Source organism: Lacerta agilis, chromosome 2 (genome assembly GCF_009819535.1).
Source record: "Lacerta agilis isolate rLacAgi1 chromosome 2, rLacAgi1.pri, whole genome shotgun sequence".
Classification (NCBI taxonomy): Eukaryota; Metazoa; Chordata; class Lepidosauria; order Squamata; family Lacertidae; genus Lacerta; species Lacerta agilis.
In genome coordinates this window covers 104,411,806-104,475,939 of record NC_046313.1, presented here as the reverse complement: position 1 = coordinate 104,475,939, position 64,134 = coordinate 104,411,806, and the positions used below count along the sequence as shown (strand labels likewise).

General features: G+C 45.7%; 2 protein-coding genes across 3 annotated transcripts; both read left to right on the top strand.

The window, feature by feature from the left end:
• The first annotated feature begins 3,590 nt into the window (after positions 1-3,590).
• LOC117042077 (cholinesterase-like) lies at positions 3,591-14,682 on the top strand. 2 transcript variants are annotated; one of them, XM_033141538.1, is made up of 4 exons: positions 3,591-3,723; positions 6,165-7,638; positions 10,094-10,257; positions 11,135-11,681. In XM_033141538.1, exons 2-4 carry the CDS (start codon positions 6,173-6,175, stop codon positions 11,200-11,202), a joined length of 1,698 nt encoding a protein of 565 aa, XP_032997429.1. In that variant the 5' UTR covers positions 3,591-3,723; positions 6,165-6,172; the 3' UTR covers positions 11,203-11,681. The 2 variants fall into 2 exon arrangements, with proteins under 2 accessions (XP_032997429.1, XP_032997430.1); XM_033141539.1 differs by lacking the exon at positions 11,135-11,681 and adding an exon at positions 14,617-14,682 and having other exon boundaries at positions 3,592-3,723.
• A 23,290-nt stretch (positions 14,683-37,972) lies between these two features.
• Positions 37,973-48,017, top strand: LOC117042362 (uncharacterized protein K02A2.6-like). The gene is made up of 6 exons (XM_033141912.1): positions 37,973-38,048; positions 40,914-42,436; positions 42,500-42,939; positions 43,099-44,369; positions 44,688-44,796; positions 47,888-48,017. The coding sequence occupies exons 1-6, from the start codon at positions 37,973-37,975 to the stop codon at positions 48,015-48,017; spliced, it is 3,549 nt and encodes a 1,182-aa protein (XP_032997803.1).
• The last annotated feature ends 16,117 nt before the right edge of the window (positions 48,018-64,134 follow it).

Here is a 64,134-nt window from a genome sequence, read left to right as displayed (position 1 = left end):
TTTGCACTAAAATGCTGATGAATTTCCATGAGGTTATTTTAAAACAAATCACAAACAGATGTGGAAAACTGAAAACTGTCCATTTACCTTTAACATGTTAATTCTTATTTTGTTCTTGTCTAAATCTAATATCTAATATTCTCACATTGCAAGTATTTTGTCAAATCCTGTTGGTGTTGCCATTTTGTTACAATACTTTTTAAATACTCAATAAATTTACTCCAATCTGTTATAACCTTTTGATCTCTCTGGTTTCTTATCCTTCCTGTCAGTCTAGCCAATTCCAAATATTCTAATAATTTAGTCCGCCAATCTTCAATTGTTGGTAGGTCCGGAGTTTTCCATTTTTGAGCCAACAATATCCTGGCCGCCGTAGTAGGATTGAAAACCAGTGGTGGAAGGGAGGGAAGTCACAATACTCGGCAGAGTATAGGGATGTGTGTGTGTGTGATGGAACTCAATTTCCCCATCTCCCCATCATCTGCCATCTAAGGTGATGGTCTCACTCCACCTAATGGTCCTGGATACATCAGCAGCCTTTCTCATTCTACATAAGGTACTTGTCTCCCGATTATTTGCTACCTTAAAGAAAGCTGAGGTCATTTCAATCTGTTTTAGTATTATAACTTCTGTATGTTTTCAAGTAGGGTTGGAAATTTTTCTTGATTTTCTAGTTTTTTCTATCTATAAATCACTCTGAGGCTCTGTTTGTTTTACAATCAAACAGTGTACAGTGGTACCTCGCAAGACGAATGCCTCACTAGATGAAAAACTCGCTAGACGAAAGGCATTCGCTAACGAAAGGTTGACTCACAAGACAAAGTTTCCTATGGCCGCGACTCGCAAAATGAAAACGTTTTGTGGTAAAACCGCGCTTCCTCTGACTGTGCTTCGCAAGACGAAATTTCCACTATACGACAGCACTCGCGGAACGAATTAATTTCGTCTTGCGAGGCACCACTGTATACGTTTTCTGAAATAAAAAAGAAACGAAAAAGAAACCAGGGACTTTATCGAACTGGCAGAGAGCAGGAGGAAGGGGTGAGTGAGTGGAGCAAATACTGAACTTTGTCCTTCTCTGAACCTTGGGAATCACAGGTGGGGTGGCTACTATTGTGCTCAGGTTCTGCTTGAGAGTTTCTCACAGGCCTGTGGTTCGCCACTGCGAGAACAGGGGCAAATCTTTTAAGTTTAAAATCTTGGCCTAACTTTGCGGCTGCCCCTTATTTATCCAATATTACTTATGAATCATATAGATGGGCTTTCTCCAGAGCCCGATTTGAGGCGATGCCTACAGCTGTATTGCACGGCAAATTCCTGCAGAGACCAATTTTATGAGCGCCTTTGTCCATGCATGTACAATAAGGTGGAATCTGTTACCCACATTCTTCTGTTTTGTGAATTTTATAGTGAAGAGCGATCTAGACTTATACTACCCCTTTTATCAAAATTTGTACCATTGCAATACTATTTGGAATTTTCTCCAGAAATTTTACGTAAATTCCTTTTAGAATACTCTTTGAGCTCAGTATCCTATGCTGTGGCCAAATCCTGCACCCTAGCTATTAGAAAACGTAAATCTCTTCTATTGAATAATATACTATAAATTCTTTTAGTGCTATTTTCTCTCTGGCCCTTTGGATTTTGCCCTCCTGTGATGATGATGTTGTTCATCTGTTGTTTGGAGTTGTGTTGTTTTGTATTGCTGGCACTTGCTGTAATAAAACTGAACTGAACTGAGTTTTCATTTAACAAAATGTATATACCACTTCTTCAGTGGAAAACCTCTAAGCGGTTTGCAAAGGGCAATCTGAAACATTCATTTAAACAAAGTACCCCGAAAGAGCAAACATTGAAAACAAGGGAACACCATTTTAAAAGATGCTGATAAAGTCTGCAATCTTTAAAATTTTATACATAAAATAAAACGACCTGTTAAAATGACTCGCCTGTGACAATTACTGAAGAAGAAGAGTTTGGATTTGATATCCCGCTTTATCACTATCCGAAGGAGTCTCAAAACGGCTAACAATCTCCTTTTCCCTTCCTCCCCCACAACAAGCACTCTGTAATGTGAGCGGGGCTGAGAGACTTCAAAGAAGTGTGACTAGCCCAAGGTCACTCAGCAGCTGCATGTGGAGAAGCGGAGACGTGAACCTGGTTCACCAGATTACGAGTCTACCGCTCTTAACCACTACACCACACTGGCTCTAAGTGTTCCTACAATATTCGGGCCAATATGGTAAGTAGGTTCCCAGTCAAAATCTGAAGTACACCACACTGGCTGAAACAAGAAAGTTTTAGCGTGTGCCAAAAACAATGCAGCAAAGTCTTCTGACTAATATTAATGGGCAGGGCGTTCCAAAATCTGGCCACCCTGGAAGATCAACTCTTCGCAACTGCAGAATCATTTTCCAGTCAGCTTAATAATAATAATAATAATAATAATAATAATACCTCGCCTATCTGGGTGGTTTCCAACCGAATATTAAAAACAATACAGCATCAAACATTAAAAACTTCCCTTAACCTCACTACAAGACCACCACATATGATAAAAACAACCTTCTTCCTCTTTATATTCCCAACACTTATTTGATTTGGATTTCTACATTTTTTTGCCAAATTACCATCGATATATCATTTGCACACCATTTTCTCTTGGACCATAACGTGCATAAAATTTTATATCCATATCCCACGATCGTTCTCATGCTTCCATATCTATATTATGACCAATAGCTATTGCCCATTGTATCATTGAGGATTTTACTTGCTTCAAGGAGGATTGCAACTGACCAGTTTGGGGGGGACACAGGAAACACCCCCAGTACTTTAGCATGTCCTTTACCTCAGGCAGCAAGACCCCTTGATATGGCCCTGCTACAGGACCATAGATGTAAACCTTCCCTTTTTTTGGGGGGGAGAAATTCCCCTATCAGTACAGTCATACCTCATGTTGCGTACGCTCCGTGTTGCATACATTCGGGACATGCACTCCCGCACCCCGGAAGTGTTTTCCAGAGTACGCGGGAGTGTGCGCGACCACTGGATGCGCAGTACGTGTCTGCGCACTTTGCACATGTGCAGAAGTGCTCAAATTGTGTGACTTCTGTTTTTTCCGGGTTTTTTAAAATGTGCGTTCGAGTTATGCACGCCCATGTTACACACGGTGACCCGGAACGGATCGCATGCGTAACCCGGGGTTCCACTGTACTGTGCTCTATAGTATAGAACTGATAGGGGAATTTCCCGCAAAAAAGGTTGACAGCTATGGATAGGACAACTCATTGGGGGGACATTGCATGCTCAATAAAAAAAGATCCACCTGCCCTCACTATTCAAACTCAACCTGGCTTTTGATGTTCTTCAGTGCCAGTCCACGGTTGCCTATGTTCACATATACTTGCATTTCCTTATGTCCAAAAGGCCAGAGACTTTGCATAACCATGAAACCCGATTTTTATTTTATTTGCATGCCACAGCTTTCACTCTGTGCCCTCTGATGTGGACTCTTACCTAAGATGCCTCCTCCCCCCCTGGGGAAGGCAGAGCCCGGCGGTCACTGCCCTTTGCATACACACATATTGGCAGCTGCCTTTTCACTGGGTGTTATTTGCGAGGGCTGGAAGTGTCCTATAAGCCTCAGTATCCACCTTTCCCCTTTGGATTGAGCTGCAGAGGATACCAAGCAGCAGCGAAACCCCACCGGAGATAAAGGAGGTGAGTCTTCAGGACGCAGAAGGTTCAGATGCCTCCAAGAGTGGGATGAGAAGCAGGGAACAAACCTTGGGGGGGGGGGGATGACAGTAAACATGGCACAAGAAAGGGAGTCAAGAATCCTGCATTCTAGTACCATAGCTTCTGGCCAGGCGCGGAGGAAGCCTCCTAGCTACCCAGGGTGGCAAACCCGGAAGCACCCGGGGGGCGTGGTTTCGCTCCCAGCGCCCTGCGCATGCGTGCTGGGAGTGGTACGCTGCCGGCGGGCGAGCCCCGAACAAGCCTGTCCAGGCGGAGGTGAGCCAGGGAAGGGCGCCCAGAGTGTCACCCTCTCCAGGGTGGTACCCGGGGCACCCCTCCCTACGCCACTGCTTCTGGCTTAGTTTTGTTTCAGTTGTTGGACATTTGGGAAGTTAACTCTGTATCCAGCTCATGGACATATGCGTGTGAGTGTCTCCAGGTCAGGACTTGCTCCCTCAAAAGAAAAAAAGAGAGAAAGAGGTGAACAAAGTCAAGGTATGAGGTGACTGCAATGTCTTTGTTAAGAAGTTCAAGGTCAGTGAACTGAGTTTCCCACTTTCAGCTTTAGTGGAAAGTTCAGATGTTGGAAGATTCCAGCTCAAGGAATTACACAATCGGCCTTAACAACAACAACAAAAAAATTCCCCTTCCAGTAGCACCTTAGAGGCCAACTAAATTTGTTCTTGGTATGAGCTCTCGTGTGCATGCACACTTCTTCAGATACCTGTAACTGGAACAATCGGCCTTGCCATTCCTCTAGACCTGCTAATCTTTACTGGAATAATATTCCTTCTGTATATGAAGATTGGTAGGTGAGAACTGGTACCATCCAAAACATTGTCACAAAGACGCATGTATATTCTATATTTTGTGAACACTGTTGTCGACATGCAAAAATGAATTTGGTGCACATCCATACATAAACCATTTTATTTGTATGACACCTTTCCACAGTTTAAACCACGTCCCACGTGGCTTGAAACATGAGAAAAATACGGAACAAAAGTAATCATAAACAATAAATAAAAATGTCAAAAAAATACACATCCAAACTGAACAATTTTCACATAAATCACAAGATCTAAAATAATGACCCCCAAAAAACCACCACCAGCAACAGAAGTAATAGCAGCAACCCCCCAACATCCCTCCTAAACCAGTGTTTCCCAACCTTGGGCCTCCAGCTGTTTTCAGATTACAATTCCCATCATCCCTGACCACTGGTCTTGCTAGCTAGGGATGATGGGAGTTGTAGTCCAAAAACATCTGGAGGCACAAGGTTGGGGAACACTGGCCTAAACAATAGACACATGACCTCTCTTATTGGACTTCTGTGAACGTTTGCTTGCTGATAGAGTCGTGCCTTGGTTTTCAAACAGCTTAGTTCCCAAATGTTTTGGTTCCCGAACGTCGCAAAGTGACTGTTCCGGTTAGCAAGCTATTTTTGGAAGCGGAACGTCTGACAGGGCTTCTGTGGCTTTCAATTGGCTGCAGGAGCTTCCTGCAGCCAATCAGAAGCAGCAATTTGGTTTTCGAATGTTTTGGAAGTTGAATGGACTTCCAAAACGGATTCTGTTCGATTTCCAAGGTACAACTGTACATTTAAGATGTTCCTATGCTTTCAGGATCAGTGCTGGTTTTTGTGGGCTCCAGGTAGAGATGTGCATTGACCCCACTGTCACGGCCCCTTTCCTCCCTCCCTCCCCATCAAATAAAAATACTGTAACCAGACACTGGAAAGACCTGTCAGGAATAAGCATGGACCAATGGTACCAAGTAGTATGGGAAACAGCCCTTTTAGAAAAACTAGCCAGTAAGCTGAAACTGACACGGGGACAAACGGAAGAAGACACCTTCACCCCGGTATGGTCCCTCTTCATCACACACACAGCCCAACAAGATAATGACAAAAAAATCTACCAAAAATCTCCTTAATGTCTCAACAAAAAAAAACCGATTTGTAAAAATGTTATATGGAAAAATACGAGACATTGCATTACCTTTGTAAATCAAGAAAATATTTAATAAAAATATTTAAAAATAAAAAAAATAAAAAATAAAAATAAAAATACTGTTGGATCAAGCCAGCATCCTGTTCTCACAGTGAGCAACCAGAAGCCTATGGGAAGCTCACAAGTAGGACCAGAGCACAACAGTCCACCTGCAATTCCCAGTACTCACACGGAAGCTGCCCCTCTGATGCCAAGTTTTTCAACACACATCTATAATCCACTGATATTCAGAAGGGGATTGGGTGGAGAGAAGGGTTTTCGCCTGTCTTCTCCCATGTCTTCTTCCACACAATACAGTCAGTATGCTAGAGTCTATGCTTTTTATTTTTAAAAAGAGGGGGGGGGGGGCTTGTGTATGTTGCTTTGGATCAGAGCCAAGGTGTAACTGTGCCTGGGTCACATTTCTTTCAGCTTCTGCAATGCCTACTCTCCTCCAGGCATCCTTGGGTCTCTTCCTCTCCCTCTCCCTCCTGAATTCCAGCTCTGCCTCTGAAGATGACACCGTGGTGGTGACCAGCAGCGGCCCTATCAAAGGCAAGCGAGTCCCGGTCGGCTCTGCCACCGTCACTTCCTACCTTGGTATCCCTTATGCTGAACCCCCCCTGGGGAAGCTGCGCTTCCAAAAGCCTCTTCCCCACCGGCCATGGAGCCATGTCTTGGAGGTCACCAACTTTGGAAATGCTTGCTTCCAGAGGAGTGATTTTCACTGGCCTTTCAACAAAATGTGGGTTGCCAACACGCCACATTCAGAGGACTGTCTCTTTCTCAATGTCTGGGTGCCTCACCCGCGGCCCACTGCACCAGTTCCTGTCCTTGTCTGGATCCATGGCGGGGGATTTCTGGTTGGTGCCAGTTCCTTAGACTTGTACAATGGAGCATTTCTAGCTGCTACTGAGAACATCATTGTGGTTTCCATGAATTATCGGTTGGGGTTCTTCGGCTTTCTGTTCCTCCCTCCTGAGGCCCCAGGAAACATGGGGCTGTGGGACCAGCAGCTAGCTCTGAAGTGGGTGAAGGAGAATGCAGCTGTCTTTGGTGGGGACCCTGTTCAGCTGACCCTCTTTGGCCACAGTGCTGGAGCAGCCTCTGTGGGGTTTCACCTCCTCTCACCTGCAAGCCAACCCCTTTTTGCCCAAGCTGTGGTGCAGAGCGGAGCTCCAAATGCACCCTGGGCTTGGAAGGATCCTGAGCATTGCAAGTTGCGCTCCTTGCAAGCGAGTCAGCTGCTGGACTGTGGCGATCGGAATCACAGTGTGGTGGTGAGTTGCCTACAGGAGAAGGAAGTGGATAGGAGAATGTTCCAACTTTTGATGCATCGCTTTTACCCCACCACAGATGGGGACTTCCTTCTAGATGAGCCAAAGAAACTTCTGCAGAGTGGGCTCCTTCAGGCAAAACCACTGCTCATAGGCATCACCGGTGAGGATGGGTCTGTCTTTTCACTAAGCGGTCTTTCAGCAAGCCTAGAAGATGATGGAATGACAACTTGGGAGCAGCTCTTGGAGGGAACAATGACATTGTTGGAAATGCCTTCTGAAGATGTTGCCAAGACTGTAGCGCTGAAGTATGCTGAAGATGGCCATGGGCCAGAAAAATACCGCTGGGCCATGGTCCAACTGTGCAGAGATTATTATTTTTTGTGCCCATTGGCTGAAGCTGCTGCAAAGATGGCAGCAGGTGGGAGCCCTGTGTACACCTACTCCTTCAACCACCACATCTCTGGCTCCATTTGGCAGGAGTGGATGGGAGCGGCCCATGGAGTTGAGGTGCCTTACCTGTTTGGAACTCTGTCGTCGCTACAGAGGGCAAACCAAACAAACACGGAAGCTGACGCCCCTTTGAGCCTCAAGATGATGCGCTATTGGGCGGAGTTTGCTAGAAGCGGGTAAGGCATTCACTGCTCTTGTCCTAGAGCCCCAAACACAACTCATTCCATCAACTTGACCCTGGATGTGCTAGACATGGTCTGATAGTCCTTGCTCTGGGGCACTCAACATCCTAAGGTTCTGCTTGAACCTCCCAAGGTCTTTCATTCCTTTCCTAGGTATCTTTGACAAGGGCACTGCTGCATCAAGCTTCAGTACAGAGGGGCAGGATTCAGAGAAAAGCTCAAAGGCCCAACTCAGGGATGGAGAACGTGTGGCTCTCCAGATGTTGGTAGACTATAACTCTTATAATCCTTGACCATTGGCCATGCTGTCTGGGGCTGATGGGAGCTGGAGTTCCCATCAACAAATAGCTGGACAGCTGGACAGTTCCTAATCCCTGTCTTAAACAAAAGGCATGTATCTTCCTTTGGTGTGTGTCCCCCCTTCTCACTGGCAAACTGCCTGTTAATGGGAAAATCCCATAGCTCAATTCCAGGGACATAGCTGTCCAGTTATGTATAAGGAGCTTCCCAAACCATCTCTTTCACCCTCTCGGGGTCTTGAGGCCTTCTGAAGAAGCAAATGCTATTAAAAATAGACTATTATTATTATTATCAGCTCACCTTGATATGTTTTAATGTGGCTGATGCTATGCACTTTTCATTTGTTTATCAACTTTAAAAAGAACCTTGTTGTTGTTCAGTCGTTCAGTCGTTCAGTCGTGTCCGACTCTTCGTGACCCCATGGACCAGAGCACGCCAGGCACGCCTATCCTCCACTGCCTCCCGCAGTTTGGCCAAACTTATGCCAGTCGCTTCGAGAACACTGTCCAACCATCTCATCCTCTGTCGTCCCCTTCTCCTTGTGCCCTCCATCATTCCCAACATCAGGGTCTTTTCTAGGGAGTCTTCTCTTCTCATGAGGTGGCCAAAAAAAACAACAACAACCCCAAACAAACCCTACTGTTACTTTAAAAAACAACAACATGTTATATCATATTTTTATTATCACTGGCAATTTCAGGGCTATGTCAGATGGTGGGATGTGAATTGAAAGAACCAACTAACCTTTGCAAAAGATGGTTGAAGATGGAATGTCAGCTATTTTGGCTGACACATTTGGCACTACTGAAATATGGCTGTGATTTCCAGGCCATAAGTTGATTACCATAGCAGGATTCTCATCTGATTTTATTTTATTTTATTTTTTGGTTGATGGAAGGAGAAAAGAAAGCCTTGGATTTAGTGAGGCAGCGTTTTTTGGATTTAGATTTCCAGGAACTGTTGGCAGAGATTAATACACAAAGAACATGTACCTTCTACCCATGACTGAATGTTATGAGCACTCTCCTGCCATATATAACAAAAAGCACATAATCCAAGTGTAGGGGAATACTTACCCTGGCAAAAACGAATAGTTTTCCTTTTCCAGGTACATTAGGGCAATCGGAGGGATTTCTGTGGAGTAGGGCTAATGTCAGTGTGAACGACCAGCTACAGTGTATTTCATATTGCACTGCTTTGTATTCCATAGGGCGAAACTAGTAAAATTAGAATATCATAGAAAAGTCCATTTATGTAAGCAATTGTTTTCATTAGCTACTGGAGTTTAATATACGAAATAGACTCATGACATGCAAAGCGAGATATGTCAAGTCTTTATTTGTTATAATTGTGAAGATTATGGCATGCAGCTGATGAAAACCCCAAAGTTGAAATTGTTAATTTGGGGTTCTCATCAGCTGTACGCCATAATCATCACAAATATAACAAATAAAGGCTTGACATATCTCGCTTTGCATGTCATGAGTCTATCTCATATATTAGTTTCACCTTTTAAGTTGAATTACTGAAAGAAATGAACCTTTCCACCATATTCTGATTTTTCTAGTTTCACCTGTAGATTTACTATCTGTAACCCAATTGATTTGCTTATGTATTGTTTTAATTATATTAGAGTTTAATTATGTTTTAACTACTATATTTTATATGATATTGTATTTTATCGGTGTGTGCTTTTTAAAAATTTCTGTAAGCCACATTGGGTTCTGATCTGGGGAAAAGGTGCGGTAGAAATGAAAATAATACAGTTGCCGAGACAGAATTCCAAAGCACAGTGGTTGGGGAACAAAATGGACTGGGCAGAAGAGGACCTACTGGGAAGCTGGATTCACAGGATCATATTTGACATAGCTGGCCTCCTTTCTCCAATTCCATCTAATAAAAAGGAATGGGCCAAATCTCATATGGTTGACTGCCAGCACAATTCCAAGCAATGAAACCGGGGTCCTGAGAAATTGAGTCAAATGATAAATGCTAGGGTTTCCCTTATTTTGTAATGCCGTGTAGACGTGCCATTTGTTTTTATAATGCCACGAGTAATTTGCTCTCTCTCTGTTTCGTGCTATTGATGGCCTTTGGCTTAAAAAGATTTGGATCTGGACTGTGGTTTTTTTGTTTGTTTCCTCCACAGGAATCCAACTGGGTCCCTGCCCAATGATGTGCAATGGCCGCTCTACAATGCCACAGAGGAGAACTTCTTCCACATCAGCGCAGGGCCACCCGAGATCAGGAAGCTGTCTCCTGCCCACCACTGCGATTTCCTGGCAGCCCATATATTCAACTCAACACTCCCAAGTAAGTCCAAGTCCTTTGGCTGAAGAAGTCAGGGCTCAGTTCAGCAACAGTTAGTACTGACTTACAGTACTATAGTGTTGTTGCAGTGGGGTCCTATGCCAGTTCCTCTTTATAGCATTTTTTTGGGCAATATTTCTGGTGGACAACAAGGCACACAAGTTCTGCCCACTCTGTCTATGTCAGAATCAACTTTCCTGCTAAGGTAGTGTTTCTCTCGCCTCTAGAGATGGGGGAGAAAGTTCACATTGAATGGTGAGCCTTCCAAATTCTCATTTTTTTTAAACAAGGTGAGAACCAAAACACAGCCACGCTTCAAAATTTGCACTACTTTGAATTTTGTAATGCAGTTATCCAGCTGTTCCCATTTGTGGGAAGTGTGCATCTATTAGTGCAAATAATTTACAAATTTTGGGGGCAAATTGTATTGTAGAATTGCATACATTAGGAGAAATCTACATTACAATATTGATGAATTTCCACGAGGAATTTGTTTTTGGTGTTTTATTGTGTGTGTGTGGGGGGGGATGCAAACTGGTGTGGGAATGTGGAGAAATGAACTTAGAATTGGAAAAAGGAGAAACTGAAATTGACATGTTCATCCATCCCTAGTCACCCTTCATCTAGCTCTCTTTTTATGGATGTATTTCAGTTAAAAATGGAAGTTGAGTTGTATCCATTCTCTTGCATGAAGGGTTGTTTGGCTCTCTGTGGACCATTATTTTTTTCCTTGTTGTAATTTAATTTTTTATTAAGTTTTCTCATAACAATAATCTAAACAATAATATACAACATTTATAACTTATGTATATACAATTTATGTAGATAAATAAAACATACTCTTAAACTTTTTTTCCCAATTGCTTTTTTTATTTCACAGAAAAAGTCCAAGAAGACTCTATTGCACCCATTATAGAGGAAGATATGAAGAATGAGACCAGAACTTAACAACAACAAAAAAGTTGGAATGCAAAAATAGCTTACATCAAGTGCAAATGGAACTGAGATGGTGAAGACATGCCTAGAAACACTTCAGCAAAGTCCTCACTTTGTAGGATTGCTGCCCATTTGCAAATATAATGGTTTGCTCTTCATTGTGAGGCGATGCTGAATGAGAAATGGAACTTAATGCTGGGGTGTGAACAAGATAAGCCATTGGGACCATCATTTTAGAATGCCACCCCATTTTCTTCCACAACATTCACATGTTAATTTTGAGAAAAAAGAAATGACATATCATCCAGCAGCTATGAATGATAGCGGCTTCTTTTCAATCACTTCTGCTTTATTTTGCAAGCTACAGGTTATTTGGCAGCCTGAATTCACTTCCTGAATTCATATATTGAGGAGCTGTGCCTTGGAGCTAAAGGACAATTAATTTCTCATTGTTTTGTTGTTGTTCAGTTGTGTCCGACTCTTTGTGACCCCATGGACCAGAGCACGGCAGGCGTGCCTATCTTCCACTGCCTCCCGCAGTTTGGCCAAACTCATGCCAGTCGCTTCGAGAACACTGTCCAACCATCTCATCCTCTGTCGTCCCCTTCTCCTTGTGCCCTCCATCTTTCCCAACATCAGGGTCTTTTCTAGGGTCTTTTCTCATTGTTATTATGTTACTATGTAACACCAGGGAAGGAAGCTAACTCCAACCTGGTGCTGTCCCTCCTTCCTTGCATAGCATGAGCACTGTGACCTGGGTGGACTTTATTTAAATCTGTGGGTATCTGCAGAATGTACATAGAGCTGAAAGAGGAAGTTGGAAGAATGACACACTTTCTCACTTCCTCTTTCAGCCCTATGTGCTTTTCAAGGCTCGGATTAGTTCTGCTGGATCCACTTAGATCCATGGGGTCTACATGACTTATAAGATTGGTAGTTCCATGATGAGTTTCTCCATGCCCCAGAATTATTGCCATTCATGGTGTCCCCATGGCCAGAACAGGGACAGGGAAACATGCATCTCTGTGAAATCAGGATGAGAGGCAAGCTGATGTAGACATCACAGGGGAATGGATGATGCAAAGCGAAGTCTAGAAGCATTTTGTTTTCCTGAAGATTTCAGGTCCAGATTAATTAATGTATTGGTTATTCAAGCACAAGTTCTTTCCCTACCTTTTGATCTGTTCTCCTCCCACACATCAGTTCTGTTGGTCCTGGAAATGCTTATCAAATACTCCTGAGGCAACTACTGAAGTCTCCCAGAAGCCAGTTATTCTCACCCACCACTAGAACAGAACGCTCAGTTGCTCCGATGCCTATGAAGGGTGCTCAGTTTGCCAGAACAATTTGGGTTTATTTCAAAGTCAGGGCATGTATGGTACACATGCAGCTTCCAAAGGATTGAACTGCAGAGAGCTGGGGGGGTGTGTGTGTGGCTCAGAAGTGGAGCTCCTCAAATGCCATTGCAAGGCTCCTCTCCTACATCAAGAACAAACACAAGGAGATGCCTCAAATGAAACTGAGGTCACACAAAACATTATGGATTGCTCTGGTTAAACCTTTGTTTACTTCTAGCTGACAGACTGCATTCGGTACATGTGATGGGTAAATAAAAATTCTATTTAAGGCACTGTTCTTATTTGTTTATTTATTGAGAAAGATTTTATAAACCACTGAACCAAAGAGCTCTCTAAGTGTTGCACATAATAAAACTGTAGGTCAGTGTTTGCCAAACTCGGGCCCCCAGCTGTTTTTGGACTTCAACTCCCACCATCCCTAGCTAGCAGAACCAGTGAGCAGGGATGATAGGAACTGTAGGAGACCCAAGTTGGGGATTCACTGCTGTAGAGAAAACACAGCCCAAATCCACAGGGCTGTCATTAAAGGGGGGGGGTTTCATTAAAACACACATTAGCATCAGCAAGACTTAAAAAACCAGTGTAGCTATCTAAACTATATGTCTGAGTAGAATTGCAACAACAACAACAACAACAACAATGCATTTTTTGTTGTTGTAATACACTGCTAAGAGTCTAAAAGAAGAGCAATAGCTCAGTGGTGGAACATCTGCCTTGCATGTAGAAGGTCCCAATCTCAACCTCCAGACAGGGCTGGGAAAGGCTCCTTGCCTGAAACCTCAGAGAGCCACCACCAGAAAGTGTAGATAGCAGCTTACAAATATTCTAAAATAAATAAAAGGGTAAATAATGGCTGCCTGTCCGCTTCTGGGATGGCCATATCTCATGGCCAAGGACCAGCCTCCAAGTAGGGGTCACCACTGCAGCTTGATGGAAAGGAAGCATGGTAGAATTCATTTTGCAGTAGGGGAAAACCAGGGGTAGCCCCAGGGGTAGGTATAGGCATAGACTTTGAAGATGCAGCTTCCTTTGTCTTAACCAGTGGCGTAGCATGGGTTGCCAGCCCCTGGGGCTGTGCAGATGAGTGGGTGGGAGGGAGGGAGGGAAACAGACGGAGTACACGTATGTATTCAACTGCCTAACGGCATCTGTTTGGTTGTCCAGAGGAGGGCAACCAAAATGGTCAAAGGCCTGGAAACGATGCCTTATGAGGAACGGCTTAGGGAGCTGGGTATGTTTAGCCTGGAGAAGAGAAGGTTAAGGGGTGATCTGATAGCCATGTTCAAATATATAAAAGGATGTCATATAGAGGAGGGTGAAAGGTTGTTTTCTGCTGCTCCAGAGAAGCGGACACGGGGCAATGGATTCAAACTACAATAAAGAAGATTCCACCTAAACATTAGGAAGAACTTCCTGACAGTAAGAGCTGTTCGACAGTGGAATTTGCTGCCAAGGAGTGTGGTGGAGTCTCCTTCTTTGGAGGTCTTTAAGCAGAGGCTTGACAGCCATCTGTCAGGAATGCTTTGATGGTGTTTCCTGCTTGGCAGGGGGTTGGACTGGATGGCCCTTGTGGTCTCTTCCAACTCTATGATTCTATGATTCTATCTGCATTACTCAGGAGATAGCAGCCGCAGAGATAAGAAAAGAAGAGTTGTTCCATTGTCTGGAGAGGTCACTTCCTGGTTGGCACAGAGAAGCAGTTTTCAACGGAGCCCAGCAGTGGAAGCATGCAACTGTATTGAGGCAGCACCAGGTGTTGAAATTTTGTGACTGTAACAATTTTGTGCCCGGGGCAGCCTTCCCAGTGGTGCTCCCATGCTACACCACTGGTCTTAATGCGCTTGGCATTAATGCACTCCAGGGGGCCTCTACACACACGCAAGTATCCAGGAGAAAACTGAATCCCCAGAAGTCGAAGCAGCCATGTTAAGCCAGACAGGAAAAGTGACACAGTAATGAATCCCTCCTCCACCCTTTGGCTAGGTACGAGGGTGGAGTCATTGTTCCTGCGTCTGGAACACACATGTTAATTATTTCTTTTTTACTTTATTACCTTTCTTCACCACAGCATCTTCTCTGCCAGAGATCTAGCCTGGAAGACCAGCATGACGAGGGGCTTCTCCTTCTCAGCCTGTGTTCTGCTTTGCCTTGTCCTCTCAGGTATGTCCCAAATCGCAATTGGCAAACTCTCCACTTCCACCTGGGTTGAATCAGACAGGCTGGAAAATAAAACAAGCCACATCCCTCAAAACTGGGACGGGCTTTAACTGATTTCCAAGCACACCTGAAATCAGATCGACCCTGCCCCTATGTCCAATCCCACAACACTCTCTACCCCCATTCCCCTAGTCTTGGTGCCTTCTGCACCATGGGTTCCACGACACCTTCTCTTTGGCCTACCACCTACCACTTGTAGGGTTGTAAGGTGAATGCCCTGGTTCCCCCTGTGTCAGGCTGAGTCAGGCTGTCACCAGCGATTCCTACTGCCGGTTGCCCCAGAACGTACAAAGACAAGGAATGTTCTTACCGTCTGCTTTTTATTGAGTATTTACAGAGAGAGGCTTTGTAACCCAGCCTCTTGGATAATGGTGTTGTCCCAAGTGAATCTCCACCCTCTCCCCATCTCTCCCACTTCCCCATTCGTCAACCTTCCTGGTGCTGACAAGTGCCCTCTGCCTTTGAGTTCTTTGCTCACCTACTTTCAACGGGTTCTGGGAGGGGGGTCTGGAATGCTTTCTAAAGACACTGTGTCCATCAGCTGTTGCCCCCTGGTGCTTCCTCCTCCTCCTCCTCCTCTCCCATTATTTCTCAACCTTTCCCTCATCTGCCTCTGAGCTGTGACCTCCCTCAAACCCCTGTTGTAAATCTAAACCACCTTCCTCTTCTCTGGAAGGGTCAGGCTGGGGCAGGCGGTCTCCACCATTCCTCCTCTGCCCAGTCCCTGACAGTTATTTTGCCCTGGGAGCCATTTTGAGCCAAAGAGGATTCCTCCAGCAGGGACAGGGCAGCAGCAACACTTGCATTGTCCCCATCCTTGCCTTACAAACATCTAGTTGTACACACGTAGATTCATTTTGTACGGGGTGTTCACATGGTGCATTCAACAAATGTACGATCTGGTTAGTAACAGTACTAAAACAAACATTTGAGCTGCAAGCCCGTGCTATTATTCACATGTAGTGTTAAGCAAAGATGCGGACTATACAGCTGTGTACGGAATAACTGAGCCGTACAAATAAATAATCAAAATGTTAGCGGCAGGCCTCCCATCTAGAAGCCCACAACCCTACAATTGTCTTCAGTGGAAATCACAGACCCTCCAAGTGTCCCTATTTTCCCGGATTTACAGAAGCCATCCCGTTTTCTGATTTGATCCCGGAATGTTTTCCTGCTTTCCCTTACAATGTCCCTATTTTCACTGGAGAAATGCTGGAGGGTATGGCCCAGGCTAAGGAGATCGCCGAAGAATTGATGCTTTTGAATTATGGTGCTGGAGGAGACTCTTGAGAGTCCCATGGACTGCAAAACGATCAAACTTATCCATCCTTAAAGAAATCAGCCCCGAGTGCTCACTGGAAGGACAGATCCTGAAGTTGAGGCTCCAGTACTTTGGCCACCTCATGAGAAGAGAAGACTCCCTAGAAAAGACCCTGATGTTGGGAAAGATGGAGGGCACAAGGAAAAGGGGACGACAGAGGATGAGATGGTTGGACAGTGTTCTCGAAGCGACTAGCATGAGTTTGGCCAAACTGCAGGAGGCAGTGAAAGATAGGCATGCCTGGCGTGCTCTGGTCACGCCTGGCGTGCTCATGGGGTCACGAAGAGTCGGACACGACTGAACGACTGAACAACAACAACAAGGAGATACAACCTCTAGAGGACATCTAAAGGCAACCCTGTATAGGGAAGGTTTTTTATGTTTACTGTTTTATTATGTTTTTATATATGTTGGAAGCTGCCCAGAGTGGCTGGGGCAACCCAGTAAGATGTGTGGGGTATAAATACAACAACAACAAACAACAACAACAACAACAACAGAATAGGACACCCCTATTTTCATTGGAGAAATGTTGGAGGGTAAGGGGGTCATACTGTTTTGAATGCCATTTCCAACATTTTGCCATTGCAGCCTACAGCCTGAAGTGCCGCTTCTGTATGCGGGAGACCCCCGAATTTGGCTGTGACAGCAAAGTAAACGTATGTTTCCCAAGACCTAACGAACAGTGTATTTCTATCACTTTCTATGAGGGTAAGTTGAACTCATGTCGGGTGGCCATGAGCAGTGTTATTTGCTTTTCCTGAACTGTTAGGGCGATTTCCATGCTTTTGTAGCTAAACATAGTATCGTGTACAAGAGGGAGGCATTGGCAGACCTGGGGCGGGACGGGGTGTGTCCTAAGGTTTGCAGAACAACAACAGCAAAACAACCTTGAGAATCTCCCCCCTCCCCCACACAAATGTAATGAATAATTTTTAAAGAAATAAAGAGAAAATAAAAGAAGGTTGGAATAACACCACGAGGACAGGCACAGAATGTTTTGTTTGAAAAATAAAACGGAAAAAGCAGGTGGGAAGGAGAACGGAACGGCTGGAGAAGAAGGGAGAAAGAGATATGAAGATAGGGGAAAAAAGGACAGAGAGAACTCTCTCGTTGTCTGGATAGGTCACATATATTCCCTCCTGGACAGCATTGAAAGCACACCTCTCCCCGCAAATAATCCTGGGAAATTTAGTATGCCCCTCACAGAGCTACAGTTCCCAGCATCCTCAACAAACTGCAGGTCCTCAGATGATCTTTGGGGAAATAATGTGCTTCAAATGTTTGACGTGCCCTCAGGCTGGATCAGTCCAATTGCCCACCTAGCCCAGCACCCTGTTCTCATAGGGGCCAACCTGTGGGAAGCACTTAAGTGGGACGTAAGCGCAACAGCACTCTCCACTCCTGTGGCTTCCAGCAACTGGCATTGCTGCCTCCAGCTGTGGAAGAAGAGCCACCGATAGTCCTCTCCTCTACGAATTTGTCTGATTCTCATTTTAAGCAGCGATGTGCAAGACAGTGGACTAGGGGCAGTAGCCCTCCTAAATGCTCCTGGTGAATTGGAGTATTAAAGTATGAAAACCTGGTGCCTCCTTCCCAAAGCCTGGGAAGCTTCTGCCCAGATTAGGGTGGTGGTGGTGCGGTGCAGTGTGATGCTCAGATGGGGTCCAAGAGTCTTCCTGCCACCTTCCCAGGGGCGTACGAAGGGTGTGGCATAGGGTGCGTGCGCAGTCAGTATGGGTGCTGTGTGTGCGGTGTCCAGACGGGCATCTGCACGGGCTGCTGCTCGCACAGCGACTATATGGGCTGCTGCGCGTGCACAGTCTGTACAGACGTTGCGCACGTGCCACCGGGCGGTTCGTCCAGCCCCTCGGAGTCCCGGCCCGGGTGCCGGAGAGAGTTCCTCCATGACTGCACCTTCCCACAGCCCACCCGGCTTTGGGAAGGAGGCAGCAGGGCTCCAGCATCCTGTCAGAGGCCTGGCACTCTTTGCCAAACCCCAGGGGGTTTCTGCTTGGCTTAGGGAGAGAGGCGCAAAGCTCACACATGCGGCCTTTGGGAGAACCCAGTGAGCTGTAATCCCATCCTGTTCTTGCTTCTCTCCTTTTACTCCCTTTCCCGATGTTTTTACAGGTAACAGAGTGATGTACCGGTTGGAAGGCTGCACCAACAGTCACAGGGACTGCACACGTAGAATGGGAGCGAAAAGAGGAACCATTATAAAAATTGTTTGCTGCAAGAGAGATATGTGCAACTACTCGCTGGGTGGTTTCCACTAGTGCTTAAAGAAAACTCAGGCGAAATCAGAAGTGTGGGTTCCCTGGAAATGCAGCATCCTTAGATATTTTCAGCTGAAACAGCAGCATGGTCTGTGAAAGTGTGTGAGCACTGCTCAGATTGAGAGTGGGGGGGGGGTGAGACTGAGCTTTGCCAATGAACTTTGCCTGTAAGCATTAAATTTCTCTTTCTTCCCTTCTTCCCATTCCCTTCTTCTTCCCTTCCTCCCATTTCTCTCTCTCTTATCGCACCCTTGCCTCGCAGAGATTAATTAGACTCGGACGTTGCAGATAGGGATGGGAGATTTGTCAGTTTGGGTACTCAGCGTCTCACCTTCCCAATCTTAAAATTTAGTTCTCCACACTTCTGCAGCAATTTGCAGATTTATTCACTTTTCACACCCTCCTAGAAATCTATCGGCATTTTTGTGTGTACTCCTCCCGAATAACACACACCTTTGCATGCAGTTTTGCTTAATTGTATAAATTTTTGAAGGAATTTACCCAAATATAATTCAACTTTGTATGTTATTTTCACTAATGTATTCATTTTTAATCACACTTTTGCCTAATATAAGCATTTTGGTAAACATGGTTTTGGTTGGAGAACTGCACTGCAAAAATTGGGCGAGTCTGAATTTTGAAAGGTGGCTGTGCTTTGGCTCTCATATTGTTTCAGAAAATTATGAGGCTTCTTTGGTGTCTCTGTGTTAAATTGTGCTTTCAGTGTATGGTGTGTCAGCACCCTTATGACTGGTGATAACGTTCAAAAAGCTCATAAAAAAACTTCACAGAATTGCAGCTGTCTAGTGGAAGCAGTAAATTATTTTTCTTGCAGTAAACCATAGTTTAACTTCCTTAGTTTCTGTGGGATGTAATCCATTGGAACAGTCAAATACGAATGGAGCCAGTGTGGTGTAGTGGTTAAGAGCGGTAGACTCGTAATCTGGTGAATCGGGTTCGCGTCTCCGCTCCTCCACATGCAGCTGTTGGGTGACCTTGGGCTAGTCACACTTCTCTGAAGTCTCTCAGCCCCACTCACCTCACAGAGTGTTTGTTGTGGGGGAGGAAGGGAAAGGAGAATGTTAGCCGCTTTGAGACTCCTTCGGGTAGTGATAAAGCGGGATATCAAATACAAACTCCTCCTCCTCCTCCTCCTCCTTTTCTTCTTCTTCATCATAAGGTTTCCAAATGGTTTCTTTCTTTCTTGACCTCCCCTGCAAAATGAGTGAGCCATGTGTAATCGTAGCTATGCTATTCTGTCTGACACCAAGGAAAACAGAAGGGGGGGGGGCATTTGATTTATGCTCAACAAAGGATTTAACAATGTTTTTATTATGCTCTCCCCCCTTGACTGAGGTTAAATGGACTTTATTTAAATTATCTTTGGACTGGACCAGGAGTGTGAAAGAACAATTAAGAGTAAGAAGTTGAACAACTGCTAATTAAATTTGGCAAAAGCTTGCATTTGTAAAAAGGCTCTGCTTTTTTAAACTGTGTGCTGAGGAAGAACCCCAGAGTGGAATTTGTGGAGTTATTTAAAGCTGCAACCTTCACACAAGCTGGTGAACATGATCTCAAAGGAATGGATTGTGACTTTGTAAACATTGCAGAGAACTGAACAAAGGAGGGTGGCACTTATCTATCTCAACACACCAGGTCTGGGAAAACATTTATGAAGACTACACACATGAAATGGATTTTATATTTTTGAAAAGTAACAGAGGTACTGAGTAAGGGAATTAGAGAGGTCAGTTGTGAGAATGGGCTAACATCAAGAGTAGGATGAAGAGGAGATTAAAGAAGAATGAAGTGGCTACACTAGGAAGTAATGGACATATGTTTGCAACAGGAGCAGGAAACCTATTTTTTTTAAAAAGAAATTGTATTAAATTTAAATAATTTGTACTGATTTGTATTAATTTGGAAAAATCAATAAAACATAATATAAATAGATCAGTATTTTCAATAACACATTCTGTAATTTGCCCATTTCTTTCTTTTCCTTTTTTAATATATATATACAAAAAAAAATCTAGTTTCAAGTCTAGCCAATACAATAAAAGCACGTAAGGAGGAACCATGCTCAACGATGCAACATTTCATCTGGTGGAATCATAAACATGTTTACTCAGAAGGAAATCTCACTAAGTTCAGTTGGGTTTATTCTACAGTCAGCATGGATAGGGTTGCGGCCCTAGCCATATGTCACCCGCACGCTAAGATCCTTCGTTGCAATTGTCTTCATTGTCGCAGCAATCAACTGTAATTTGCAAATCAATGGGAGAAAATATCCATTCGGTTCCACATCTGTAGTCATCTGTATAACAGTCCTTCACTTTTCTCACGAAATCTTGACCTGGAATTGCGGAAAGAAGAGGGCATCTTTGGGTTATGACATCTATTAAATAATATATGTGCCACTGTCTGGATCAAACAGTGGGTGACCCATATTTTTTTCTGCATTAGGGAGGGGGGCACCTGCCAATTTTGGTTCCTCTCAGTTTCTCCTTTCTCCATTCTGAAGTTCAGTTCTCCACATTTCCACATCAGTCGGTGGATTAAAAGAAAAAAAAAATAGTTCAAGTGAAAATTAATCAGCATTTATAGCAGATTTCTCCTAAAACATACCTTTTTTCATTTGCAGTTCTGCTTAATATACACAACTTCCCTTAATATAAAAGACTTTGTATGTTACCTTCACTAATGTGTGCATTTTTATACACACTATAGCAGGGGGTCAGTGCGCCCACGATTTTCAGCTTCTGTGTGTGCACAGACATGATTTCCAGCGTCTGCATCTGTGCAGACGCGATTTCCAGTGCCGCGGAAGCGAGTCCCTGCACTGCGCTGCGCTGGTGGCTCAGTTCGGCGGTGGCTTGTGAGCTAGTCAAATGACCCCCATGGGCCTTAGGTTGTAGACCCCTGTACTATAGTATATGGATATTTGTACATGATTTAGCTGGGCAACTGGCTTGCAAAATCTGAAGTGTACATTTTGAAGAAAGGCTGTACTTCAGTTCATACCTTGTTTAGGAAAACCTGAATTAGAAACGTTCACCTGCAAATGTGAACTGAATCGAATCTGACTCCCTGTGTTTGTCCCTCATATATCTCAGAACATATGAGATGAGGGGCAAAGAGGCTCCCCATCAGAAGAAGAAGAAGAAGAACAAGAAGAAGAAGAAGAAGAAGAAGAAGAAGAAGAAGAAGAAGCAGCAGTCCAGGCACCTTAACTAACACAATGTCTGCAAGGGCAGAACTTTTCTGTTCCCCGTTGTGGAAAATGTGCCATGAGATTCTCCTTGTGGCAGACATCCTCTTAACTGGTGGTTAGGCTACAACAATCGTGTTAAGTTGAGCTCTGCCCTATTGCAATGTTGTTGTTGTTGTTGTTGTTGTTGTTGTTGTTGTTGTTGAGTCGTTCAGTCGTGTCCGACTCTTCGTGACCCCATGGGCCAGAGCACGCCAGGCACCCCTATTCTCCACTGCCTCCTGCAGTTTAGTCAGACTCATGTTGGTAGCTTCGAGAACACTGTCCAACCATCTCATCCTCTGTCGTCCCCTTCTCCTTGTGCCCTCCATCTTTCCCAACATCAGGGTCTTTTCCAGGGAGTCTTCTCTTCTCATGAGGTGCCCTATTGCAAGTTACAATAAACGCTGGGTGCCTCCTGGATATTGGACTTCAATTAATTCCCTTGGTTCTGTGGTTTACTTAAAAGGTGGTCCCTCACCTGGGTAGCAAACAAAGTGGTGTAGAAGTAAATTCTTACCACCACAGGAATGGCAACTTTTCACTAGCATAGGAGAGAACGTCACTTGGTTTGAAGCTGAATCTGCTCCCAAACTTTGGTATCCCCAGTGCTTTCAGCAATGGAGAATCAAATCTGTCCCTCCTCTGCCCCCAAAGAATTGTAGTTCAATTCTGCTTCTCGCTTGTTGGTCACCCCAGAGTGTGACAGAAGATTGAACATGTGTGACAGAATTTGGGGAACCAGTCCTCTATAAAGAGATCGTCTGATAGCACAACGGTTACTTGGAACCAGGACTTCTTTGAAATACAAGAAGAATAAAAGTGTACATCCATCAAGAAGTCTCAATATGGATTTGAAAACAGTGGGGTGGTCCCAATGTGTTGTGTTGGGATTTTCCATTCCACCTTTAGTTGCAGACATGGGTTTGCTACGTGTCACATGTCTGTTTACTTTCCAGCACAGTTTGCTGGCGTGAGCAGAACTTCCGCTGTATTGCTTTTGCTTTTGACCATCTCTCCTAGGAGAAGGCAAGGAGAAACAACATGTTTCTTTGTCTTGATTTATATTTAATAAATCCGTAGTTCATAGTACGTATCCACAGACTCAGCCACTTCTGTTGTGCAGTGTACCTGTATAGCGTGCTCAAGTCTGGGAGGCTTGAGTCATTGATTTATGTCAGAGCCAGAGGTCGATGGATCTTCGCAGCAGCACAGCTGGAAGGAGACGACCCAGCTGGGGGCTAGCCAGTTGGCCATTCGAACCCAAAAGCCAACACTTTTTGTGTGACCTGTTGCACTGCCTCCCCTGCCGGCAGGGGCGTAGCTAGGTAAATTGGTACCCGGGGGCAAAAAATAATAATTGTCCCCCCCCCCCAGACATGGGAAGGTCAGGTGGTACCCGGTGCGGAAAATTTCTTGTCCACCCCCCGCAAAAATGGTTTTACGTTATTTCATATTTTCTTACAAAGGAATAATAACAAGTAATAATAAAAAAAACCTTTTATTTATATCCCGCCCTCCCCGGCCAAAGTCGGGCTCATGGTGGCTAACACCAGATACATAACATTGGTATAAAATAAAATAAAAAATGAATTACCTCCTAAAAACCTCTCATAGTCTAATTAGGGTTAGGGTTGGGAACAATAGTAAGTGTTCTCTGAACTGAAATTTCAGCCTTCATGACATAGGAAAACAGCCAAGTGAACAGCTATTTTGGTGGAGGGGGGTCAAGATATTAACCGATATGCATGAAATTTCATATATAGCTATATAATCCTTAGTATAGTAAGATAAGACCTTCGGAGCAGGCATTTTCCAAACAAAATTCAAAAAATATTTCATTTTTTTCCAATCCCCCCCCCCAAAATTCCTTGCTAATTTGTCACCCCCTCCATTATGGAATATGGGGCGGCCCGCCCCCCTCGCCCCCCTTGCTACGCCCCTGCCTGCCGGGACACAGTTTGTAGTTTGTTCTCCTTCCATTACACTGGTTTACATGGACTTTTCGACTCCACCACACTTAACATTTCAAAGAACGTTTTAGCACCTTTATCTAGGTTGGCCTTTTAATGCACTTGTGCTGTTGTGTTTACAGCTATGGAACCAGCTTTCAGAGAAGGCCTCAGGCTATTTGCACATGACTACTTGTGTTAGACAGGGATGCACACACACATACACACAGAACCACACAATCCAGACGAGCAAGAGACCTTATCCAAATTCCAAATTATTGCATTTGAGCCAGGAACCTCCCTCTCCAAAGAGGGTCTGGAGGAAGGCCTGTGATGCGTGTGTTTTGTAGAGGAGGTGTGGCCTGAGGAAAGTCCTAACAATCAGGTAGAGAGACTGGGGAGGGAAGCCATCAGTCTCTGGGCCTGAGGTCACCCCGCTCACCTTACTTTAGAGACTGCAAATGGTTTATTGTTTTGAAATGATGTGACTAGCGTCTGAAGGGACATCCACCTGCTGCTGTTCCAGCCTTTCTGCCCATCCAATATAATATCCACTGTGGGCTGCTCTCTGACAGCATGACACTCCATTGTGGCTGGAGAAATAATTGTGGGTGGCATATAAATTATAAAATAATAATAATAATAATAATAATAATAATAATAATAATAATAATGAGTCTGAACTAAATATTGGTACTCTTCTGTCATATTACAGTGGTACCTTGATTCTCAAATGCCTTGCTACTCAAACGCCGAAAACCTGGAAGTAAGTGTTCTGGTTTTTGAGCATTTTTCAGAAGCCAAACGCCCAATGTGGCTGTCGGCTACTGTTTCTGGCTCGCCTGCCCCAGAAGCTGTGCCATGGTTTTTGAACATTTTGGAAGTCAAGCGGACTTCTGGAACAGATTAAGTTTGGCACTTTTGTTTTTTGCTATTTATTTTGCGTTTTTGTTTTTGAGGCTTTTTCGGTTCATTTGTTTTTGTGACTGTGTGCAACCCAGTTCAGCTACTGATTGATTGTGTGGCTGTGGAAATGGATAAAAGCCCCTCGTCCAAATAATGACTATCATCAGTGCAGGTAAGAATTTTTTTATTTTTATTTTTTATCATCTACAATACTGTCTTATTTATTTTATGGTACAGTACTGCCAACCTAGCAGTTCGAAAGCATGCCAAAAAGTGCAAGTAGATAAATAGGTACCGCTGCGGCGGGAAGGTAAATGGCATTTCTGTGCGCTGCTTTGGTTTCGGTGTTCCGCTGCACCAGAAGCGGCTTAGTCATGCTGGCCACATGACCCGAAAAAAATGTCTGTGGACAAACACCAGCTCCCTCGGCATGTAAAGCGAGATGAGCGCCGCAACCCCAGAGTCGTCTGCGACTGGACTTAACTGTCAGGGGTCCTTTACCTTTTACCTTTTTTTACATTGATTATTGCTTTCATTTTATGGATCAATGGTCTGGTTAGATAGTAAAATTCATGTTAAATTGCTGTTTTAGGGGTTGTTTTTAAAAGTCTGGAACAGATTAATCCATTTTGCATTACTTTCTATGGGAAAGCACACCTTGGTTTTGGAACGTTTGGTTTTGGAATGGACCTCCGGAACGGATTAAGTTTGAGAACCAAGGTACCACTGTAATATCAAACTTCTGAGTAGCATCATTATAAAACCAATGCTTTTATCCCTCTACTCCTACAAAGCCTCAAATTTTCAGCCAAATCAGTTCTTCTGCACTAGTCCTCAAAGTAGCTGCCTTTTGCACTCAAACCAGGGCCCTTGGGCGACTGACTGACTAACATATTGTGATGCAGGCAAAAATCTGTTTGCCCAAACTCCACCTTCTACACAAGCAATAAAGTCACAGGAAGCATGCCCTCCGTTGCATCTCAACAACGGAGGCAAAGGACGGGTGCAAAAAGAAAAGAAATATCCCACAAGGACTCCTTACTTATATATCGTTTCTCCGTCATGCAGCCCCCATGTGAAACTTTGCAGAATCCTGTTACAGGATAGCAGTTCTGTGTCGCCTTCGTCACTGTGCATTTTGGGCAGGTGATCCCATGTGCTGTGAAAGACAGATGTTATATTTGAGTCTGCATACCCTCTTTGGAGGGGGGTATGTTCATTGTAGAAAACGGCATCTGTAAAATTTAAATTAATCAGGTGTAAAAATAAAAAAGGGGGAGGATCCGCCATAACAGAACAGGGCATTGCAGCCGGGAGCCACCACACTGTGCCCTGGCCTCAGTTCACTGTTGAATAAATTGGGGGCATCTACATATGAAACATCCTCTTGCAGGTGGGACTTACCTCCTGGGCTGAGATCAAAGAAAATATAAGCAGCAAAAAGCCAAGAGAGAGCCATCCATGGCCCCCAAGACCTTGGGAAGAAGCTGTGCCCCATTGAATGGCCTTTTTGTATAGAAAGAGTGAAGCAGCTTCTTCTCTGGCCCTTCAGTGAGATCAGGCAGGGCTCCTGGAAAGTCTGTAACAAGACAAGTTGCCCCCAGCAAGAAGTTATTCAAAGTAAGGAACAGATGGGCCAATAATTGCTATATAAGGTCAAATGGGACCTTATTGGCTCCTCAGGTTACCTAATCCTGCTGGACATGAAAGCTCTGGGGGCGGACTTGAAAGCCTCAAGCCATCTACAGGAGTACCTGCAGACTTCCCCAGTAGAACAAAGAGGCAGGAACCTGATTTCTACCACTTTCTTCTCTAGTACAAGGTTTCAGGTGTCTCACATGCTGACTATAAAATACAGCTACATTCATAAATTGAGCTAAACGCTAAGTGCACTTTCCTGTGTTTTCTCTACTAGCCCATCCAATAGCCAAAACTGGCTTTTAGTCTCACCGTATGCTGAAAAGGTCATTAAAATACAGGCTTTCAGGTAAGGTTTTAAAAAAGGAGCCAAAAGCATTCCAAAGGATATAACTTTATTGCATCTGTTTATTGTTTATCTTTTAAAATCTCAATGCAGCTTAAAAAATATTAAAAGACAGACAGTGGTATTCAATGTTAGTCCTACTTAGAGTAGACCCATTGAAGTTAGTAGACATGGTTAGCTTACCTTCATTACTTTCAGTGGGCCCTCTCTGGGTAGGACTTAGCTGTATCAAACATTTAGAATCCATTTAGAATGAAATATAAGAATCATAGAAGCGTTCACCCACCAAAAAGAATTAAAATGAAGGTATTCTAAACCACTTGAAGGTGAACACCGAACCTGGCTAGAATCATATCACATGCTGATTAAACAGAGATTCCCCCAAACTTGAGTAAACAAGGACACTTTCACTTTGGTACATAAAAACTAAAAAATAAAAATTGAAAGCAGCAGGCAACCTTCCTTGGGGACAGTATACCATAGTTGAATAGGCACCTAGAGAAGGACTGAAGAGGTAGCCCTGGAGGTATTTAATAATTTTAAATAGTTCACATCAATCAGCAACTGATGTGCCGAAAGCTGAAATGGAATGTTATCCTAGCATAATCTAAAAGAACAGTTTTCACTACATTCTTGGGACTGAGCGATTTCCTTTACCCTTCTCCTTCTGCTCCAGGCACAAAACATTAAAAGGCAAAGGGTACACCTGCTTTATCAAAAGGAACAAGGTGCATCTCCTTCTGCCCACTTCATCCTACCTTGGGACAAGGTAGTTCTTCCAGGCTGATAATGACCTAAGTCTCACTGCATGTGTCTGGGGCTGTTCAAGACATGTCCCACTTCTGGGCTCCCCAAAGGCAGCAGGTTGGCCAATGTGAGAACAAAATGCTAAACTAGGTAGCCTTTGATCTGATGCATCAGGGCTCTTTTAATGTTGTTAATAGGGCTGTGCAAAGACCTCACAGTCTCATACCCTCCAACATGTCCCAGCTGAAAAATGGGATGTACGTCTTCCAGGCCGTGCCCCTGCACAAGTTACCTGACCAGTGAGATACCGCAGAGCTAAAAAATGTTCATTCCTGGGTGTCATGCTCTTGCATGAGTGCATGGCCCCCCAACACAGGATTTCTCGATATAATCAGGAGAGTTGAAGGGCATACAATTAGCCCCGTGACTTCCAATATATGGCCCCTGGAATGTGCCAGTTTACCCTGTGCTGCACTAATGGACACCCTCCCCACCTGGATCTGTCTCTTCAGCAGTTCAGGGGCAGATCTAAGGGTTTCTGGTGGTTTTCTAAAACCCCGTTTAAACATATAGTTAAATATAGGGTTTTAAAATACATTTTGAAGTGAGTGCACCAGAAATGTGCAGCACTGCATCCTCCCGTTTACCAGCTTGCAAGGTGCAAAGTCTGAACCTTATTGTACCTTCCCAAGTGGCTTCCGAGGCCTGGATCCCTGGATTCCAAGGCCCGTGGAAGGCCTGATTTTTTTCAGGATTTGGGCCTCTTTTGAATCTGGTGCACAGCTCTGGCTATTGACCTTTGCTACTATACTTTGACATGAATTAGAGTATTTTGATGACCATGTCATTAACTCTAGTAGGCAACAAAGAGGACTAACCGCAATGCACAGCTTGAAATCTCAGAATGATCTTCACTCACCTCCCTAAAAGTTATATGTAATTCATTTCCAGTCCCAGGAGACACTGGAGATTTGTAGCTGGTGTGTCTATATGAATGAGGTTCTGTGTCTGTAAATTTTATCCACTTTGGCCAAAAGGGGAAAAACACACACACACATTGTAGCTGCTTTTAGAATCCGCATGATAGTGAATGGGAGAACAAAGAGCTTCATTTTATACTTGTGGGATGTGATCCATGAGAGGCAGTCAAGTACAACATTCCTTGTAATGCTAAAGAGGACATGTGGGGGAATGTTTGGTCGATACTTCATGTTCCTCCTGGCTGGGACATCCTTCCTTTTGCATGTGATAGAAGGTGGGTGTGACCTTACCTGTCCAGGTAATAAAAGGACGAGTCATGCAGCACCCCTCCCTCTTTTTGACTTCCTTCGTCATTTGACCAGCTTTTAGCTAGGACTACTCTGCTAGGTCTCAGCTAGCAGAAGCACTGGGGTTATTCCCCCATATGGGTTAGATCCACATGTACATATTTGTAACTAAGTCTTCAGGAACTCACAGGAACTGTGAACTGATGTGAGTAAATGTCTTTTATTATCTTTGAATAAGATTGTGGCATATATAATCTTTTTAAGAGGGATTCAAGGGAATTTACCTGGAACGTACAATTCAATCTGAGACAGATTCAATTGTATAATAGTGATAGGCTTACACGAGTTTGCAGTCAGTTATCTCCTGTTCGTGAGAAGGGGAATGTAAACTCTGCTAAGTAAAGGAACTTGCTAGAGCAAGTTAGGAAGGATATTAATAAACAATATATCCTCTCCTGCCACCCTGAACATTCCCACAATACTGAACTGCTTGGAACCCTAAATGCAGACTGAACCAGAGAGAGCACACAGAGATTCAGAAACAGACCAGACTGTAACAAATGAATTAATAATAAGAGATCTACCATATTTTTTATTGTTGTAAGTTGTTTTTAATGTGGTTTTTTAACACTTTAACCTGGCCTGGGAGCTTAGGGTGAGGGGCAGGTAATAATAATAATTTTGTTGTTGTTGTTGTTCAGTCGTTCAGTCGTGTCCGACTCTTCGTGACCCCATGGACCAGAGCACGCCAGGCACCCCTATCCTCCACTGCCTCCCTCGGTTTGGCCAAACTCATGCCAGTCGCTTTGAGAACACTGTCCAACCATCTCATCTTCTGTTGTCTCCTTCTCCTTGTGCCCTCCATCTTTCCCAACATCAGGGTCTAATAATAATAATAATAATAATAATAATAATAATAATAATAATAATATGTTTAGAAACAGAGTTGTACAGGTAAAAGGTGGATCTCAGGTCTTCTGAACACCCACAATTTCTGCCTTGCTTGCCCTTCCATTGCAAAAACCAAGGGCAGCGGACAGCATTCCAACCGCATATTGCACTAACATGCAGGGCACAGAATCAGGCCTGTGATGCTACCTGCCTCTCTGATGCTGCTTGCTCCCCAGCTAGAGGGAAGATGGACAAAGCAAGAACAAGGCCCAGGATCTGGCTATGCGTGGCACTCTGCAGTGTCCACTAGAACAGTGTTTTTCAACCTTTTTTGGGCAAAGGCACACTTGTTTCATGAAAAAAATCACGAGGCACACCACCATTAGAAAATGTTAAAAAATGTTTAAAAATTTAACTCTGTGCCTATATTGACTATATATAAAGTAATTTTTCAATTTTTCCCACGGCACACCAGGCAACATCTCGCGGCACACTAGTGTGCCGCGGAACAGTGGTTGAAACACACTGCACTAGAAGAACTGCTGCCTGCCAAGGTACTTAGGAAGGTAAAACAATAATCAAACTCTGCATAAGCCAGCTTTCAAATCCTTATTTTCACCTCTAGGAAAAAGGTACATTATGGAGGAAAATATGGCGGCTGCTGGATGGTGGTGGCAGGGGCATTGCAAGGGGTGTGCGGGGTGTGTGGTCTGGCCCTGGTGTCATGCCTGGGTGTGTGTGTGACAAAATCTCCCCGGGAAGATCGGCGTGGAGGCGCTTCCACCCCCGGCGGGTGGATATGCAAGATTGGCGCGGTCGCTGTGAAAATATTCCCACTGATTGCACAGATACACCCGGCGTGCGGTGCTGACCGCCAGGGATACACCCCTTGGCAGGCGGCACTCACAACTGCGGTGGCCAGCGCCGTACACCTGGCGTGATTGGCAGGCAGTGCTGCCACCCCTGGGAGGATTGGCACGCTGCCGATGGCACCCCCGGGAGGATCGGTGCACCCCTGTGGGCGGATCGCCCTGCCCCCAGGTGCATGTCATGTTTGCCGCTCCTCTGCCACTGGGGGGGGGGGTGGTAAGAGTGTGTTTTTTCTAAGTGCCCAAGGGAAGTATTTGTGAAGCTGCTCAAGGATACTGTGAGATGGCACAAACTGTGATGCTGTATCTATAGGTGCATTCAAAAATATGCATAGACAATGGCAATGGAATACTGTATATGAAGAAAGGCTCAGATGCACCCAAGGCTACAGTCCCAGGCCCTGTTGTAATGTTTGTGCAGGAACAGGCACCCATGGAAAATCCGTTCAGATTCATGAAAGCAGATGAAATGAGGAAGAGCCTCAACTTTTCACCAGTCTGAACAGGGTGTGCAATGGGAATTAAGGAGTCACTGAAGCTGAGTGTATTTGGAAAGAGACCAGCCAGCATTTAAAATCATGTTTATTTAGTTCTTCACAGGATTTATAGGTGGCGCTACAACACAATCATCAGATTGTAAGACACCCTGATGATTGTGTCTTACAATCTGAAATAAATATTAAGATTCTGACCATTTGTACAGATAAATGTTTCCATAATATGCTCTGTGATTTGTCAATTATATCCTGTTATCTATCTATATTATTTTTCATGAAACAAATTTCAAATCTAGCTGATACACATTAGAAGAAGGGATGCAATTTTTCATCTAGCGCAATCATATGCATGTATAATCAGAAGGAAATTCGACTGGGTTCCATGGTGCTTAATCCACAAGAGGTATTGGTAGGATTTCAGCCTTATCCATTATGTTTGTCTTCACCCACACTCTACCATTTGTCGTTGCAATTGTTTTTGGTGCAGCAGCGTCTCTCATGTTCAGTTTTATCCGCATGGTTTCTCCATTTGCTTTGACATGTGGAATTATCTACATAACAGTCCTTGGTTATTTTCAACACTTTGCCATCTGGGATTGTGGAGAGAAGAGGGCATATTTGTGTTACTTATGTGGTATTTCCTAATACCTGTGCTTACTGATGTAAGACCCATCTCATATTTTTTTGTGTATAGTGCATTAGGAATGGACCACCCAGTGATTTCAGCAATGGAGAATCAGATCCGCTGATACATACTTTGCCGTTCAGTTTTGAATCTTGCTCATTTGCCACACCAGAGTGAGACAGAATGTTGGGAATGTGTGACAGAATACAGCAGAACCAGCCTTCTCTATGAGACCATTTGCAGAGCATAAGGGTCAATTGGGCCCAGGGCTTTTCCAGATTCTTCCTGAGCCCAGCTGTCATTCCTGCTTGCATGGCCTGTTGTATTGTCGCTCAAGTCAGTTTTCACCTAGTAGTTTGCACCCCTTCTATTCCACTAGTTAACAACAACAACAACAACAACAACAATTTTATTATTTATACCCCACCTATCTGGTGTTTTTCCAACAAAGGGCCAACCGAAGACATTGTTGCCTGAGGTGAACCAGAGAACGACTCCCTCTGGGACTTCTTGTTTGTTAAGGGTGAACTACCCTGTTCACCTTCAGATGAATGGCAGTATACAAATTTAATAATACTAATACTAATAATACGGTAATCATTCAACTTCCTGCTACATTTTCTTTAGTAAACCTTAAAAAGGCTATTGAAATGAACGGGTTGCAGATATCATCCCCCGCACAATTCCTTTTTGGCTTAATACCTTCTGCAACACACACACACACACACACACACACACACACACACACACACTTCCCCCCCCTCAGTTGGATGGTGCAGGGAGGTGTTTGGAGTGGCAAGCCCTGAGGGAGGGAACGAATGAGTAGATGGTGTGTGAGTGAGGGGCAGGGCCTCCATCGAGGTGCCTGGTGGGAAGGGAGGGGTCACTGAATGGGGTGCATATATCTGCATAGGAGATGGGGGCATTGTCGAGATAGGGATGGTTTTTAAGTGCGTTGATGGGCCAGATCATATCCCGATTTGCATCACCGGGGTGTTGGAGGGTATTCCATTTACATAACAAAAACTACCATAGAGATACTGACATTTTCAAAAGTAGGGGGTCCACGGTACTTAGCTAATTCAAAACCACAGGTGCAGAGGATTGCAACTATATAATCTGAGCCTAGGCATGTATACTGAGAAGAAAGTGCTACTGAGGTCATTAGGGTTGGGTTGCTGGTGGCAATGGCAGCTGCTGCTGCTCCTGGAGGGGCAGGAGGCTCCCTCTCTAAAGCAGGACCCCAAACTAGAGCTCAGGGAAGGCAGATCCTTCCTGCTGCCTGGCCCTGCTCCCCAGCACCCAAGTTCAGGAAGGTGGCAGCTGGGGATTAACGAAGAAGGGCAAGGAGGAGGAGCAGCAAATCTTGGCTGCTGCTCTTGCTCCAACGGCAGAGTGGGCAAGGGTTTCAGGAGTGAGCCAGCCCTCAGCCTGGAAGAGGGAGAGAAAAGGGGCACGACAGCCGGAGGGAGAGAAGTTGCAAAAAAAGGAGGCAGTGCAAGGCCACATTGCTGATGGGGAGGCTGTGTCACACAATAGCCCTTCGGCGAATAGTAAACACAGCAGTTGGCCTTGCCCTGCCCCTATAAGCTCACCCAGCCTACACTATAGACTGCGGCGGCACCAAAAAAACACCCTAGTGGTGGGATTTGCTGCTCCTGGGTCCTGCTCTGATCCGCTGCTTGAGGCAGTTTGCGCAGTCCACCTCATGGCAGGGCCGGCTCTGGGACCTCAGACTATTTGCACATGACTACCTGTGGTGGCCTGTTGTCTTTGTCCGTGGAGTTTTCTTGGCAGGGATACTGGAGTGGCTTGCCAGTTCCTGCTCCAAATGGATCACGTTTAGTCAAAACTCTCCGCTATGACCTGTACATCTTGCGTGGCCCTGCACGGTATAGCTCATAGCTTCTCTGAGTTATTGAAGCCCATTCCCCACTACAAGGCAGTGATTCATGAAGGTGGATTATCTATGTGCTGGATTAAGGAGAAAGCTAGAGAGTTCCAGAAAAATATCTACTTCTGCTTCATTGACTACACAAAAGCATTTGACTGTGTCGACCACAGCAAACTATGGCAAGTTCTTAAAGAAATGGGAGTGCCTGATCACCTCATCTGTCTCCTGAGAAATCTCTATGTGGGACAAGAAGCTGCAGTTAGAACTGGATATGGAACAACTGATTGGTTCAAAATTGGGAAAGCAGCATGGCAAGGCTGTATATTGTCTCCCTGCTTATTTAACTTACAGTATATGCAGAATTCATCATGTGAAAGGCTGGACTGGATGAATCCCTAGCCGGAATTAAGATTGCCGGAAGAAATATCAACAACCTCAGATATGCTGATGACACAACCTTGATGGCAGAAAGTGAGGAGGAATTAAAGAACCTTTTAATGAGGGTGAAAGAGGAGAGCACAAAATATGGCCTGAAGCTCAACATAAAAAACTAAGATCATGGCCACTGGTCCCATCACCTCCTGGCAAATAGAAGGGGAAGAAATGGAGGCAGTGAGACATTTTACTTTCTTGGGTTCCATGATCACTGCAGATGGTAACAGCAGTCACAAAATTAAAAGACACCTGCTTCTTGGGAGAAAAGCAACAACAAACTTAGACAACATCATAAAAAGCAGAGACATCACCTTGCCGACAAAGGTCCATATAGTTAAAGCTATGGTTTTCCCAGTTGTGATGTATGGAAGTGAGAGCTGGACCATCAAGAAGGCTGATTGCTGAAGAATTGATGCTTTTGAATTATGGTGCTGGAGGAGACTCTTGAGAGTCCCATAGACTGCAAGAAGATCAAACCTATCCATTCTGAATGAAATCAGCCCTGAGTGCTCACTGGAAGGACAGATCATGAAGCTGAGGCTCCAGTACTTTGGCCACCTCATGAGAAGAGAAGACTCCCTGGAAAAGACCCTGATGTTGGGAAAGATTGAGGGCACAAGTAGAAGGGGACGACAGAGGACAAGATGGTTGGACAGTGTTCTCGAAGCTACCAACATGAGTCTGACCAAACTACGGGAAGCAGTGGAAGACAGGAGTGCCTGGCATTCTCTGGTCCATGGGGTCACAAAGAGTCGGACACAACTAAAGGACTAAACAACAACCTGTGGTGGACAGGGGTAGAGGTATAAATTGGTGTTGCCACATACAGATACATACACACACACACACACACACACACACAAAAGAAGAACACTGCAAGTTCTCCTTACCTTTAAACTCTTTCTCAGTAAAACATCCCCCATTTGTAACTGTGCAGGTTTCTTCTGCAGGAGAGCACGGATGCCCTGGCTTCTTCATTATGCATTGTTGGCAAGTGATTTCATGTGCTGTGAAACACAGAATGTTTACTCTCTATGCAGATGATAGCGAATCCATCCATTAATAATGTGGCGGATCCGCTCCCGCTGACTGCTCCCAATTAAATATAGTGCACCCACCTCATGGTACACCAATTACACCAATTTCTACAATTTACCACAGATTTACCACAATTTACCACAATCAGTCGGGACGCTTCAGGTGGATAAATATTCAGGATTCCAGAATAGATGGTGAAATGCTGAACTCAGTTTTTGTCACTTAGATATTACAATTAAATACTTCCAACACTATACCGCTTCCTTCACAGCTTAAAGTTTTTGTTCATGAACAAGGGGCACTTTCCCTGAGTTACCCACTCTCTTAACAATCCAACACTTCAGGTATTATAAATGGTATAACAGACCCAGGGGACACCCTCACTCCTTGTTACTTGTTACTGACCTAGAAGAACTCTCCCCTCCTGGCTAGACAGACACCCAGGTAGCCTGAATTCCCACAAGATCTTCCTCTCCCAACTCAGACTCATCACTCCCAGCAAATGGTCTGGCTCTGCTGTCCATCACACAGATACACATGAGCTTTAGTGGAACGTTCGCTGTGGAACACTGTCTTTTTAAAAATTAAATCCATTGTGCTTAAATTAATGATGGAATCCATTGTGCTGGAATGGCATTGCAGCTGAGAGCCACTAGGATCACAGAACTGTGGCGTCGGAAGGGATCCTCATGGGTCATCTAAGACCATTGCTACCAACATGAATCTGACCAAACTGCGGGAGGCAGTGGAAGACAGGAGTGCCTAGCATTCACTGGTCCATGGGGTCACGAAGAGTCGGACACGACAAAACGACTAAACAACAACCACCACAACAAATAATGGTACATCGCCCTTGGCTCCGTTGGAGGGACGAGAAATTTAGAGGTATAAATGATCAATAAAATAAACGTACGTGTGTGCTGCACACAATTGTCTCTCTCCAAGTTACTATAATTGTCATTTACAATATGACCTCACACATCCTTCCTTTGTTTCCAGTTCAGAAAGCAGAGTGGGATTTGTCACTGTTGAATAAATTGAGAGTACAGGTAATCTGCACGCAAACCCTCCTCTTGCAGGTGGGACTTACCTCCTGGGTTGAGTCCAAATAAAACACAGGCTGCCAAAAGCCAAGTAAGAGCCACCCATGGCCCCCAAGACCCCGGGAAGACGCTGCACCCCATGGGATGGCTTTTTGGAACAAAGAGAGTGAAGTTGACTTCTTCTCTGGCTAGGTAAAGGAAGGAACACACTCACAGGTAGTGGCTCTAGAAGACTCTTCTGCTTGTGTGGCCTTCTGGAGTTGAAAGTTCTTGAGGGCGGAGTTGAAAGCCTCTGGCCAACTGCAGGGCTGCTGTTGCTGTTGCAGGGAACTGACCAGCAAACCCCATACGCACCTAGAGAAGGACTGAAGAGGTGGTCCTGGAGGTGTCGTGTTTTTCCCGTGTATAAGACGCCCCTGTGTATAAGAGGCCCCCTATTTGGGGGGACTACAATTTAAGAAATTGGGGGGAGATGGCCCTGAGTTCTTGAGCTTTTTTGGGGGGGGATGCTGAAAATCACTCACACCACTCACTAATGCTGAGAATCGCCGCCAGCAGCCAGCAGTCGCCTGTCCAATTGTCACAGCAGAAGCCAATGAAAAACAGCCCTTGCCACGGCCACTAATCACCCACCCAGTTGCCGTAGCAACCGCCAATCCTAAGCAGGCCTTGCTGCATACACCAATCACCCACCCAATCACCAGTGAAAAGCTGCTACTCGTGGCTGAAACAATTCGCCCGTCCCCCCTCTGCACTAGCCATGTATAAGACGACCCCTGATTTTTAACATTCTTTTTGAGTAAAAAAAACCACGTCTTTTACAAGGAAAAGTACGGTATTGAATTAATTTAATAGTTCACATCAATTAGCAACTGATGTGCCAAAAGCTGAAATGGAATGTTATTCTAGCATAAGCTAAAAGAACAGTGTGTCTTGACCCTTCTTCTTATCGTTCTGCTCTAGGCGCAAAACATTAAAAGGCAAAGGGTACATCCGCTATATCAAATGGAACAAAGTACATCTCCTTCTGCCCACTTCATGCTACCTTGGGACAAGGTAGTTCTTCCTCCAGGCTGATAATGACCTAAGTCTTACTGCATGTGTCTGGGGCTGTTCAAGACATGTCCCACTTCTGGGCTCCCCAAAGGCATCAGGTTGGCAAGTGTGGGTACAAAATGCTAAACTAGGTAGCCTTTTACCTGATCCACCAGGGCTCTTTTAATGTTATTAATAGGACTCTGCTAAGACCCCACAATCTCATACCCTCCAACATGTCCCAGCCAAAAACCTGCATGTACGTCTTCCGGACTGTGCTCCTGTGCAAGTCATGTGACCCGCAGGAGAGCACAGAGCACGTTTCCGGGTGTCACACTGTCACATGAGAGCATGGCCCTGCAAAACAGGATGTCCTGATTTAATTCGGACAGTGGAATAGTATGTGATTTGCCCTGTGACTCCCCTTCAAACTGTGGCCCTTGGATTGGGCCAGTTCACCCTGTGCTGCCCTGGTGGACACCATCCCCACCTGGATCTATGTCTCCAGCAGTTCAGGGGCAGATCTAAGTGTTTCTGGTGGGGTTTTAGAACCCTATTTAAACATAGTTTAAGTGCGTGGACCGGCACTTTGCAGCATTTGATCCATCGACTCACCACCTTGTATATAGACAAGACGGACTTTGTCGTTACTCGTGAGCAACCGCAATGTGGACCTGACAGTAATCCGGGAGTTATCAACGTTGCTCATGAGTAGTTCCCACTGAAACCCCATGATGAGTGACGAGGAAAGAGGCGTGAAAGCCAAGGTCACGGGGGTAGTCACAGGGGCAGCTGGTGGTGCTGGGGAGGCAGCCGACTTTCGGCAGGAGCTTGCAGAACTCCAGCAGAGGAATGCGGAGTTAGAAATACACATTAAGGAACTGGTGGGCAGGCTCGAGGAGCATCAGATGCGCGAAGGGGAAAGGACCGTCCCCATTGGGACAAAGGCACAGACTTTAGTGAGCAAGTTCAGTGGGGAACCCCCAAGAGTACCTGGGCTTTAAGACTGAGATTAATTATGCCCTGGAGCTATAGGAAAAAGAGTTTTCCAATGATTAGGAGTGGGTGGCTTTTACGGTGTCGCATCTAGAGGGTGGTGCCAGAGAATGGATGCGGCCACTAATAGCGGGAGGGAACCCGGCGCTAAAGGACCTGAGAGCATTCAACACCGCGATGGACGCGATGTTTACCAGCGAGGTGCAGTCTGATGTAATGAAGCAGGAGCTTCTAACGCACAGGGACTCTTACAGTGAGATCGTATTGGTCACGATTCGAGATGCTGGTTCATAAACTTGGTTGGGATCTGCTCTCGGAAACTATGCAGGCCCTGTTCATGCAAGGGTTAAACCCAAGCCTTGATCTGGCACGACAGCTTGTGGGAGAAAAGGGGCATGACAGCTTGTGGGAGAGAAGTTGTGAAAAGGAGGCAGTGCAAGGGCACATTGCTGATGGAGAGTCAGTGCCACACAACAGCCCTTTGGTTAGTGTCTGCAAATGTTATCCACTTTGGTCAAAAGGGGAAAAAGACACATTGTAGCTGTTTTTAGAATCTGCATGAGAGTGAATGGGAGAACAAAGTGCTTCATTTTATACTGAACTGCTTGGAATCCTAAATGCAGACTGAACCAGAGAGAACCCAAAGAGATTCAGAAAATATGGAGGAAAATATGGCGGTGGATGATGGATGGTGGCGGCGAGAAGAGTGTGTTTATTTCTGCTAAAACAAAACAAAGTAAACAATTCCTTCTAGTAGCACCTTAGAGACCAACTAAGTTTGTTCTTGGTATGAGCTTTTGTGTGCATGCACACTTCTTCAGATATCTTCAGTGTATCTGAAGAAGTGTGCATGCACACGAAAGCTCATACCAAGAACAAACTTAGTTGGTCTCTAAGGTGCTACTGGAAGGATTTTTTTTTTTTGAATATGGCAGACCAACACGGCTACCTACCTGTAACTGGAACTTTGTTTCTGCTAAGCGCCCAAGGGAAGTGTTTGTGAAGCTGCTCAAGAATACTGTGAGGTGGCACAAACTGTGATGCTGTATCTATAGGTGCGTTCAAAAACATGCATAGATAATTGCAATGGAATAATGTATATGAAGAAAGGCTCAGATGCACCCAAGGCTACAGTCCCTGTTGTAATGTTTGTGCAGGAACAGGCACACATGGAAAATCCGTTCAGATTCATGAAAGGTGATGAAATGAGGAAGAGCCTCAACTTTTCACCAGTCTGAACACGGTGTGCAATGGGAATTAAGGAATCACTGAAGCTGAGTGTATTTGCAAAGAGAGCAGCCAGCATTTAAAATCATGTTTATTTAGTTCTTCACAGGATTTATAGGTGGCACTACAACACAATCATCAGGGTGCTTTTACAATCTGAAATAAATATTAAGATTCTGACCATTTATACAGATAAATGTTTCCATAATATGCTCTGTGATTTGTCAATTATATCCTGTTATCTATTTTTTCATGAAACAAATTTCAAATCTAGCTCATACACATTAGAAGAAGGGATGCAATTTTTCATCTAGCGCAATCATATGCATGTATAATCAGAAGGAAATTCGACTGGGTTCCATGGTGCTTAGTCCACAAGAGGTATTGGTAGGATTTCAGCCTTATCCATTATGTTTGTCTTCACCCACACTCTACCATTTGTCGTTGCAATTGTTTTTGGTGCAGCAGCGTTTCTCATGTTCAATTTTATCTGCATGATTTATCCATTTGGTTTCACATCTGGAATCATCTGTATAACAGTCCTTGGTTATTTTCAGCAATCTGCCACCTGGGATTGTGGAGAGAAGAGGGCATATTTGTGTTACTTATGTGGTAATACCTGTCCTACTGAAAGGTTCACCTGATGTAAGACCCATCTCATATTTTTTTGTGTATAGTGCATTAGGAATGGACCACCCAGTGATTTCAGCAATGGAGAATCAGATCCGCTGATACATACTTTGCCATTCAGTTTTGAATCTTGCTCATTTGCCACACCAGAGTTGGGAATGTGTGACAGAATACAGCAGAACCAGCCTTCTCTATAAGACCATTTGCAGAGCATAAGGGTCAATTGGGCCCAGGGCTTTTTCAGATTCTTCCTGAGCCCAGCTGTCATTCCTGCTTGCATGGCCTGTTGTATTGTCGCTCAAGTCAGTTTACACCTAGTAGTTTGCACCCCTTCTATTCCACTTGTTAATAATAATAATAATAATAATAAACCTTAAAAAGGCTATTGAAATGAATGGGTTGGAGATATCATCCCCTGCACAATTCCCTTTCAGCTGAATACCTTCTGCAACACACACACACACACACACACACACACACACACACACACACTTTCCCCCTCAGTTGGATGGTGCAGGGAGGTGTTTGGAGTGGCAAGCCCCAAGGGAAGGAGGGAATGAGTAGATGGTGTGTGAGTGAGGGGCGGGGCCTCCATCGAGGTACCTGGTGGGAAGGGAGGGGTCACTGAGTGGGGTGCATATATCTGCACAGGAGATGGGGGCATTGTCAAGATAGGGATGCGTTGAGGGGCCAGACCATATCCCGATTTGCATCACCAGGATGTTGGAGGGTATTCCATTTACATAACAAAAACTACCATAGAGATACTGACATTTTCGAAAGTAGGGGGTCCACGGTATTTAGCTAATTCAAAACCACAGGTGTAGAGGATATAATCTGAGCCTAGGCATGTATACTGAGAAGAAAGTGCTACTGAGGTCATTAGGGTTGGGTTGCTGGTGGCAATGGCAGCTGCTGCTGCTCCTGGAGGGGCAGGAGGCTCCCCCTCTAAAGCAGGACCCCAAACTAGAGCTCAGGGAAGGCAGATCCTTCCTGGTGCCTGGCCCTGCTCCCCAGCACCCAAGTTGTTGTGTATGGGAACCAATAGGAGCTGTTCAACCACCTTACAGGGTCCGCCTCCTGGCGCGACCTAGCCAATTACAGACGAGCTTGGTGGGTGAACACTCCTATCGGAAACAAGTTAACTAACAGAGTTTAGCAGCAGCTAGTCAGTCTGGCTCGGGCAGGCTCACAGGCAAAATGGCTGTTCTTGAAGTCTAGTTCTGTTTTCAATAATAAAGGACTTTTGGAACCTACACAGCCCGTTCATCTTCTGGCGATTCCCCCGAGGATGTCCACCGAACCCTAGGCCAACCCGACCGCAACCGCCGCTCCCAAGCTGCGCGCAAGTCGAACCAGCATCAGTCCAACCCACACAGCACCTGTGCCAGTTGTGGAGAGAACCATGATCGTAAGACATGCAGGTTCCGTGACGTCACGTGTCGAGGCTGTGGCAAAGCCGGGCACATCATGCGTGTCTGCCGTTCCAAGAACGCAGGAATACGACCCAGACAACGCGTGCACGAGGCCCTCGAAGAGGTGGAGTTGCAGTCAATCTCTTCAGACAGGGTATATCAGTTTCCATCCCTGGGATCTAATAAGCTTAGGGTGCAAGTTAGAATCGAGGGAAAGCCGTGCAATATGGAGCTGGATACCGGCTCATCGTATTCCATAATATCGGACAAGACATTTAGAGAGCTTTTTCCCAAACGGCCCCCACCTCTCCGACCAGCCACTGTGGTGTTACGAGACTTCCAGAGAAATATAATTCAGCTAAGGGGTATGGGCACTTTCAAGGTTCAGTTTAAGAATCACATTAAGAAATTGGACCTCATCATAACTAAGGGGCCCTTTACCAGCCTTTTGGGTTTGGCGTGGTTTGGCCCGTTAGGCTTAAGCGTGTCAGGACTAAATCAAATTTCACCTGGTACAGGATTTGAGTCAATCTGCCAGGAGTTTCCATCAGTTTTTGACGGAACCTTAGGCCTTTACAAGGGACCCCCGATCTCCCTACAGATCAATCCCATGGTGCAACCCATTAGGGTCAAGGCTCGTAGAGTTCCGTTTGCGCTCAAACCCAAAATTGAGGAGGAACTGGACCGTTTAGTGGCACAGGGAGTTTTAGAGCCGGTTACATCGGGCTCATGGGAAACCCCAATTGTCACCCCGGTTAAACCTGATGGCTCAGTCCGCATTTGTGGTGACTACAAGTGCACCCTGAACCGGGCCCTGCAGGACCATGCCTACCCGGTTCCAATAGTGAGCCATGTATTGGCCAACCTGGCTGGGGCCAAGGTCTTCGGAAAGCTGGACTTGGCACAAGCGTACCAGCAGCTACCCGTGGATGAGGCCACAGCTGACGCCCAAACAATAGTTACCCATAAGGGCGCCTTCAGAGTTAAACGTCTGCAGTTTGGAATCAGCGTGGCTCCAGGAGTATTCCAGAGTCTAATGGACCATCTTCTTAAAGGCATCCCTGGAGTCACGCCGTTCTTCAACGATGTGTTGATCGCTGCGCCGTCGAGGGAGGACTTCGCCGCTAGCTTAAGGACAGTGCTACAACGCTTCCAGGCGGCAGGACTTAAGGTCAAACAGAAAAAGTGCCTATTGGGAGTGAACAGCGTGGACTTCTTGGGGTTCCGAGTGGATGCAGACGGCCTCCATCCAACCGAGGACAAGGTGCGTGCCATTTGTGATGCCCCCGCCCCTAAGAACAAGGCAGAATTGCAAGCTTTTTTGGGACTCCTCAATTTCTACCATGCGTTCCTGCCACACAAGGCGGCAGTGGCCGAGCCCTTGCACAGGCTTTTGGACAAAAAAGCATGTTGGGTGTGGGGCCCACGACAGGAAAAATCTTTCCAAGGGGTCAAAGAATTGCTTATCTCTAATTCGGTGTTGATGCATTTTGATGAAAATCTCCCAGTTGTGTTGGCGTGCGACGCTTCCCCGTACGGGGTGGGCGCGGTTCTGGGCCACCAACTATCGGACGGAAGAGAAGTCCCAGTGGCGTACTTCTCCCAAACCCTCACACCAGCAGAACGCAATTACTCCCAGATTGATAAGGAGGGTCTGGCAGTGGTTAAAGGAGTAAAAAAAATTCATGACTTCCTTTATGGCCGGCCCTTCACTATCGTGACGGACCATAAGCCTCTCTTGGGACTCCTTGCCCCCGATCGCCAGACGCCTCAGACGCTCTCCCCTCGGGTTCTGCGTTGGTCCATTTTCTTGGCCGGCTATCAATATTCCTTAGAGCACCGACCCGGAAAAGCCATGGGGCACGCTGATGCTCTCAGCCGCTTACCGCTGCCCGAGAATGGTCCAGATCCTGCTCCGGCTCACCAGATAATGCAACTGGAGGACTTACCTGACCAACCCCTACATGTGAAAGACGTGGCTGCTGCAACAGCGAAAGACAGGTTGTTGGCTCGTGTTGCAGAGTGGGTGGGGAGGGGTTGGCCTGAAAAGCCAGGACCGGAATTCTCAAGCTTCACAGCTCGCAAAGACGAGTTGTCGTCACACAGGGGGTGTATACTGTGGGGTAGCCGAGTCATAGTTCCCCCCTCACTTAGGAGAAAGGTCTTAGAAGGTTTGCACGTGTCCCATCCGGGAATAGTCCGGATGAAGGCACTGGCCCGGAGTTACATCTGGTGGCCGGGCATAGATGCCGAGATTGAAGGGTGGGTTAAACATTGTGAACCCTGCCAAGTGTCGCGGCCGGATCCCCCCAAGGCACCAGTTCAGTCCTGGGAATCCACACGGTCCCCATGGTCCAGGGTGCACATAGATTATGCAGGGCCCTTCCAGGGCCAACTGTTCCTCATCGTGGTGGATTCCCATTCCAAGTGGCTCGAGGTGACACCGACCTCCACCATGTCCAGTAGGGCGACTATAAACTCACTCAGGAAGTTATTTGCCACACACGGCTTGCCTGACACCCTGGTGAGTGACAATGGAACAGCTTTCACTTCAGCGGAATTCCAAGAGTTTGTGTCTAAGAATGGAATCCGCCACATCAGGTCAGCTCCCTTTCATCCAGCCACCAATGGCCAAGCAGAACGTATGGTTCGCACAACTAAAGATGCGCTCAGGCGTATAATACAGGGAGACTGGACCCTCCGTTTATCAGAGTTTTTGTTGGCTCAACATGTCACCCCAAGTGCAACCACTGGCCATAGCCCAGCTGAGTTGCTTATGGGAAGGAGGCTCACTACTCTCCTGGATTGCATACATCCCGACAGGGCCTTAGAGCAGCGACCACACACCATGGAGCGGAAAGCACCTAAGGGATTTGCCCCAGGGGATCCTGTATATGTTCGGAACTATGGGTTTGGACCAGGTTGGGTACCAGGCACCATTGAGCGTTGTACAGGGCCGGTTTCCTATGAGGTGAGGCTGGAGGGTGGACTGGTTTGGAAAAGACACCTCGACCAGATCAGACCCCGGTCATCTCCCGACCCAGTACGGCCAGCGGAACCACAGGGTAGTGCAACAGACGCAGCTGGTGACTTGGCAACGGGGACAAGTGGGGAAACGGAGGGTGTGCCGCCAACCGAGACACCTCAACAGTGCGATCCTGGGCCGGTGCCCACAGCAGCCCCGCAACCGGCAACACCTGCAGAGCCGCCTCGGTTGATGGCACCAATCAGCAAACAGGGACTTGGAGATGTTCCTCAGTCGCAGGTGCAGACCCCGGAACTGCGACGGTCCCAAAGAGAACGTAAACGTCCAACACACCTTAAAGATTTTATTTGTTCATAATGTTTGGAATTTGGGGGGAGGGGTGTTGTGTATGGGAACCAATAGGAGCTGTTCAACCACCTTACAGGGTCCGCCTCCTGGCGCGACCTAGCCAATTACAGACGAGCTTGGTGGGTGAACACTCCTATTGGAAACAAGTTAACTAACAGAGTTTAGCAGCAGCTAGTCAGTCTGGCTCGGGCAGGCTCACAGGCAAAATGGCTGTTCTTGAAGTCTAGTTCTGTTTTCAATAATAAAGGACTTTTGGAACCTACACAGCCTCTGCCTCTTGTTCCAGCTGAGTATGTAACACAAGTTCAGGAAGGTGGCAGCTGGGGATTAAAGAAGAAGGGCAAGGAGGAGGAGCAGCAGCAAATCTTGGCTGCTGCTCTTGCTCCAACGGCAGAGTGGGCAAGGGTTTCTGGAGTGAGCCAGCCCTCAGCCTGGAAGAGGGAGAGAAAAGGGGCACGACAGCCAGAGGGAGAGAAGTTGCAAAAAAAAGAGGAGGCAGTGCAAGGCCACATTGCTGATGGGGAGGCTGTGTCACACCATAGCCCTTCGGCGAATAGGAGACACAGCAGTTGGCTTTGCCCTGCCCCTGTAAGCTCCCCCAGCCTACGCTATAGATCGCAGCGGCACCAAAAACACCCTAGTGGTGGGATTTGCTGCTCCTGGGTCCTGCTCTGATCTGCTGCTTGAGGCAGTTTCCGCAGTCCACCTCATGGCAGGGCCGGCTCTGGGGCCTCAGACGATTTGCACATGACGACCTGTGGTGGACAGGGGCAGAGGTATAAATTGGTGTCACCACATACAGATACAGTGGTACCTCTGGTTACGTACTTCATTCGTTCTGGAGGCCCGTTCTTAAACTGAAACTGTTCTTAACCTGAAGCACCACTTTAGCTAATGGGGCCTCCCGCTGCCGTTGCACCGCCAGAGCACGATTTCTGTTCTTATCCTGAAGCAAAGTCCTTAACCTGAAGTGTTATTTCTGGGTTAGCGGAGTCTGTAATCTGAAGCGTCTGTTACCCAAGGTACCACTGTACACACACACACACACACAGAGAGAGAGAGAGAGAGAGAGAGAGAAAAGAAGCACGCTGTAAGTTCTCCTTACCTTTAAACTCTTTCTCAGTAAAGCATCCCCCATTTGTAACTGTGCAGGTTCCTTCTGCAGGAGAGCACGGCAGCCCTGGCTTCTCCATTATGCATTGTTGGCAGGTGATTCCATGTGCTGTGAAACAGAGAACTTTTACTCTCTGTGCAGACGGTAGCAAATCCATCCATTAATAATGTGGCGGATCCGCTCCCGCCAACTGCCCCCAATGAAATATTGTGCACCCACCTCATGGTACACCAATTACACAAATTTGTACAATTTACCACAGATTTACCACAATTTACCACAATCAGTCGGTACGCTTCAGGTAGATAGATATTCAGGATTCCAGAATAGATGGTGAAATGCTCAACTCAGTTTTTGTCACTTAGATATTACAGTTAAATACTTCCAACACTATACCGCTTCCTTCACAGCTTAATGCTTTTGTTCATGAACAAGGGGCACTTTCCCTGAGTTACCCACTCTCTTAACAATCCAACACTAGAGGTATTATAAATGGTATAAAAGACCCAGGGGACACCCTCACTCCTTGTTACTTGTTACTGACCTAGAAGAACTCTCCCCTCCTGGCTAGACAGACACCCAGGTAGCCTGAATTCCCACAAGATCTTCCTCTCCCAACTCAGACTCATCCCTCCCAGGACATACCTGTCTGTATACCTTCCCCAGACCCACAACCTGGTCTCTATCCAAGCTACGAGGCTCTGTCCTCTCCCTATGGGTTGTCTATCCTATCCCTCTTCTCAAATCCAGCCCTATCTCTCACCTTCATTCCAGCCCTATCTAACTCTCTCCCTCAGAATGTCAGGATTGATGGAACCCCCCCCCCAGTGCAGAATAGGTAGTTGTTTGTTGAAGACCTGCCAGCAGAGATGGAGGAAAGGGGGGGGAGGGAGACAATGGGAGGCAAACAATCTGAGAAACAAGCAGGCAGCCCGTGGGTGAAAGTACAGGTGATAGAGTGAGGGAATGCATGGGAAGTGACAGCTTGTCAGAGGAAGGAGGAGGGAAGGCTGTGAGCTTCCAAACCCGCAGGAGGGGAGGGCTCCAAGAAAGAGCGGGAAAAATAGCTTCACAAGAAAAGGTCGCACTTCCGTTTTTGCTGGAGAAGGAAGAAGAATGAAAGTGAAACTTCAGTCGAGTCATCATAACTGTGATGGAAGCTGCTCGGAGAGAGAGCTCCGAGCTGCTGTGTTTTGTTTGGCAATAAACCAACCCTTTTAATTAACCGGACTCATGTGTTATAAGCTGCCGCTCACACAGAAACTGCTCCTTTTATTCCTCCCTCCCCCAAAAGTGCTGTTCCTTCCCACTCTGTGGCTAGCTGACTCGGTAGTCCATCAGAGAGAAGCTTCAGCACTCTGGTGGGGTTTCATAGGGACTCTGGTCTGGCTCTGCTGTCCATCACACAGACATACATGGGCTTTAGTGGAACGTTCACTGTGGAAAACCGTCTTTAAAAAATTTAAATCCATTGTGCTTAAATTAATGATGGAATCCATTGTGCTGGAATGGCATTGCAGCTGAGAGCCACTAGGATCACAGAACTGTGGCGTCGGAAGGGATCCTCATGGGTCATCTAAGACCACTGATACAACTGGCTCAGTTTTGTCTTCACTGACCGACTCTTCACACACTTTCACAGACCTATCTTTTACTAACTGAGGTTAAAGGTAAAGGGACCCCTGACCATCAGGTCCAGTCGTGTCCGACTCTGGGGTTGCGGCGCTCATCTCGCTCTATAGGCCGAAGGAGCCGGCGTTTGTCCGCAGACAGCTTCCGGGTCATGTGGCCAGCATGACTAAGCCGCTTCTGGCGAACCAGGGCAGCGCACGGAAACGCCGTTTACCTTCCCGCAGGAGCGGTCCCTATTTATCTACTTGCACTTTGACGTGCTTTCGAACTGCTAGGTGGGCAGAAGCTGGGACCAAGCAACGGGAGCTCAACCCGTGGCAGGGATTCGAACCGCCGACCTTCTGATCAGCAAGCCCTAGGCTCTGTGGTTTAACCCACAGCGCCACCTGGGTCCCTAACTGAGGTTAGGTTACAGGTATTTGTGACAGTGAGTTTCATACATATATATTGCATAATGTGTTCACTGTTGTTAGTTTTCATTCACGATGTGCATCCCGTGTTTTGTGCCCTTGGCTCCCCGGGGGGGGGGACACAAGAAATTTAGAGGCATAAATAATCAATAAAATAAACGTACGTGTGTGCTGCACACATTTCTCTCTCTCCAAGTTACTATAATTATCATTTACAATATAACCTCACACATCCTTCCTTTGTTTCCAGTTCAGAAAGCAGAGTGGGATTTGTCACTGTTGAAGGAATTGAGAGTACAGGTAATCTGCACGCAAACCTTCCTCTTGCAGGTGGGACTTACCTCCTGGGCTGAGCCCAAAGAAAACACAGGCTGCCAAAAGCCAAGTAAGAGCCACCCATGGCCTCCAGGACCGCGAGAAGATGCTGCACCCCATGGGATGGATTTCTGGAACAGAGTGAAGTTGACTTCTTTTCTGGCCCTTCCGGTGTGGGGGGGGCAGGTTCAGGTAGGGCTCCTCTCAGAGCAGAAGTTGCACTCAGCAAGAGGCTAGGCAAAAGAAGGAACACACTCACAGGTAGTGGCTCTAGAAGACTCTTCTGTTTGTGTAGCCTTCAGGAGTTGAAAGTTCTTGAGGGCGGAGTTGAAAGCCTCTGGCCAACTGCAGGGCTGCTGTTGCTGTTGCAGGGAACTGACCAGCAAACCCCGTAGGTGCCTAGAGAAGGACTGAAGAGGTGGTCCTGGAGGTACTGTATTTTACAGTGTATAACATACCCCTGTGTATAAGACACCCCCTATTTTTGGGGACTACAATTTAGGAAATTGGGGGGAGATGGCCCGGAGTAGTAGAGCTTTTTTGGGGTGGGGGGAGAACTGGGCAAAGTTGTTGAGCTCTTTTTGTGGGGATGCTGAAAATCACTCACACCACTCACTAACGCCAAAAATCGAAAATCACACACATCACCAAAGCAAACAAATGTCTGCCTGCTCGCCGCCAGCAATCGCCTGCCCCCCTCTGCATTATCTGTGTATAAGATGACCCCCAATTTTTAACATTCTTTTTGAATAAAAACCCCCACGTCTTTTACACAGAAAAGTACGGCACTGAATTTATTTAATTGTTCACATCAATCAGCAACTGATGTGCCCAAAGCAGAAATGGAATGTTATTCTAGCATAAGCTAAAAGAACAGTGTGTCTTCACCCTTATCTTTATCGTTCTGCTCCAGGCAGAAAACATTAAAAGGCAAAGGGTACATCCGCTATATCAAAAGGAACAAAGTACATCTCCTTCTGCCCACTTCATGCTACCTTGGGACAAGGTAGTTCTTCCTCCAGGCTGATAATGACCTAAGTCTTACTGCATGTGTCTGGAGCTGTTCAGCACATTTCCCACTTCTGGCTCCCCAAAGGCATCTGGTTGGCCAGTGTGATTACAAACTGATGAACTAGGTAGCCTTTTACCTGATCCACCAGGGCTCTTTTAATGTTATTAATAGGACTGTGCTAAGACCCCACAATCTCATACCCTCCAACATGTCCCAGCCAAAAACCTGCATGTACGTCTTCCGGACTGTGCTCCTGTGCAAGTCATGTGACCCGCAGGAGAGCACAGAGCCAAAAAATGCGCATGAGAGCATGGCCCCGCAAAACAGGATGTCCTGATTTAATAGTATGAGATTTGCCCTGTGGATTTCTAAATGGCATAAATGCCATTTATAGAGAACAAAAAGCAAAAATTATAATAAATAATGTGATATTGGAAGAAATTAGAATTGAAAAAGGAACGAGACAAGGGTGCCCTATCTCCCCTCTTCTTTTTATAACAGTCCTGGAGGTCCTTTTGAACATGATTAGAACTGACAAACAGATAAAAGGAATAAGGGTGGGAGAGAAAGAATATAAATTGAGAGCCTTTGCCGATGATTTGGTTTTATCCCTACAAGAACTGGAAAACAGTGTACCCAAAGCATTAGAGTTAATTGACATGTTTGGACAAGTAGCAGGATTTAAGTTGAACAAAGCCAAAACTAAAGTGTTGACAAAAAATATGACGCCAATGCAGGCACAGAAATTGCAAGATCAAACTGGATTGAACTTTGTTTAAAAGGTAAAATATCTAGGGGTGAATCTGACACCGAAAAATCTAAACCTGTTCAAGGACAATTACGAAAAATTATGGAATGAGATAAAAAGAGACTTAGAGATATGGACTAAAGTTATCTTTGATGGGCAGAATAGCAGCCATAAAAATGAATGTATTACCAAAGATGCTGTTTTTATTCCAAGTACTTCCCATTATAGATAAGTTGGATTGTTTCAGGAGATGGCAAAAGGACTTATCCAAATTTATCTGGCAGGGGAAGAAACCTAGAATAAAATATAAGATTTTGACAGACTCTAAGGAAAGAGGTGGATTCTCTCTGCCAGATTTAAGAATTTACTTTGAAGCGGCAGCCTTTTGCTGGTTAAAAGATTGGTTTAAGTTAGAAAACACGGATGTGTTGGACTTGGAGGGTCACGATAATGTTTTCGGATGGCATGCATATCTTTGGTATGATAAAGTCAAAGCCCACAAAGCTTTCAAAAACCATATTATTAGGAATGCCTTGTATCAGGTTTGGATCTGGAATAAAGACTTATTAGAGAGAAAGACTCCTAGATGGTTATCACCAGTGGAGGCCGAGGCCTATAAGAGACCTAACATGCCTGCAAAATGGCTGAAATATGCTGATATACTGCAACAAGAAGGCCAGAGTTTTAAGTTGAAATGTTATGAACAATTGAAAGAGGAGGTCTCTGACTGGTTGCAGTATTACCAGATAAATGAAGTCTTTAAGTTGGACAGGAAATATGGCTTTCAATTAGAGAAATCCAAGTTGGAAACAGAACTAATTGAACCGAACTCTAAAAACCTTTCCAGAATGTATAATTTGTTGCTAGAGTGGCATACAAAAGACAAAATGGTTAAATCTGTAATGTTTGATTGGGCAAGAGATGTGGGGCATAATATTATGTTGGAAGATTGGGAGAGGTTGTGGAGGGAAGGTATTAAATTTACTGCATGTAATGTATTAAGAGAGAATATTATGAAAATGATATACAGATGGTATTTGACACCAGTGAAATTAGCTAAGATGTATCATGGATTGAGCAATGAATGTTGGAAGTGTAAAAAAGTAGAAGGTACCTTCTATCATATGTGGTGGACGTGCCCAAAGGTAAAGGTCTTCTGGGAGAAAATCTACAATGAACTTAAAAAAGTGTTGAAAACCACTTTTACTAAGAAACCAGAGGCCTTTCTGCTGGGCATAACCAACCATGAGATACCCAAAAAAGATAGAACATTTTTTTATGTATGCCACAACAGCTGCTAGGATTTTGATTGCTAAAAACTGGAAAGGCGAAGAGCTCCCGACAGTAGAAGATTGGCAGATGAAGTTAATTGAATACATGGAACTCGCAGAACTGACTGCGAAACTCCGAGACCAGAGGGAGGAGAAGGTGCAAGAAGAATGGAAGAAATTCAAAGAATATTTGAAACAACGTGAAAAGTTGGATATCTGAAGTGAAATCGACGAACCCAATAGGCGATAGCTGTACAATGTTAGGTTAAAATAGTATATAAGAAGTTAAGATTGTGATTTCTTTTTATGCTTTATATTATGGTTATGAATAAATTGATAGAGATAAGATGTTAGATTAGGATTAAGAATAATTGTAAAATAAGAGTTAAAGTAGTTACAAAGTTACTACAGTAAATTTGAACTGAACGCAGAAGAGAGGACGTGAGGAAGTCCCCTAAGTAAGATTTGAAATAGGGTTATAATAATTAAATTGGTGTGTTCCTGTGGTAGGTGGGTTGTTAGGTAATGTATTTGTTTCTTTTGTTTCTTTTTTGTATTTTGTAGTTCGTATGTATTTTTTGTAGTATGTATGTTTTTGCTTTGTTTGCTTTGTGTTGAAATACCAATAAATTTCTTATTAAAAAAAAGAGATTTGCCTTGTGACCCACCCCCCTCAAACTGTGGCCCTTGGATTGGGCCAGTTCACCCTGTGCTGCCCTGGTGGACACCATCCCCACCTGGATCTATGTCTCCAGCAGTTCAGGGGCAGATCTAAGTGTTTCTTGTGGGGTTTTAGAACCCTATTTAAACATACAGTTTAAGTGGGTGGACTGGCACTGTGCAGCATTTGATCCTCCGGTTCACCAGCTGGGAAGGCAGGATCCTGCACATTGCTGTTCCTTCCCAAGGCCTGGATCCCACTGAATAGACCTGATCTTTCTCAGGATTTGGGCCTCAGCTGAATCTGGTAATTAACCTTTGCTAATATACTTGACATGGATGTGCTCTGTGAAGCAGCCTGCTCCAGGCTAGAGAGACTACAGGCAAAGTCACATGGATGATGGAACAACAAAACAGAACAACACGACAAACTGGCTATAAATATAAAACCAAATTTACTAGAATAATAGATAGGATAGAAATGGGCTAGTAACCATTCAAATCACAAACGTACTATGGTGCCAAGTGCAAATACTGAAAAATACAACTATATCTAAACAGATTGGATTAATGAATCATTCAAATAGTAGTGTGAGTCCAAACACAGAATGATAACCCCCTGCCGCCACAACGGGTGAGGGTAGCACATAGGAGAATGGAGAAAAGTTCAAAAGCCGCTGTTGTGGCCGAACTAGATGAAATGTTCTTCAATGGGTCTTGAGTTGGAAACACAAAACCGTGTACATGGATAAATCATGGAAAGGAGAATCAAAGCCACCACCCTGTTAGGAATAGCGTAGGTGGGCGGAAGAAGACCTGTTTTCGCTACATGCTTCATCAGTCCAAAGAACCAATCATATAAAACAGTTTACTCAGCATAGAGAAGATATTCACAGGCTTTTCACCACTCTGAACATGGTGTGCAATGGGAATTAAGGAGTCACTGAAGCTGAGTGTATTTGCAAAGAGAGCAGCCAGCATTGAAAATCATGTTTATGTCTTCACAGGATTTATAGGTGGCGCTACAACACAATCATCAGGGTGCTTTTACAATCTGAAATGAATATTAAGTTTCTGACCATTTGTACTGATAAATGTTTTCAATAATATGCTCTGTGATTTGTCAATTATATTCTATTATCTATCTATTTTTTATTAGAAACAAATTTCAAATCTAGCTGATACACATTAGAAGGGATGCAATTTTTCATCTAGCGCAATCATATGCATGTTTAATCAGAAGGAAATTCTACTGAGTTCCAAAAGAGGTGTTGGTAGGATTTCAGCCTTAACCCCGTTATGTTTGTCCTCACCCACACTCTACAGTGTTTTGTTGCAATAGTCTTCGTCGGTACAGCAGCGTACCTCGTGCTCAATTTCATCTTCGCGAGTTGTCCATCTGGTTTCACATCTGGAACCATCTATATAACAGTCCTTGATTCTTTTCAGCAATTTGCCATCTGTGATTGTGGAGAGAAGAGGGCATTTTTGTGTTACTTATTAGGTATTTCTTAATACCTGTGCTACTGGCAAGATCACCTGGTGTAAGACCAAGCTCATTTTTGTGTGTATAGTGCATTTGGGTTGGACCACCCAGTGATTTCAGCAATGGAGAATCAGATCCACTGATACATAGTTTGCCGTTCAATTTTGAATCTTGCAAAGTGGTCGTATCTGAATATGACAGAATGTTGGAAGCGTGTAACGGAATACTGCAGAACCAGCCCTCTCTATAAGACCATTTGCAGAGGATAAGGGTCATAAAATCATAGAATCATAGAGTTGGAAGAGACCACAAGGGCCATCCAGTCCAACCCCTGCCAAGCAGGAAACACCATCAAAGCATTCCTGACAGATGGCTGTCAAGCCTCTGCTTAAAGACCTCCAAAGAAGGAGACTCCACCACACTCCTTGGCAGCAAATTCCACTCTTGTTGAACAGCTCTTACTGTCCGGAAGTTCTTCCTAATGTTTAGGTGGAATCTTCTTTCTTGTAGTTTGAATCCATTGCTCCATGTCCGCTTCTCTGGAGCAGCAGAAAATAACCTTTCTCCCTCCTCTATATGACATCCTTTTATATATTTGAACATGGCTATCATATCACCCCTTAATCTTCTCTTCTCCGGGCTAAACATACCCAGCTCCCTAAGCTGTTCCTCATAAGGCATCGTTTCCAGGCCTTTGATCATATTGGTTGCCCTCCTCTGGACACGTTCCAGCTTGTCAGTATCCTTCTTGAACTGTGGTGCCCAGAACTGGACACAGTACTCCAGGTGAGGTCTGACCAGAGCAGAATACAGTGGTACTATTACTTCCCTTGATCTAGATGCTATATTCCTATTGATGCATAGGCTTTTTTAGCTGCTGCATCACACCATTGACTCATGTCAAGTTGATGGTCTACCAAGACTCTTTGATCCTTTTGACATGTACTGCTCTCAAGCCAGATGTCACCCATCCTGTATCTGTGCCTTTCATATTTTTTTTGCCCAAGTGTAGTACTTTACATTTCTCCCTGTTAAAATTCATCTTGTTTGCTTTGGCCCAGTTGTCTAATCTGTTAAGGTCATTTTGAAGTGTGATCCTGTCCTCTGGGGTATTAGCCACCCCTCCCAATTTGGTGTCATCTGCAAACTTGATCAGGATGCCCTCAAGCCCATCATCCAAGTCATTGATTAAGATGTTGCATAAGACTGGGTCCAAGACAGAACCCTGTGGCACCCCACTAGTCACTTCTCTCCAGGATGAAGAGGAGCCATTGATGAGCACCCTTTGGGTTCAGTCAGTCAGCCAGTTACAAATCCACTGAATGGTAGCATGGTCTAGCACACATTTTACCAGCTTCTTTAAAAGATTATCATGGGGCACCTTGTCAAAGGCCTTGCTGAAATCAAGATAGGCTACATCCACAGCGTCCCCTTCATCTACCAGGCTTGTAATTCTGTCAAAAAATGAGATCAGATTAGCCTGAGATGAATTATTTTTCAGAAACCCATGCTGACTTTTAGTGATCACAGCATTCCTTTCTAGGTGCTCACAAACCGTTTGCTTAATGATCTGCTCTAGAATCTTTCCTAGTATTGATGTCAGGCTGACTGGGCGGTAATTGTTTGGGTCCTCTCTTTCCCCCTTTTTGAAAACAGGGACAACATTTGCCCTCCAGTCTGCTGGGACTTCGCCTGTTCTCCAGGAATTCTCAAAGATTACTGCCAGTGGTTCTGAAATCACCTCTGCCAGTTCTTTTAATACTCTTGGATGTAGTTCATCTGGCCCTGGAGACCTGAATACATCTAAACTAGCCAAGAATTCTTTTACTACCTCCTTACTTATTCTGGGCTGTGTTTCACCTGCTGAATCATCTGCTCCATATTCTTCAGGTCGGGCATTGTTTTCTTTTTTGGAGAAGACTGAGGCAAAGAAGGCATTGAGGAGTTCTGCCCTTTCTCTGTCCCCTGTTTGCATTTCACCATCTTCTCCTCTAAGTGAACAGGGGCCAGGGTTTTTTTCTGGAGTCTCAATATGGATTAAGAAATAGTGGGATGAGCCCAGCTGTCATTATTTGTCTAAACTGCATAGACAAACTTAGGGAGAACTGTTAAACCAGGAATGGGAGCCTATGGCCCTCCAGAGGGATATTTACCCTATCAAATACTCACCCCTCCACTGGCCCAAAGATGATTTACTAGCGAGGAGTTGTCACCCCCCTATTGGGGAGGCTAACATGAAGCTTGGGATCCCCACTATTGAAGGGCTAGGGAGGTATGGCGGTGGGGCTAGCTATCACTACGGGAGAAGGGCTTTGAGATGCAATAATGCTCGAACCCCTTCCAATCTACGCCCCACCCCAAAGGACAAGGGTAGGGTGAGCAGGGATTATCCACCTCCGTCATTGGTGCTGTGCAATGCCAGGTCAATTGGCAATAAAACCGCCACCATGCGTGACTTCTTTGTCTCACTGGGGGTTGACCTGGCTTGCGTGATGGAGACCTGGGTGCGGGAAGGTGAAGTAGTCTCCCTACATGAGATAGCACCCTCAGGTTTTTCCGTCCTCCACCTATCACGGACTGTGGGTCGGGGGGGGGGGAGGAGTAGCATTGTTAATCCAGGAGGGTTGCTCTTTCAGAGCTCTGCCAGTACCGGCGATCTCCGGTATTGAATGTGTTGGTCTTGTGTGGGGTTCCAAGGAGAGCTTGGCTGTCTGGCTGGTGTACCGACCACCCAGCGCACCAGCAGCCACCCTGTCAGACCTGTTGGAGGTGGTGGCGGGCTGGGCCTTGGAGTTCTCAAACCTACTGGTCTTGGGAGACTTCAACGTCCATGCCGATGACACTCCCCCCTCACAAGCTCTGGACCTAGTGACCTCCATGGCAACACTAGGGCTCTCCCAGTTTGTTTTGGGCCCCACACACCAAGCAGGCCACACACTGGATTTGATCTTTGGTGCTGGCATAGATGTGATCATGCTCCCCTCTGTGGAAGTGCCATGGTCTGATCACTACGCTCTGAGAGCCGAGATTGACTTTCCACTCCTCCCCTGCTCGGGTGGCGAGCCTATTTTGGCTTGCCTGCGAAGGCTGATGGATCCAAATAGATTCCGTCAGGCTTTGCGGGACCCTGCCCCCCCCCTGGCGACTCATTAGATGACCTTGTCGAAGACTGGAATAACCGACTCTTGACGGCCATTGATGAGATTGCACCTAAGCGCCCTCTGCAACCCCGCCGAAACCGGACCCCTTGGTTTACTGAGGAGCTCCGGAAAATGAAGCGGGAGCTCAGGCGGCTAGAGCGAGTATGGCGGTGTGCTCGCAACGGAGCCTCAAGAACATCTTATAGGATGCTTATGAAAACCTATGAGATGGCAATGAAGGCGACAAAGAAGTCTTACTTCTCAGCTTCCATTGCATCCGCTAGCCCTCGCCCAGCACAACTCTTTAGAATAATTAGGTCTTTAACAACCCTAGAGGAACAACCAAATTTAAATACAAATTCGACTCATAGCTGTGAGGCATTTGCGAGCTTTTTTGCGGAGAAAGTCTTGCTGCTCCGTCGTGACCTCCCTGCCAATTTGGATACAGTAATGGAACTGGAGGCCCCTCGACTGTCCTCAGGTCCAGTATTGGACCACTTTGATCGGATACTCCCTGCCAATGTAGACAGATTCCTCCGAGCTGGAAGGCCCACCACTTGCCCCCTTGACCCGTGCCCGTCTTGGCTGATTAGAGCGTGTCCACATGAGGTATGGGCCCCCTGGGTGAGATCATCAATTTGTCCCTTGGCACGGGGACTTTCCCACAGGAATTGAAGGAGGCAGTGGTGCGTCCGCTCTTAAAGAAAACATCCTTAGATCCTTTAGATCTATCCAATTACCGCCCAGTTTCGAATCTTCCATACCTGGGTAAGGAAGGAATTAAGAGAGCGGTTGCTGAACAGCTTAGCGGATTTCTGGATCCATTTCAGTCCGGCTTCAGCCCTGGTTATGGGACCGAGACAGCTTTGGTTGCGCTAACAGACGATCTCCGTAGACAGCTTGATCGAGGCGGTTCGGGCCTGCTGATTCTTTTAGATTTGTCAGCAGCCTCCGATATGGTCGACCACGATCTTTTGGATCACCGCCTTGCCGTCCTCTCCCCTGCCTGCCTGCCTCCTCGCTCCAGGGAGCTGGGTGATCCGATGCGGTGGCCAGCCTGGGGCGCGCAATCTGGCCTGGTGGCTAGGACAGGAAGTATGCTCTGGCCTGGTGGCCAGGCCGGTGGGGGGCACGCTCCGCCATGGTGGCCAGGCTGGGGGGTGTTCAATCTGGCCTGGTGGCCAGGCCAGGGGGTGCGCTCTGGCCCGGCGGCCACATTGGGGGGCACACTCCGGCGTGGCCGCGATCGGGCCTGGCCAGGATTTTGTCACCCCCCCAGGGATGGCACCCGGGGCACGCCACCCCCACCTTGCTCCGCCTCTGGTTGAGGGGCCACGTCAGGTCCTGATTTGCATCACCAAGATGTTGGAGGGTATACCCTTTGAACAACAAAAACTACCTTAGAGATACCCAAATTTTCAAACGTAGGGGGTCCACGGTACTTAGCTAACTGGAAAACACTGGCGTAGAGGACTGCAACTATGCAATCCCATCCTATGCACATTTATGCAGAGGAAAGTGCTGCTGGGGTCACTAGGGCTTAGGTTCTGGTGGCAATGGTACCTGCTGCTGCTCCTGAAGGGAAGTGAGGGGCAGGAAGCTCCCCCTCTAAAGCAGGACCCCAAAGTACAGCTCAGGGAAGGCAGATTCTGCCTTGTATTCAGCCCAGAAAATAGCACCCACTGGTTTCGGCCTCCCCCTGACCCTGTAAGACCACCTGGCCTGGGCTATTTACCTCAGCAGCAGGTAAACACACCATAGCTGTAGGATTTGCCACTCCTGGATCCAGCCAGATCCCCCTGCTTGAGGCAGTTGCCTCAGCTTGTCTCATGGCAGGGTCGGCTCTGCTTGAACAGAACCCACAACATTCAACCTTTTAGAGAACTACAGTGGTACCTCGGGTTACATATGCTTCAGGTTACATATGTTTCAGGTTAAATACTCCGCTAACACAGAAATAACGCTTCAGGTTAAGAACTTTGCTTCAGGATAGGAACAGAAATCGTGCTCTGGCAGTGCAGTGCAGCGGGAGGTCCCATTAGCTAAAGTGGTACCTCAGGTTAAGAACAGTTTCAGGTTAAGAACGGACCTCCGGAACGAATTAAGTACGTAACCAGAGGTACCACTGTAATGCATTCTGCAGTGTTGTTCACAGCTACATAAACCCTTGTCAGACAAGATGTGAGACTCTTTGTACATGATTGCCTGTGGTGGACAGGGACAGGTACGTGTTGCAAGTATACACTAGAGTATACTTTTTCAAAAAGTAAAAACCAGGACACCACGAGCTTTTTTAAAATTTAAGTCCAGCCCCACCCCCCCTTTTTTAGCAACACCTGAAACCCCAAAGTCGTTGAGCTCAAAAAACTCAATTTTTCCAATTGCCTAAGATCCAGGACAAAGTGGAAATTCTCCTTGGACATCGATTCCGCCTTTGAAATTCCAGTAATGTCTGGGAATATCCAGATGTATGGCAGCCGTGGTATACAAACACGCACACGAATGGGAAAACAACACTCTGCAATGTCTCCTTACCTTTATAATGTCTCTCGGCTAAGCATCCCCCATGAGCAACTCTACAGTATGTTGTTGCTGGATAGCACCGTTCCCCTGGCTCCTCGATTCTGCATCGTCGGCAGGTTATTCCATGTGCTGTGAAAGAAAGACTTTTGACTTTGTCCTTGCAGACATACATGGGCTTGAGTGGAACGTTCACTGTGGGAAACTGTCTCTTTAAAATTTAAACCCATTGTGCTTAAATTAATGATGGAATCTGTTGTACTTGGAAAAGCATTGTGGCTGGGAGCCACCAGGATCAAAGAATTGTAAAGTTGGAAGGGATTCCCCCAAGGGTCATCTAGTCCAACCCCCTACAATGCAGAATTGTGCCTGGGGTGTGTGCGTCAGTTCCCAAAGGATTCCTAATGGTGGACAAATAGAGCACATCAAAATCTGTGAGAAGCACAGTGGGAACATCACTGCACACTCTATCCCTGTGATTGGGATATCTTTGACTATTTTAATTTCAAAGTCTTGTAACCTGCCCTGGGTCCTGCTGGTGATGATGATGATGATGAAAATAATGATTGCCAGTGATTAAAATGGAAACAACAGGCTCTGGAAACAAAGTAAATAATGGATGTGGGCAAATACATGATCTCTGGACAATGGTGGGCAGGGGAGGGGGAGAAATGGGCACCCTTTATGCCACTGTAGCATCTACTATTTATGCTAAGACCATTGATACAACCAGCTCAGTTTTCTCTTCACTGACTGACTCATCACAGCCTTTCCCAGACCTATCTTTTACTAACTGAGGTTAGGGTGCAGGTATTTGTAAATGGGGTTTTTGTGTGCTCTGGTTTCCATCACAGTGTCCTGTTGCTCCAGAAGCTGTTTAGTCCTGCCGGCCACATGACTCAGAAAGCTGTCTGTGGACAAATGCCGGCTCCCTCGGCCTGAAAGCGAGATGAGCACTGCAACCTAATAATAATAATAATAATAATAATAATAATAATAATAATAATACTTTATTTATACCCCGCCCATCTGGCTGGGTTTCCCCAGCCACTCTGGGCGGCTTCCAACGGAAAGTTAAAATACAATAATCTATTAAACATTAAAAGCTTCCCCAAACAGGGCTGCTTTCAGATGTCTCCTAAAAGTCTGGTAGTTGGTTTCCTCTTTGACATCTGGTGGGAGGGTGTTCCACAGGGCGGGTGCCACTACCGAGAAGGCCCTCTGCCTGGTTCCCTGTAACTTGGCTTCTCGTAGTGAGGGAACCACAAGAAGGCCCTTGGCGCTGGACCTCAGTGTCCGGGCAGAATGATGGGAGTGGAGACGCTCCTTCAGGTATACTGGACCGAGGCAGAGTTGTAGTGCAACTGCCTTTGACTGGACTTAACCGTCCAATGGTCCTTTACCTCCCCCCCCCTCAGGTATTTGTGAGAGTGAGTTCCACATGTATTGTATAATGTGTTCACTGTTGTTATCTTTCATTTATGATATGCATCTTGTGCCTTTATAGTAAACTAATAACAGTACATCGCCCTTGGAAGGAAGAGAAGTTTAGAAGCGTAAATAATCAATAAAATAAACATATGCATGTGCTGCACACATTTTCTCAGAGTTACTATAATTATAATTTAGAATATGACCTCACATGTCCTTCCAAGGAAGATGTAGATATTTTAACTAATCAATAAAATAAACATTTGTGTGTACTGCATACAGTCTTGTCTCCAAGTTAGTTATTATTTAGAATATGACCTTACAAATCCCTCCTTCGTTTGCAGTTCAAAAAAGCAGATTGGGATTTGTCACTGTTAAAGTATATAAAGTATAAAGTTAAAATACATGCAAATCTTCCTCTTGCAGGTGGGACTTACCTCTTGGGCTGAGTCCAAAGAAAACACAGGCTGCCAAAAGCCAGTAACAGCCACCCATGGCCCCCAAGACCCCGGGAAGACGCTGCACCCCATGGGATGGCTTTTTGGAACAAAGAGAATGGAATGAAATTCTTCTCTGGCCCTTCTGGAGGGGCCAGGCAGGGCTCCTGGGAAGCGTGTAACAGCACAAGCTTCCCCCAGCAAGAAGTTATTCAAAGTAAGGAACAGTCTAACCAATAATGCCTATAAAAGGTCAGATGGGACCATTTTGGCTCCTCGGACTATCTAATCGTGCTGGACATGAAAGCTCCGGGGGTGGACTTGAAAGCCTCAGACCATCTGCAGGGCTGCTGCTGCTGCTGTAAAAGAACTGGCTAGCAAGTCCCCATAACCTGCAGACTTCCCCAGTCATGCGAGGAGAAAGGGAACCTGAGTTCCACCACTTGCTTCTCTAGTACACTGGAACCTCGGTTTTCGAATGTAATCTGTTCCAGAAGACCGACCGACATTTGAAACGTTCGAAAACCAAAAGCAGAAGCCTCAATACAATAGGGAAACTCAAAATGGAAGCCGTGTGGCATGTTTGGCTTCCAAAAACCATTCGAAAACCAGAGCGGTTACTTCCAAGTTTTTTGGAGTTCTGGAGCCGAAACATTTGACTATGGAGGCATTAAAAAACTGAGGTTCCACTGCACAAGGTTTCTGGTGTCTTCCATGCTGACTGTAAAATATAGCTACATTCACAATTGAGCTACACACTTTGGCCTCTCAGGTTGTTGGCATTCTCTTTCTCTCTCTCTCTCTCTCTCTCTCTCTCTCTCTCTCTCTCTCTCCCTTCATGACTTTTGAGGCATTGAAACCCTATTTACATGCAATCAGTGGTGTAGTGTCAGGGGCTCTGGGGGTCATGGCTCTGGGTGCAAGAGTCTGATGGGAGCAACAAGCACCCCCCAACCCCCCGGGCACTGGATTCCACAGGGATCCCTGCCTTGAAAATCTACTACGAGGCAGCCTGTCTATCCTGGATCATGAAATGATGTATAATACAAAATACAGACCTTTTAGATCTGGAAGGGCATGACAACCGTTATGGTTGGCATGCCTATTTAGGCTACGACAAGGTCAAGATACACAAAAGCTTTTTAAACCATGTTATAAGGAAGCCTCTATAAATGGTTTGAGCTCTGGCTCACTGTGAGTGGCACAGATGGAGGTAGGCAGGCAGGCAAGGGGTGAAACCAGCAAGGCATGGCATGGCTTAATTTACGCTGCTTTTGCTTTATGCCAGCAGCTTCTGGTGTATAGGAGTGCTCCTTAAAAATCACACACACAAAATGACGCAGCAATTGAAAACATATAAGAAATGATGAAATGGATGGAAATAAAATATAAAATAGATTTAAATTGGTATATGCAGGGAAATAGAGTAAATACAGTGGAACCTTGGTTCTCGAACTTAATCCGCTCCGGAAGTCCATTCAACTCCCGAAACTGTTCGAAAACCAAGGAGCGGTTTCCGATTAGCTGCAGGAGCTTCCTGCACTCAAGCGGAAGCCGTGTCAGACATCCGGCTACAAAAAACATTCGAAAACTGGAACACTTACGTCCAGATTTTCAGCATCTGGGAGCCAATTTGTTCATCAACTAAGCCGTTTGGGAACCAAGGTTTGACTGTATAAGTAATGATGATTCTGTTTGAAATCCTTGCCATAAAATTATAAATTAAGAAGAAAGAAGAAAGAAAGGAACAAGCATCCCTTCCATGTAAGATAACATCAGGTGCCCACAGAGATCCGGGCTGTTCTGTCCAGTGTTCAGTTTGATCCCTCAGCCAATTATGATTCTTCTGAACCATCAGTACACTGTGCCCCAAACAGCTCAAGGATACCACTACCCACACACCTCTGCTGCTCTTCAGAACCACCCTTGCATAATGGCAGAGGCTTATTGTACCTTTGAAGCCCCCCGGAATGAGGGAAGAAGTCAATAATATCTTTCCCGGCCTTATATATTGGATGCCTTGAACCCGGCTCTTCACACTGAGCCATGTGGTGCTGACCAGAGGTTAAGGAACAACTGCTCTGCAAGCCTGAGGTCTCTCAGCTGTCAGCCTTCAAAGCCAGCCTCTCCATACTAAAAGGCTTTCCAATGGGGAAGAGCTTCTTTCTTGACCATCGGGGCCTGTGTTTGGCTCAGGTCTGGCTACTTGCATTCTTTCTTTTGCTCTCCCTTAACCATGAAGGTAAGTCCTGCCCCTAGATAGAAGAGGTGAAACCAAATTTAACCAAAAATAGATAAATCCTCAGACTGCTTTGAGAGCTTTGCCATAAAACCCACTGCGAACTCGCATAAAATACAGTTATTTTGTTATTTTTAAAAAAAGTAAAAGTAGTAAAATTAGTATTGGTACTTTGGAATGAGGGAGAAATGGATTTACTTCAGATTTTGACTGGGAACCTACTTACCATATTGGCCCGAATATTGTAGGAACACTTAGAGCCAGTGTGGTGTAGTGGTTAAGAGCGGTAGACTCGTAATCTGGTGAACTGGGTTCGTGTCTCCACTCCTCCACATGCAGCTGCTGGGTGACCTTGGGCTAGTCACACTTCTTTGAAGTCCCTCAGCCCCACTCACCTCACAGAGTGTTTGTTGTGGGGGAGGAAGGGCTTGTGCCAAAGATAGAGGGTTTCGGGACCCTGTTCCCCTCCCCACAGCAAAGCACCTGATTTAGTGACTTTTAAAGAAAGGGCGACGTTTGCAGGGGCAAACAATAATCTTTAGTTGACAGTCCTGCCTTGCGGGGGGTTGGACTAGATGACCCTCTGGGTCCCTCCCAACTCTACAGTTCTTTGATTCTATGAAAAAAAAAATGCCTGCCTCTTACAGTGGATGCCAAAAGAATAGAATGCAGAGTGTGCGATGGATGGCACGAAGTGAGTTCATGCTGGCCTTTATACCGCAGATGTCCTGGAGAAAGGTGCGCAAAGAAAATTGTATACGACGGTAAGGAGCCTATTTTTCTTGCTCCCCTTCTTTCCCCAGGCTCCCTTTCATAGGCTTGACTAGGCTGACCTAATGTCAAGGAGGACACAGGGCTCCTGACATTTTGGGGTTTGTAAGAACACACAGGCAGCTCTGCTGGATCATCCCAAAAGTCCAGCCGGTTCAGCATTCTGTTCCCACAGTCGCCACATATGTGTACATGTACACACACTATGAAAAGCATAACAGTAATGGACTTGCAAAGGGCTCTCAGATGCGAAACTGTTGTCCAGTTTTGCATCTGAAGAGTTGTTGTTGTTGTTGTCGTCGTTCAGTCGTGTCCGACTCTTTGTGACCCCATGGACCAGAGCACGCCAGGCACGCCTATCCTTCACTGCCTCTCGCAATTTGGCCAAACTCATGTCAGTAGCTTAGAGAACACTGTCCAACCATCTCATCCTCTGTCGTCCCCTTCTCCTTGTGCCCTCCATCTTTCCCAACATCAGGGTCTTTTCCAGGGAGTCTTCTCTTCTCATGAGGTGGCCAAAGTATTAGAGCCTCAACTTCAGGATCTG

Coding starts and splice junctions, on each gene's coding strand:
- LOC117042077 (XM_033141538.1), top strand. CDS start 6,173: ATGCCTACTCTCCTCCAGGCATCCTTGGGTCTCTTCCTCTCCCTCTCC. Junction 7,639..10,093: donor GCGGAGTTTGCTAGAAGCGG/GTAAGGCATTCA, acceptor TTTCCTCCACAG/GAATCCAACTGGGTCCCTGC. Junction 10,258..11,134: donor ATTCAACTCAACACTCCCAA/GTAAGTCCAAGT, acceptor TTTATTTCACAG/AAAAAGTCCAAGAAGACTCT.
- LOC117042362 (XM_033141912.1), top strand. CDS start 37,973: ATGGACGCGATGTTTACCAGCGAGGTGCAGTCTGATGTAATGAAGCAG. Junction 38,049..40,913: donor AACGCACAGGGACTCTTACA/GTGAGATCGTAT, acceptor GAACCTACACAG/CCCGTTCATCTTCTGGCGAT. Junction 44,370..44,687: donor GCGACGGTCCCAAAGAGAAC/GTAAACGTCCAA, acceptor CTCTTGTTCCAG/CTGAGTATGTAACACAAGTT.